Here is a 72,089-nt window from a genome sequence, read left to right as displayed (position 1 = left end):
TCAGAGATTTTCTACCTAGACTGAAGAAATTTATAACATAGCCTTTTACACATGTAGAATACCTATCCCATTTCTGGGGTTACATCAGGAAAAGTCTTGTCAAAGCTACAAGGCAAAATAAGAACATCAACCCTGAGATGTGGCAATCAAGGTGGTATCCCGATCCAATATCGGGGGAGGTTTTGATATGATCCCAAGAGCAATATTAAGACACAAATGAGGTCAAATGCTGCATAGCCCAAACAGGTTTTTATTATTAAAAAAGTGAAGAAGGGTAGTGATAGGACAGAATGGAAGAAAATGGCAGAAATAAGGCAATGATGTGGGATAGGACTGCAAGATAGTCACCACCATGGATCCAGTGGCATCCCATTGGTCTTCAGTTTTAAGTTCTTCGGTGGTGGGTGCACATGGATCTGGCTTTGATGGTGGATGCACACAGAGCAAAGTTTATTTTAAGTTTGTTGTATCTGCTGATTAGCATATCTCCCCACTTTTTTTTTTTTTTTTTTTTTTTTTCCTCTGGTCCCACAGATTTTGTTACATCTGGTTTCTGGGGAGAAACCTTTGCTTCTTGTCAGTTCATTAGCAATGCATGCATGATGTTTGGCCTACACAATAGAGCCACAAATGGCTACATGATGGGGCCAGCTCAGTACACTCTGCCCCTTGGAGGCTTATCTAAGGAGTCTGACAGCGCAACTGCAAAGAAGTGGGGGGTACATCCTTCAATACACTCCCACTTCCCTGGGCAACATTCCCAGACCAATCCACAGGCTACAGCGGCTTGTCTTGGAGGTTTGCACAGACACAGGGAAGCTTTGAAATTGTCATATGACATTTCAGTCTCTCACAGAGGGCAAAGGAAAATACCTACCTACCTGAAGGAAGTCAAATATAGAAATGTATCCTCTTTGATGCAGAAAGGAGATAGCACCAAGGTGTTCCGACCCTTGAAGCCAGGGAGTAATGTGAGTGTGTGATCAGAAGCAGAAATTTTGAAAGGCCGTGCATCTTAATACTGAAAATTGAAGACCTTCAGGTACTACTGTACTAGGCAGCAGCTCTGTGAAGGCTCTGAGGACTGCAGTACTGAATCTAGGTGTTTGAATTCTTCAGTGATTATAGGTTGTAATCCCTGTGAAGTAACAAACACCTGTTTTTGCAGATGAGCCTAGATTTTGAACATCCACAAATCCATGGGACCTGATGAGATGCATCCCAAGTTCCTGAGGGATCTGGCAGATGTAGTCGCTATGCTGCACTTTGTTGTGTTTGAAAAGTCACAGCAGACAGGTGAAGACCCTAGTGACTACAGACTACATGCATATAGAGGCACCCAATCGTGATGATTTTCCAAAAAGAGTGTGAGAGCTATCGCCATCATGCAGTCCTTACTGCACGTCCTTAATTGTGTGCCTACACTTGGGGTAGGCCCATTTCCACTCTGTTTTGCTGGCTGTAAGGTTTCTCCTGTCCATATCAACCTGTGCCCTTTGCTTGTCAATTCAGGCCATTACTTCCTGTCTCTCTCCCTTGTTCCTAATTTAAGGCTCTTCTCACCACGTTGGCCAGACTTAACAAACCTAACAAGATGTTTTGTCATACTCAGTCAGGTGGGACCAACTAGCAGTCCTTGATCCTCAGATGGACTGGTAGTCATAAAAGCTGAAACCCTATAATTAATATCAGCTGCAAAAATGGTTGTTGGCCTGCAGGATCTATTCATTCCTCCTCAAGCTCTTTTCACTGGCAAGTGACACTGTTGGGCCCTGGTGCCCATGGTCCTCACCTCCACATCCACATAGTTATTCTTGCTAGGCTCTGGGTCCCACCTGGCTCCTTTGGTAGTGCTCATGTGGAAAAGCAGCTGAGGGGGAATAGGCCAAGATCCAGAGAAGCCTTGGCAGCCTCCTTGCAGTGTCCTGTATCCCAACCCCGGCAAGCAGCAAACCTTGGGTCCTGACCTAGGTTAGGTTGGCAGATGGGGACTTCTACCCCACAGCAGGCAGTTTTTCTCTACTATGCCTTGCCACTTCGCCTGGATGCCATGGCACTCAAGTGCAGCTAGCTGGGGTGCTTCACCGAGATGTAGCTCCCAGCCCCTCATCTGTTACCAGAGCACTGAATCTCTTCTGTAGGTGCAGACCTGCAGGTGGGGCAGAATACCCTTCTGGGACTGAAAACTACCAGTTTCCAGCCTTTGCCCTCCTGGGAGTCTTCATTTCCCACACATGTACACACAGATGCTGCCTACTTCTTCAAGTACAGAAGGGATTTAGGCTTTTTAAGGCACAGCTTCTTGAAGGAGCTGACATATTCCTTATTGATATCAGGAGACATGATTAGGCAAGGTCAGGTGCTGAGAAGCACTGTCCTAGACTTTAATTAATATCAGCAGATTGCTGGAAAAACCTCTCCTTTGCTCTTTGTCTGCTCTTCTTTTTTTGTGTGAACCCTAAGGGTTATACAATGCTATCATCATATTATCCAAATCCATGATGAAAATTTCACTTTCTTTATCCATCAGCTGTGATTTTAAAGGTTCTTTCTTAGATTATATGATGCCTTGCTCCTCTCTTCTCATCCCTCTTTCTGATGCTTTCCTAGAAATGTTCATTTCAAACAATAAAATACATCAGAAATAACCATGATGACCTCCTTATATTTGTGCTGTGGTGATCATTTTAGAATCTGATTTGTCTTTCAGTGGGAAAATAAAACAGGGCTCACTTCACAGTCTAGAAAGATCTGAAACTAATTTTACCAATCATCTAGTTCTCAGATTTTCAGTTTTGGAATTAATCACAAGAAGACTGCTCCATTCTGGAACTTGGAAGTACAGCTAACATATGTATTTTACATACTAAGTAGGCTTGAGAGACATACACAGCCCACAAGAAGCATGAAAATCTTACTTGTCAAATTGTACTACTAACAAAGCTGAAAATAAATACAAAGAATCTTATGGTTAATTATCAAGTATTTAACATCTAATTAACAATCGAACTCTTCCAATGCTTCAAGATGTTATAATCAGACAAAGCCAATTTTTATAAAAATATATATATTTTTATTTGGGTTCAATCAATTTAGGGTGGGAAGCAATAGGCCAAGCAGCTCTGGGTGCATGGAGAGCTGCAACTCTGCCACACGCACCACGAGTTCAAAAAACCAGAGGTTTTTTATACTTCTGTGCCACTGTTTTAACCAATCCTCTCTCATCAGATGATTGTCCTGCTTTTTCTCCATTGGGTCCTTTGAGATGCTTGGGTCTTTGTCCTCCTTCTGTGGGGTCTTTTGGAAGTCTTGAAGCCTTGGTCTCTTGGTGCGCTTTTCTCCTATTGGATCTTTTAAAAGCCTCATGATCTCATCTTTTGGCGGGCTTTTCTTCAAGCAGCAGTTACAGGTTATCTCGGGGGGGGGGGCGGTTCCGAGAAGTGGTTACATATTAGCTCTAGGTGATGGGGTTTCCAAGAAGTGGTTTACCTATCAGCTCTAGGTGATGAGGTTTTTGAGAAGTAGTTACATTTTTCCAACTGAATGGCATACTTTATATTTTATCCATATATATTCAAACATTCATTGTAATATAGGTTATAGTAACTGCAAATCATTTCAAAACCCACACAGGGTACCTTATTTTATTTTTACAATACTTTAGACAGCAGGATAGTGTGGTTTAACCTTTACAGATCATTCAAACCTATCATACCCGCCTTGCTTAACTTAGCAAATTAGTTACAATAGTTTATTACAAAGAAATCATCTGTATGAAAAGCATTCAAGATACTATATTCTTTTAAATTACTGACCATTGCTGGTAAGTTTAGAGAAATCAGTATTTACATACAACTGCTCATGCAAGCATATTTCTTTTAACCATTTAGGTATTAAGCTTTCGCAAGCATGCAGTCTTAAAGTGGAAACTGTTCTGAGTTTTCCAAGCGAAGAATTTCTGTAGCTTACTTGCTGTTTAACATAGCTGGAAGGACAGCTTTCTAATTGCTCAAAATGCTTCTCTGAATATCTGTCAAGAGAAGGAACATGCCCACCCCATCCCCCATCTCCTACCCAAGATGAAAAATGGAACCCTAATTATAGAATAATATCTTTATCATATAAAAAGATTGAATACCACAGTAAAGGAGAAAAAAGTATGTCCTGTTACAGAGACTACATAATTTAAAGTTAATTGCAAACCAAAATTAAGATGAGCTTAGTAAGTAGACATATTGCACTTAAAGCAGTACTATGGATTAGCAAATAGTGCAATACTTTCTGCTCACACATAAAACCTCTCGGTATTTTCACTTTCTAAAATCATGTTAAAAGGCAAAACCAAGAGCAGTTAGTATCTAAAAAAATGGCCATAGAAATAATAAAGTGCTTGAGAGATTTGCAGTGTACAAGCAAGCATTTACAATAGCTGCCTTAGGGCTGTTTCTTGGTGACATATGAAAGGAAAAAACAATAATGAGGAAGAAATGGGGATAATCCGTCAGAATGTGTCTTTTGGGGCATGTTGAACTGCACTCACTGCAGTAAATTGTTCTGTATCATAATTTTTACTGAAGTGACAGAACAAAGCAATTATTTTTAATATAATATAGAATATTTGGTGCAAATGGAGAGTAAATCACTATCTCATTAAAATACTTAATTGATAAGCTAAAAGGTAACAATTCCTGAAACGGTTGGTACTGTGTCAGATCTTTGCTAATTTGTACCCCTGAGTGGAAGAGCTGCAGTAAGTATGAAAGCATAGGAATTGGCACAAAAAGGACAGATGTAACATCTTTGCATTTGCTGAGAAGCACCAGTCTGATAAGACCTACCCAGGGTGGGGTGTATGCAAAATTTTGTCACTTTTTCTGTACTCTATCACTGCTTTCCTTAGGGGGAAATAAATTTTGTCTGCATTAGCAAGTCATGCAGTGCAATAGGAGTGGGTTTGCAGAGAAAAAAAAACTAGTTGAGGACCCAGCATCCACACCCCACACCTTCGGGAAGAAGTGGAGTTAGATCAGTCAAGGTTTAATCTGCTCCTGTGGCCTGGGTGCTTGGAGGATGTCTTCCCCTTTGACTCATCTGAAATCAACTATCACAGTGCAGAGTGAGAAGGCTCTACAGTGCAAATCAAAGTGCAGAGTACTGAAGGGATCAGGAAGTGCACTTCAAAAATCCACTCCTTAAGCAATCTAAAATCCTATTGTAGATGCATGGGGTGTTTGCCAAGTATTTCCTAGAAGCTTCTGTACATCCACAATGATAACATCAGGCGCCTGGCTTAAAAGCGCCTGAGAACAGTGAGGAACTTAAACCTTTTAAGCCAATGTTATTAAAATTCTGAGTTACCAAAAGCCCGAAATTAAAACTGATATTTTGGGACACGAGGATCTGAAAAAAACCTTTAAAAAAAAAAAATTTAAATCAAGGTATTTCTTCCCTACTAGGCTCCCCAGAAGAGTATTTCCACTAATACTACAGAATTTCCTTTTACATGTGACTAAATTGATATCTTCATATCCCAAATATCAGATTCCATAGAGTGTAAAGCCGTAGAATCTGGGTGGTCAAATGGTTATTAAACAAACAATTATAATTACTGACTTGTGGGTGCTATAGCTATTTTCCCCCCTCCCCAGTAATTATGATTCTTAAAGATGTTGCAGTTGAAGAATCAGTTATGACAGTGAATAACTTCCTGTAGCATCTGCTGATCTGCTATTTGAGTGGCAAGGAGAGGATGTTTGCAAGAGGATGTTTTTTGTTTTCTTCAAATAGTTGTAACCACACCACTCTTGTCTAAATTCCCTGTTTCTCACATGCTCCTAAGAAGCATGAAAGGGGGGGCAGGCTATGAGAGCCAGGTGCTCTGCCCCAGAGCTTTCACCTGCAGCTGTGTGCTAGAATTCCCATGAGTGACTGTGGAGCAACATCTTTCACAGCTGGCTGAAATTCTGTTTTTTTCACCATCTCTGTGGAACAGTTATTTTAGGGCCAGTTTTCCAGACCTGGTATCTGCCTTGCAACTAGGTTCAGTGTTTGGCAAACATCAAAAGATTTGATGTCTTTACAGATTTACTTTGTTGTCACACTCCTGAAGCAGTTGGAAGATACACTGGAGAAGTCATACACAGTGTTAGGTGGGACAACTCACTACTTCGAGAAAATGCTTTCTACAGATGATGCCAACTACATAGCTCAAACATTACTTATTCTGTCATTCATCTGGAAATACCAGAGTATATATGTGGAACACGAACAAGGCTAATCTAATATGCTTAGTTCTAAGATTACATTCGACCACTCGGCATCTCTACAATAGATGGAAAGAGAGAACCAAGGGAAGGTTGCAGCTGTTCCGCATCTGCTCCCTCACAGAGGTACAGACAGGAGTCTGAGTCTCACTTGTGACTCTGATGCCCACTTCTGATCAAAAAAAATCCAGACGAAGCAATTTCATCAGAACAAAACTAGTGCACTGGAACTCTAAAGCTGAACTTTAAAATTTTCATTCAACTTAGTATTCAAGTTTTGAAGTGTGAAAAAGAGAGGAAAATAATTACATATAAGTTCCTACAGGGCCACATCTGTACCCAGTTCATTTCCAACATTTGTGAAGTCAGAACAGGACTCCCTCAATATGCCTGCTTTCAGCTTCTTCATTTTGTTTCTCACATCTGAGTATTTTATTTTTAAGTCAAATGAAAAGACTTGGTTTAGTAATCAGAATTCCCACATGCTGTTTTTCAGACATGCAAATGAGCCTGTCTCATCTTCCAGCTTGCCCCAACAGGAGCACCTGGCACTAACCATGCTTGCCTTCCTTGCTGCAATTGGAGATTCTTCCTGGATGGCTCAGGAACAAGCTAGGAGAAAAAATCCTAGGCCAAGAGGATTTCTGTCACTAAAATTGCATCATAAGAATTGCATAGAGGGTCTGAATTAAGATTTTACAAGCAAACTTAGTTATGGAATCTCCTAAATTCTAAATTATTTATTTTGCAGTTATGCAAATGTCAAGTCACTCATATTTATGGAATAAAAATACTGTAATCGAAAATACTCTTGCCTCAGCTTTGAATGTTTTCAGTTATTTATTGAAAACATTTATTTTGTAAAGAAATTGTGGGCTGTCAGTCCATCTGTTTATTCTGATGTTGTTATACTACAAACCTGTATATTAAGCCTTTAGATTATTAATGGAAAAATAACGAAGTTACTGTAAACAAATTTCAAATTAATATATTTTTTTGTAATTGTGGAAACAAAAATAATGTTTTGAGTTTTGTACTTAGATAACATTTCATTCTCCCTATTAATAATAATTTTCCACCATATTACAAGGGTGATACGTAAGTACAGATGTAATATTCAAAAATTTAAAAGCAAATTGGATAATTACAAGTAAACTGATGCTATAAGATCTATCATACTTTTTTGTTTTCAGTAATGTAACTTGAAATAGTACTAACTCTTCAAGCTTCACGCAGTCTTCTGTTTTGTCTCTATGACATAGCAACTAGGGTTGGGGTTTTTTCCACCACTTATAGTCATGATTATAGAGTTTCTCTAGAATTTTAAAACTGCAGAAGGGCAGTCATCCATGATTGTCTGAGGCTATATCCTTGAACTTCACAAAGTTAATTATACTAAGAGATATACATACTTGCAGACTGTAATAACTGAGCATACTACACCTTTCAGTTAATTTCGTATTCATCTTTCTAGTATTCTGTATATATTCCTGACTGAGAATAAATATTACTAATTTTCTCATTAATTCAGTTAATTGAAACAGAATGGGAAAGACTTCACTATCAAAGATAACATACCAGATAGAATGGGAGTTCATACTTTAAAAACTTGACCAGAATGTGCTGGAATTGGAGGACCTACAGAGTGATCAGTTCTGTTATCTTATGGACATATACTCCAAATATCTCTCTTCAGCCACCAGCTAGAGACTATTCCAGTTTGGAACAGAAAAATACAGTTTTCAAGCACCAAACAGTGCTTTATGTGCATTTTCCATTAAAGCTCACAGAGCATCTCCTGTGCATGTTTCCCTCCAGCATTATGGTTAATGAATATCTGGATCCTAACTCTTCATAAGTATTTATTTGGAGTTTGACATGACTTATTGAACTCTTAAGATCTTGGAAAGGTAAGGGTAATTTTCCAGCCCTGTTTATTTTCATGCTAGGAAATAGACTGGGTTAGACCTTACCCTTCTACATTTGATAGTTTTGATAGACTTCAGTGAGGTAGAATTACAATTTTCTGTTCAAGATCTTTTAAAACTGATCAACTCCAGCCTATTCTGTTCTGGGTAGAGAATCCATCTGCAGACTTCATTACAGGAGGAATATTATCAATCCTCCCCAATCTAATTTATTTAAAAATTTAAAACAGAAGGCTATCTTTCATACTGACAACTCCTTTGTGAACAGTACCAAAAAGAGATGGAGGGTTGGTTCTAGACAAAAGAAGTGAAAGGCATTTAAAGCTGTGGACTTCTGACAGTTTTATTATGGATACTCAGTGCCATAGTAGTGGTGTGTGTTTTTCAGTTGTCGACTATATTTCACAATTCCAAGATTCACAAGATATAGCACTTAATTATGATACCTGATAGGCATAGTTTCACAGAATATATTCTTAAGTAGCTCAAAAGCTTCTAATATAAGATTAAATTAAGCTTCACTTAAAAGAATCATGATTTGATATACGCACAAAAATCAGAGTTTTGAAATCAGATCTTTGTTCCTCTTTGAATAAAAGAAATGTTAAAGAAACATTTGTTAATTTTAATTGGTCTATACACTACAGGTGTCGATGCTAGGATTACTGCAAACCAAAACCGGTAGCTAATTTTAAATGATGAATGAGAAGATTATTTTCCAAATGCTTCAATTACTTTTGCAAATACTAATTCTATTGTAATTAAAACTCAGTTGTGGTATTAGAGTACTACAGTAATAAAAGCTCTCTAATTAATTTCTTACATGTGATCAGTGGTATGTGATTTTCTGACATGATTTCCAGATGTTTATTTTCAAAGAAGACACATATAAAATTGAGCTTACTGAAAAACCTGTGACAAATAAAATATTTGATTTCAGCAAATATATAATAATAATGTCCCAGTATGTTCCTTGGGCTTCAGCCTTAGTGCATTAACACAGTCTAGATCTAAACTAAAGCCTTCTAACAGGACCAAAAATTTATATTTTAAACCTCTCAAAGTCTTGCATCAGTGATTTCTGTAAGTCTTCAATAATTATGTATTTTTCAGCTCACTTTCAATAAAGCTCATGACAACATACTTTAACAGTAGCTACTCTTAGGATGACAACTTTTTGGCTTTAGTGTTTCATCTGCCATGAAAGTACTCTGTCTGCAGAACTGTCAAAAACAGAGGTATTGCAACATGAAGCAGCACCTGTATTAAACATCTGTTCTCTGGAGCACTCTGGTTTTACCAGTTATAGCAGTTTTGCCAGATCCTTGTTAACAGCTTAAGAACAGACTTGCAGCACATCTCATCTTCTCTTTCTTGCTTTCATTCTTCTACATGATTTTTAGCCTAGCACTTATTACAGTAATCCCCCATTTTAGCTGTATGAACTCAACTATATGAATTCAGATCAGATATGAACTCTTCATTAAGCAGTTTCCAAAAACACAACATGGTTCACTGAATCCTGGATATGTTACATGAGTAACTTTTCTCCTAGAATGTCTTCCTTTTCTAGTCTCTGAAAACTCCTCTGGTTGATTTTGGGGAAGAGCAATCTGCCTGGGTTTCCAAAATCTGCACCAAAGTGAGAATTCAAGATTGGATTTTACACAAGCTGGATGCACATGCTTTGCTAACTGGAACAACCAGCTACAATAAAGGTGGGTGTTGGCCAGGAATAGAAAACACATTTTAAAAAAAAATCAGCTCTAAACAGGCTGGAGGCTACATGCATAACTGCACTTGAGTTGGAGGCCCTAGAGGAAACAAATTGATTGGAGTGTGCAATTAAGGGCATTGGTAGAAACCTGGAATAGGGTTGGGAAGATGGATTCAAGAAGCAGACCAATGGTGAGAGGGAGAGGAAGGCCGAGTGAAAGGCTTTCCTTCCTTGCCTGTGGGGTAGGTTGATAAAAAGAGACACTGAGGGAGAAACTGTCGAGTAGGAATTGGGACCGGAGAAATGGGAAACATTCAGTACCAGGCTGGGCTTGGATACTTCAGGTTTGTACAGTAGGAGTCAGAGGGGCCGGCAGGACCCTGGAGCACTATCTCCACAACAATCACTTGGCTGGCACCTAAGAATTACACACTCACCGGACTCCTCCTTCTCATGAAGTGTAGTCAGACACTCCATAAACAGCTGTAAGACTGTTACCCTTCCAGCAATGCACTCCTTTTTTGTTTTTGCAAACATTGGTATCTTCAACTATATGGGATCAACTGTGGTAATGCACATCTAGTTCCATGAATTTACTTTAGTTTAGAATTAGTATTTCTGTCAGGAAATCCTAAACAGAAAAATATTTCATATGCTTTTAGTCAGTAGTGTGTATTTGCATTGGCTGTCATTTACAACCTTCACAGGTTGTATTATGTTTTTATTATGTATACTATGTTGTATTAAAAGTTTGCAAATCAATTCCAGAATAGAGCTGGTACAGCTGAGTTGATTTTCTCAGTAAGAGTTGCCACATGGTGTCATTTGTCACCAGATCTGGCCCATGGCACATCCCTTGCAGACTTCTTTACCAGAGGCACTTAAAATGTTGCCCAAGATTGACCTGTGTAATGTATGAATTGTTCTGGCAGTCTGTGTCCTGTTGCCCTTTTTTTACAGTGCTGCAGTCCTTTGAGGCCATGGGTTGGGAGGCAATCAGTATATTCTTTATATTCAATCATGTAACAGTAACAATATGCTGCCAAAGAAACAGTTTAGGAGGGTTAGGTGAGAAAGGCCATTTACTGCCTGTTGATACACATAATATACAGAGCTGTTTTCTATGTTGGTTCCATAATGGAAGAGAGAGCGAGGTGCACAGGAGCTTCCATGTGAGGCCACAATACTTGCTGTGCCCAAAGATTGTGAGTCACAGAAAGATTAAGCAGTTAACTAAGGTTCACAGAGCAGCTGCCTCACATCTAATTAATATGTATTGCAGACCATTACATAGATACATTTTTCCTCACAGCTCAAATAAAAGTAGTAGTGTAATGAATCAAGCTTGGAATAAGCAACTTTGGGTTACAATTAGATCTCAGGTGTTGCCTAAACATAGAACTATAATCAATTTGAAGTTTCTTCATAAAATCCAGATAGCGCTTATGTATCTCAAAGGACTGCTGCTGTTTACTTCTCGTGATTAAGATTCATGAAATCATACTATACATCGAAAGAAAACAAATCTGAAATACAGTCTTGACAATCCACAATAAATGCATGCAAAGTTTCTATATTTATCAGTTTATGTAAATAGGTTTCGGAGTAAACTGAAAATTATGCACTTGACCAGGACTTGACACTTTCCTGTAAAACCACATACCCCCTCAATTTTTTCTACAATATATACTATACAGAATATGAACAAATACCTTAGATTTTTAAAAAATATTCTGCTACTGTATTTTAAGTGGGAATTGATATGAATTAAAAGCCTAATGTTGAACTTTAGATTGTAAAACAAAGCAGCTTCCACAATAGGTTTATGACAATGCTACAAATAATTTAAAAAGCAGAATTAAGAAAGGCAAAAATGAGAGGATGTGATTTCATGCATAGTATACAAAAAAAGCTAGGATTTAATTATTTTGCTGTTCAAACATCATGGAGAAACTTGCAATGAAATGTCTCAACGGAAAGAAAAGCTCTATCAGGATGTTCTCCTTTAGTGGCTTCAGTCCTGCTCATCTTCCTAAGTAATGGTGAGGTGATTTCCTACCAAAAAAAGCGGTTGTTGCTGAACACAACCCTAAGCATAACATCACTACAAGAGTACTTCACTGTGATCTTACACTTTAAGTGGAAACCCTGCAGCTAAACATTAAGGGCTGTAGTGGTGACAAATTCCATTTATTGATGACAAAACATAATACAGGGACAAAACAAACCAACTGAACTCCAAAAAATAAGGAAGGTACTCAACCTAGGGAGTCAGTGCTCTAAGTTGGTGTACTGTCCCTGTCTCAAAGGGCAGTTGGGCACACTCCTTTTGTAGGAGTGTCACATTTCTGCAGAAACTGCTGTCCTTTTGTGGTTAGGGCTTGAACCCTTTGCAAGTCCTGTTCTTGATAGTAGTGAAAGGCTCTCAGAAAACAGAAGCTGTCTGAGTACCCTTCAGACACCAAGGCACAGGCACTGAAGATCAAAATGGGGAAAACAGATTGACTATGAGCAGGTAAACAAGGCCATCACAGCAGCTGACGCACTAATGGCAACTAGAACACGCATTTCTCTGTCCTTAAAACTAATAACAGCAATATGTATTTTTAATGTGCTTTTTCAGACTGATCAAAAATCTTGGGTTTAGGTAGTACTGGGAATGGTAGACTAGAAATACATAATAGGATTAAGATAGAAACCTTGACTTCCATGCATGGCAGATGAAACACCCGAAACTTTATCAACAGCCATATGAAGATTTCTCTTGCAGTGACCACCATTCGTACTTACCAAAACCTCTTACAGACAGGCAACGTTAATTATCTGATGGATGCTTTGGAACTGGACTCATGCCTTGAAGATTTTTCATTACAAATGAACAGAAGATGGATCAAATCTCTTTGTATGGAAAATTAATTATAAATGGCTTATTTGCAGAGGATACAGGATTCTTCTAAATAGATACATGGTAACAGTCAGCCTCATAAGCAGTGGAGGCTATCTCCACCATCAAACTTTGTACTTAAGACCTAATTGAAACCAGAGGGGAAAAATTTAAACTGTTGTAAATGTGATTTGTAAATCTGTAAATAAGACTGAATAAAAGTCGACACAGCCCAAATAGACTAAATGCCAAAGAATCCTAATCATCAAGCCCATCAAATAAGTATCTTTCTTGCTTATTTCAGAGGAACCTGAGATACCTTTAATGAAAACAGATACAGACTAACCATGTCACATTAGACATGATCTGCTACAGTGCAGTAAGATAGCTACAATGATGAACCAGGATTAGTGGGACTGCTCTGTGGATGGATCTATACACTACCCAAGCAGCAAGAGTCAGTCAGTAGTTGAAGATGCTCCAGTTTCTAGATATTCACTACTGGAAGTGAAAGACACATGGCACACATGCACACCTTATCAGACACCACTCCACTGCCTAAAAATCACTTCAGCAATTAAGATAAAAATCCTCCAGAACAACTCAAAATCCTCCAGATCCTGAGAAGAGTTAATAAATGAAGCAGCACTGAGTCTCAGCTACATTTAAAAAAGCTTAATATGCAGCAACTTTGCCTACACAGTGAGATCCTAACATAATCTGAACAGATTTTGGTTCTGTATTTTTATACTTTCATAAAAAGCTGTTTAATTGGAAAAAAATGCTTAATGTTGCAAGAGCAAAGAAAAATTGAAGTGACAGATATAGCTCCAATCACATGATGCCAAGCTAGGTATCTTCCCCAATGACCACATTGTGTATTAAGATTTAGTACTTGAGAGTTTAATGTTTTTATGGATAAACCTGATAAAAAGTAACACTGTAGAGAAAAACACAGCAGAAAACTACAAGAGCCCACATATCCTTTCAGTTTAAATTTAATTTGTCAGATATAAGCTATCTATGTACAATCAGTGTGCATTGTAACAATTCTGTCAATAAAGTAATTCAAATCTGCTAAAATATTAACTGGCTGCATAGCGCATTTGACATTATTGCCCATGTTGAAAAGTGAACACAAGTGGATTTACAATAAATTTTGGCTGATCTGGATTTTGAGGTGTTCATATATTTAACACTCTTTAAAACCAATGCACCTGAAAAGCTTTCAAGAGCACAGTTTAGCTGGATATTTACCATTTCATTACAATCACAACACTGAAAGTTTAATAAGAAAAAACCAAACCCAACCCAACCACAAACCAAAAAAACCAAACCCAACCAAAAAAAAGCCCCCTTGTATCTAAAGTATCCAATAAAAATGGAGCACTGAATGGAAATAGTGTTCCCTTTCCCCATTTTTACACTCTGAACAGTGATTCCATCAAGATATTTTATTACAACATATAAATACACTGATTTTGTTTCATACTTCTGACAAGAAGGCCTGAGTTGGTGGGGAAACGAACAGTCAAAAAAAGCCTGAGAGGGGAAAAAAGCTCATTTAATTAATTTACAATAATTTACAGCCATCTGTCTGTGTGGGGTTTTTTTTATTTTTTGTTTCTTTCATAAAAAGGCATTATAACTGATACAAACTGGAGAAATCATGGCTATTTTACAGTTATAAGTACAGAATTTAAATATTCAAGCTTGTGATGAAAAGCGGCAAGGTGGTCGCAGTGTACAATGTAAACAAGTAGCTTTGGAAAGTGAACAAAGTCCTTGAGAGTTCTTTACTAAGAAACAAAAGAAAATAAACTCCTCACTCCATCCTGAAATATGAGCACAGATCAGTGTTTTAAAAGTTCATTTACAAACATAATTTAAAATATGTTCAGCCTAAACCCACTTTGACATGAAGAGTTTTATAGTAAGATCCAGTCTGAAAGGGGCAGTGTTGAGGTCCCTGTAAAAGTAAACATGTTCCATTTCTTATAAAAGAGTGCCACAGCATTTGCAGCACAGTGCAGCATAAACTTTAAATAGAAAAATATTTTTCTTCTGTTGGGATAACAGACCTTGCATCCTGGAAAGACGTAACAATACTGCTACTGATAGAATATCCAGTCCATATCTTTCAAGTCATGTAAGGCAATTACTGTGTTAGATTACTGTATATGGCTAAAAGAAGGTCCAGAAAATGTCAGTCTTTGTTATGTTTTCCGGATACTCCATGTATGTTCAGGTGTACTTTTGTGATCTGATGAGTGTTCAAATGGAGATCTGTGTCCTAGGGGAGATCTTGAACCATATGGAGACCTCTGATCTAATGGTGACCTTGGGCCACTTCCTGAAGCTCTGTGGTCCATTTGCCAGTCTGAGTGGTACCTATAATCTCTAGAAGATTTATGATGGCTGTACTCTGAAGTGGAACGGTGATCTGAATGTATCCTGTGGTCTGAATGGTAACGGTGATCTGAATGAGCCCGGCTGTCTTTTAAATTTGCTTCCAGGTTTGACCTGTGGTCTCTGCTCCTGTAGTCATCTAACTTTCTATGTTTACTATCACTGTAGTATCTAAAAAAAAAAATAGATTTGCATTAGTGTTACTGAACACGCTTTAAGAGCCACAATTATGTCAAATCATCAGAACTGCATTAGAGAGATATTATTATTGCAATTTTGCATTACTCAAAAAAGATTTTTTTGGTGCTTGCTACAAGCATACTACGGAAACAGGAAGGAAGTTCCGATCAGATTTTTAAAATTACTGAAGAGACGCACCTACTATCTTGTTTGTAGTGATCCCAGTCTCTGTGATCTTTTCCATTGCTGAAGGCTGAATAGGGCCTTTTCCTAGAGTCACTTTTCTTGTAAGCATCTCCCTGATGCCTGTCCTTATGATGCTCGTGGTACTGTGATAGATGTCTATCAGAAGAGTAACTGTCCCTGCTACTGTCATCATGGTTTGTATTCTCCTTCAGTCTTTCCACATCTGTTTAATAAAGTAGAGGTTAAAAGAAAGTCTCAGTCTTTTCTTCACCTAATTCAAACAGCCCTTCTACCTGTCAGATGTAAAGCAGTACAAAACTGACATTGTAATTTGACAGAAACAAGATCTAAATGGATTAAGGACAAATGCACTCATGCAAGTGAACTGAGAGAAACCTCAGAAGACAGAAGCAAGCTAGAATGTAGATGTGTAGGACTCAGAAACTGAACTTTTCAAGCTCTTCATTCAGTCTACAAAGCTAAGTGTGGTCCAAATGAGCGGTGAATAGAGATGCCTTTGGTAGAGAAATTTTAAGACAGAATGGTAGCAACTTCCTATCTAAGAAGGGATAGCCTTAGCATGTGAGTAAATTTTAAAGGTACGCCTTGTTAATGAAACTATCAGTGGTATTCCTGAAATACATTACTGTTGATCTTAAGTCCACGACAAAACACAAGATAAAAGCAAGTATAAGAAGAAGGCAGGTGTGGGAGCATAGAAAAAAAAAAAAAAATATCAGTGTTACTGTCAACAATAACAGACAGCCCATCTAATTATAAACTATGACTTCAAGGAATAGCTTGCTTTCTTACACAGTAGTGACATCACAACAGCTACAATCAAGCACCGAATTTCCAAGAAATTTACAGGTTTTGAGGAGACCTCTCTTCCTCCCCAAAATTAAACACAAAGAATGTTTCCAAATTTTTTTTTAAAGCATGGTCAAATAACTTGCTACTAAAAGCAGTAAGTACCAGCTTCAGTCTGCATTCAGATGGATTTCATCAGTAAACAAGTGAAGTTTTCCTTATCAGCCTATCTCTGATACTTAGCAGTGTGGGAGACAGATCTAAAAGACATGTGAAATTAAATAAGCATGAAAACTAATATATCTAACACAAGAACATACTTAACCTTTCTTACCTGGATTTCTAATTACATGTGTATTCACATTGCTGCTAATATTCTGGTCACTGTGTTGCTAAAAGAGACAAGTACAAAAACTCATTGCTAAATCCCAAAGTTCATCTGAATTAATTAGAAAAATATCCTAACAAAAGAGACTAATTTACTACAAACACAAATGCTACTTGAACTGTATTTCTGTGTTCCTTATAATCCTTTAAATCCAATAAAGGATTATAATACTCATGTATTTAGAAAGGATCTGGAAATACTACCTGAGATTCTTGGCGTTTTTTGATTGCATGTTTATACAGTTTGTGCAGCTTTCTGGCATCAAATTCTGTAAACTTAGAGACAAAAATCCACAAATTTCTGAGGAGGAAGAAAAATAAATTGTAATTATTTTATACACGTTTTTCTTGTATTATGCAACAGAACATGAGTTTAATGGAAATATTTAAACAGTACTTTAGTAAACCAGAAACACTATAAAATTTACACAGTATTGCCTAGCTGCACAGCAAACATTACCTAGTTATATTCCAAATATATGAAAGATTAATTTAATCATTTGTCACGTTGTAATATTTATCATAAGTACTTCAGAGTGCAAAGTGCATGGAAAAGTAGTACTAATAACAATTGTGCTAATAGAATGATTTGTGCAACTACTTAAAAATGTAGCTATCAGTTTATGTCTGTCTTCTGAAAGTTTGTTTGAATTTTGAGTATTTACTACTCAGTAAATAAAAATTTAAGTAAAGGAAATAAAAATTCTTCCAAACTTGAAAATTCTTACAGCGTTAAGACATTTAACCTACAAGTCTTATTTAATGAAATTATCAGCAAGAGAATTGTTCCACAGAATTCCAAAGCCTGGTCAAAGATTTTGAAACCTAATGAGAATGGTGAAAGAGAACTGAAGTGGCATGACAATAAATTTATGCCTAACCTGTGCTCAAATGAATAAAAGAAGAACAAATCAAGTATTTTGCTGTCAAGATGCCAAAACCCTGAAGAAAATGTATGCTTTTATGATCACAGGTAACAGATCTAAAGTCTAGAATTCTTTTAGTCAAATTTGCAGATGAAATGTTTAGAAGAGACTGATATACTAGTGGTTCAGAAGTATCTGAAGTGTGCAGGCTCAAGAAGCAACAGTCTGCTCCTTCACTGTGATTATTTAAAGATTTTAATTTTGGTCTAGAGGTTTACAAAAATAGACAACCAGTCAATGGTGTGCCTAACAACACCTGTATAACTTTATATAAGCTTAACTACACTTCTTATCAAAGATAGCTGAAATACTTATTTTATTAATCTACATATAATATTGTAGAATATGAGTAACAGCTTTAATATAAGTCTCCACTGAAAGAAATACAACATTTTTCAAACTGTAAGATATGGGTCTTTTTTTCTTAATTTTTTTTAATTGTCACCTCAAAGATAAAAACTCATCTTTCATTTTTGAAATGTATCTGAGTACACATTATGATAAATACCTTTATCAAGTCATAGTTAATATGTAAATTTTTTAGAGTATATTTTTAAAAGCATAAATAATTTTGCAACTCAAAATCATATCAAGTGCATATCAAGTGCAACGCTAATTTAGAATTGTCTATTTTTTAGCAGGATTTAAAAAAAGAAAACAAACAACAACCTCAAAGTTGAAAAAAACAGAGCCTTAAAGATAATAATGCTTCCCCACTAAACACAGTCTAAGTAACAAGTATTTAGTGTTGGTTTTCAGTTGTAAGTGGGATGACTCCACCTACTGGACAAAATGCATTGCTATACAGTATGAAAAAAATCCATTAAAAGAACCATCTATAACCATCTTATTTCAGATTCCTATTTAAAACAGCAGAAAGACTCAAGAAAGGGAAAATAAAAAGTGAGAGAAATACTTCAAAAATATTGTGTTTGATAGAAGCAATTACAGATTTTCCTTTTTCAAAAAAAAAACATGGAGAACAACTTACTTTCTCCACTGTTTAATTTGTTCAGGATTTGTATACTCCTTTAGACATTCAGTAATGTGATCCCCAATTTTGATTAGACACTGTCTAGTATGTTCCAGCTGCTCTCTTTCAGAAAGGCCCTTTTCTGGTCGATCCAGCTGTTTCAATGCTGCTTTGACAGGCCTCATTCTTTCTTTGCACTGTAAAATGGAAAAAAGGATTGTATTATTTCAAAGAAAAGACATAATTTGAAACATGACACACCCTTTTCTGTGAGATAAATATATAGAGAGAGATATATAGGCAAAGATGGTATTGTTACAAGCCAAAAATTACAAGACTTGCTCACAGATCTTAAAAGTGTTTTACAGGTTCCCTATGGAAAAAGTTGGATATTAAACCCAGCTGGAAATTCACTCCTCCATGAAAGCATCAGATTGGACAAAACAGGGATATTGAGGATTTAAGAAAGCACTAGTATAATATCAGGGGTTTTATGAGGAAAGGTACTCATTACAAGTGGGTTTTACAATCATAACATTCAGCACAAGCATAAAGGGCAAGACTTACGACTTTTTAGCACCTTGAAAGCTATACAGACTCAATGTCAAAATTAAAGATGGGTCCTCAGAACGTTTCAATCACCTACTTTCTGCAATAATTAAACCTGGCATTCAGCAGAGGATCAGCACTGCTTCTCTGAGCAGTTTTTAAACCTCTGTCCTATGCAGATACTACCAGAACTTGTGCTACTTGTAAAGCTATAGTTTGGGTATGACTAGATTAGTAGTAACAGTAAATGGCAACACAAGATACATGCCATATGTGCATTCTTGAATTTTCACAATTTGAATCAACTGTTTTAATAGTAAATCCAGATAAGACCAGTTAGAATGATTTCAATTACACACTCTTGCTTGAGAATACCATCCAACTAAAATGGCATGGTAAACAGATGAAACGCATATTATGCTTGTCAAAGAGCCAAATTAGTTAAACCTGAACAACACACAGTAGCAACTTCCATTTGAAAGTGTAGTTAAATATGCTAGTTAGGCTGCATCTGAACTTGGCATAATGATAAACACACATTACAGAACAAAAACCCTGGATAAAAGTATGTTTCTCTATACACAGGGGAAAAAAAAAAATGTTGAAAACCAAAACAGTGTTTGGAATGGTATGAAATCCTGGACTACCCAAGGGCTGACTTTGTCTTGTTAAGGCACCTGCTTGACAGGATCCCCTGGGAGATGATCCTGAATGGTATAGGGGTCCAGGAAGGCTCGGCACTCTTTAAGAAGAAAATCTTAATGGCTCAGGAGCAGGCTGTCCCCAGGTGCTGTAAGAAAAGCCAGCACCAGAGAAAAGCACCCTGGCTGAACAGGGAGCTTTGGCTACAACTCAGGGAGAAAAGGAGAGTTTACAGCCTTTGGAAGACAGGGCTAGTGACTCACAATTACAAAGATGCTGTCAGGCTATGCAGGGTGGAAATCGAGAGGTCTAAAATCCAGCTAAAAATTAATCTGGCTTCATCAGTCAAAGACAACAAGAGATGTTTCTGTAAGTATGTGAGCAGCAAAAGAAAGTCCAGGGAGAGTCTCCATCCCCTGCTAGATGCAGGAGGAAATATGGTAACAAGTGATGAGGAGAAGGCTGAGGTGCTTAATGCCTTCTTTGCCTCAGTCTTTAATAACGAGATTAATTGTATTGAGGGAATCCACCTTCCTCAGCCAGAAGACAGAGACTAGCAGAACGACTCCCCTGCAATCCAGGAGACAGTCAGTGACCTGCTGCATCATACAGACACACACAAGTTTATGGGACCAGATGGGACACACCCGAGGGTGCTGAAGGAGCTGGCTGGGGTGCTCACCAAGCCGCTTTCCATCATTTACCAGCAGTCCTGGCTGACTGGGGAGGTCCCAACAGACTAGAAATTGGCCAGTGTGATGCCCATCTATAAGAAGGGCTGGAAGAATGATCCAGGAAATTAGAGTCCTGTCAGCTTGACTTCGGTGCCTGGGAATCTTGATGGAGCAGCTCATCCTGAGTACCATCACACAACACATGCAGGACCACCAGATGATCAGGCCCAGTCACCATGGGTTTGTGAAAGGCAGGTCCTGCCTGGCAGAACTGATCTCATTCTATGACAGGGCAACCTGCTTATTGGATGAGGGAAGGCTGTGGATGTTGTTGTCTACCTTGACTTTAGCAAGGCCTTTGACAATGTTTCCCACAGCATTCTCCTGGTCAAATTGGCTGCTCGTGGGCACACACTTTGCTGTGTAAAAAACTGCCCAGATGGTTGGGCCCAGAGAGTTGTGGTGAATGGAGTTAAATCCAGTTGGCAGCCAGTCACGAGTGGTGTCCCCCAGGGCTTGGTTTTGGGGCCACTCCTGTTTAACATCTTTGATGATCTAGACAAGGGGATCAAGCGCACCCTCAGTAAGTTTGCAAATAACACCAAGTTGAGTGGGAATGTTGATCTGCTCGAGGGCAGGAAGGCTCTGCAGAGAGATCTCGATAATCTGGAGAGAAGGCGGCCGAGGGGAGACCTCATTGTCCTCTACAGCTACCTGACAGGAGGCTGCAGAGAGCTGGGGATGAGTCTCTTTAACCAAGTAACAAGCAATAGGACAAGAGGTAATGGTCTCAAGTTGTCACCGGAAAGGTTTAGACTGAATATTAGGAATTGTTAAGCGGTGGAATCAGCTGCCCAAGGAAGTGGTGGAGTCCCCATCTCTGGAGGTGTTTAAGAGTCGGGTTATGTAGTTCAGAATTGTTAATGTTAGGTTAATCCTTGGACTATATGGTCTTCAAGATCTTTTCCAACCTAGAGGATTCTGTATTTTGTGAAATGGAATATCACCATTACCATGTAGGCATCTAGGGACAATTCAGAAAAATCAGGGAAGCTGTTCCACTGCCTGATCATGCCATTAAGTAATTAAGCAGCTACGTTATATATTGCACTAGCCACAGCTCAGAGTAGCTTTTAGAAGACAGATTACAAAGTGCACTGCTTAAATACAGATGTGAACAGAAAAATGTAACTGTACATGGAAATCAAGTGATTTTCTGTCACTTAGCCAGATAAACATATCCACCTGAATTACTCGAGGCTTATCCTGGAAACCGCAGGTTACTTGGAAGGTTTAGAATAAAGCCATACATAGACCAGTCACTGCCATACTCAAAGAGAATCACTTATGTGTCACAGCCAGCACCCACAACAGCCACAATAAAACCTGACTGGCTGAAACAAACAACTGTTGAAATCTAAATGACTAAATACCCACAGGAGAGTAGCTGTTCTAGTAGTCACTGAGAGCTTTCCACAGGACTCAGCTGACCTATAAAACTTTACATAAAGTGTGTGTACATACCTTTTTTCCTCAAATACTGATTATGTTCTTAGTAAGAAGTTGTGATTAAACTAATTTCTTCTGGTGTCCGATACATTACTCCAGCAAGCTATTTCTAAGGGCTTTAGCATTTGGTTCCTTCCTCTGTCTACTAATTTAAGTCTGCAATACTTCAGAAAGATAGTGCTGAAACTTAATTTGTCTTGTTATCTCACAAAGGCATGAAGCCAGAGACTCCAGAAATTATGCTGAAGTTCATTCATATCTTTTCTTTAAGAAGCAGGATACAGAAGTTATTCTTGACGATATATTTTTAAAGTCTATATTCTAAATCTATGCAGCACACAGACCACTGGATAAGTTTTCCTGCTATCTTGCATAAACAGTAAAAAGCAAAATAAAACTACTCGAGACAAAAATTACTTCAGTACAGTGTCAGAAACATTCATTGGTCTGAGACTTTACTAGCAAAAGATCATCTGTGTTCCTGTGCCCACTAACAGAATCACGAACATCAGAAATTCCCCTCATTTAGATGATCTAGTAAACACTAACATCAAAAAGGAACTTACCACACTAAAAGTTTTCTGATCCAGTTCTTCAGATTCTTCTGATATAGGAACTGGTTCACTAGTTGCAGTAATATGAACTGGAGTATCCAACAATGGAGGTTTTTTAGTTTTTTCTTTATTTTCAGATTTGAATTCATTTACCTAAGAACAAGATATAAAAAAAGCAAATTTTATTTTGGCTCTAGAATTATCCTATAATAAATTACAACCCCCTGTAACTTCTGCATTTTAATAATAAAAACTATGCTGACAATGACAGAATGTTTTACTATTTCTGTGGGATGGAAAAGGAGAATGGAAAAGGAGTAAAAGAATTTCTTGCAGACACTTGTACAAAGTCCAACTAAGATATGTGTTACTGAAGATGTAATTTCCCACTTCATATGCCTATCCTCATGGTTTCAGGTAGTAAAAATAAAACTTCAAATGGCATAAAAGACTTCAATGAGATGACGACTGATCAGGTCCAAAACACTTTTTCATCTCAAAATCATTCACATAAACCTAGTGGCCTTTTCTAGTGCTGTATAAGATAAGTAAACCTAGTTACCTTCTCTTCCTTTACTTCTTTCTGTGTGGATTCTTTTACTTTGTTTTCTCTCTTTTCTTTAATATCTTTTAATTCTTTCTTATCATCTTTTTCTTTTTTCTCCCTTTTCATATCCCTCTTATTTTCCTTTTCCTTTGTCTCTCTTTTTTCTTCAGCTTCCTTCTTTATACCAGTATCTGGCTCAGGCTTTTCTTCATTTTCTTTTTCTGCTTTAACCTTTTTATGTGGATGTTTCGCTGAAACAATCTCATCCTGCAATACGCAAGCATATATGTCACATCAAACTGAGTTCCTATCTATACAAGTTTTGTAACTATCAGATTAAAACATACTTTTTATCTGTGCATTTTTTTTTTTTTATTTTAGGACATAAATTTAACACCTATCAAATAGAACTGAATGAAGTGGTGAAGATGAGAAGTACTTACTCACCTCCTTGATATGACAAAGCAAGTACTGATTTGGCAGTGGTAGTGAGGTGAGAAATTAATTTGGAATTAACTTGGAATTCTGTTCCTCTAAAAGTTAGTTAGGCTCTGACAAGCTAAAACTATAAGAAAGTAGGTCTTGGCAAAACTAAGCTGAGTGTTCATCAGGGATATCAGAAGACTTCTGTTTTAGTTAGCTTTGTCCAGGTATGCTTTTACCAACCCCATATTAAACATTCACAGGAGAAGGTAACAGAGTCTCAATTTTCTTTTTTCCAGAGGGGTTCTTTTTATTAGGCTTAAAAAAAAAAAAAAAAAAATTAGATAGGGGCCCATTTAATTATTTGAAGGTGAAAGAAATACCACTCCACTGGTCTTTTATAATATTCACTTACAAGGTTTGAGATGGAAAACTCAAATCCTTTCAGACCACAGTAAGTAACAAAAGAATCATCATATTGATTTATTTGAATACACCCTGGAAAGGCATATATAGAAACCATTGCAGAAAAACAGATGAAAGAATGCTTAATACATGGATTTGAACAGTACTTAGATGAAGTATCAAGTAATTAGCCCAATCAGGACTTCAGAATTTAGGTATCATGAAAACTTCCCAGCAAAAATCCATTGATTTCAAGGGTTTCCTGCCTGTTCCTAGTGGTTAAACAGGTAGTTTTAAATATTGCACACAGTATGGCAGCTAAGTAGCTAAAGCCAACCACTGTGGTGGTTAAATCCATTTTTTGTATATAGTACAGTTTTCAGAAGTGCAATTGTTAGTCTGTGTCCAAAAGTATAAAAGTGATTAATACCTATTCTTAAATATACAAAAGGGGACAGCATTCTAGGCACTTTCTCAAAACATAGTAAGTCAATCAACTGACTGGCAGTGTCTTTTGAGTGGAGATGAAGAGTAACACTCATTTTTTAAGTAGCCTCAACACTTATTTTACTTAGCTTTAGGATTTAGTTGCCCATATTAATTTACTGGGAAGAACTGTGACAACGCTTACAGTTCTTCAATCTTACATTCCAGACAGACTATTTTATCTGTAAAAAGAAGCCACTCTACATACAATTTTTTTTTTTTTTGGCTTTGTTTTATACTTCACAGTACAATTTAAATACATACAGGAATACTCTAGTTAAAAATGAAATTTTTTTTATAGATGTATCATTGTTCTTTTAAGGCTGACTTAATTTTAACTATGTATTCATGTAAGTATTTTCTCCTCTAGAATTGACAATTACAATGGTTTTTAGTAGTTTAAAATTACATAAGACACTTCAATTTAGTTTATTTTAAATCAAGTAGAAAGTATTTTAATGATCCATACATATTTATTTTGACTGCTTTCAAAGTAATAAAATTAGCTGTAACTTGACCTAAATTTTTATCACACAGCAGAAACCAATAGAGATGAATGTTAGAAATAAGAAGAACCACCAAATGTAGAGGCCTAAAGGAACACATCAGAAGTAAAAGAACACAACAGGGTTAAACAGTCAGTTATATTTTTTGCATAAATAAAGTCATGACACATACAGAAGCTTTCACATGCAAGTCTTGAAATATCATTTATTCATCCTGCTCTAATTGAGCTTGATGTTTTTTTCCTGAGCCTGAATAAAACACTTTACCCGAAGAACCACTAACAGCAGTTTCATAATTGTATGTTGTATTAGGTATGCATTTGTAGCAGATAGAATGCTGAAGTCTTTAAAGAAAGCTGAAACTGAGCAATGCCACTTGTAATTAGACTACAACGTTTTTTATAATGCAATTTGGAAAACTACTCATAATTCCTCAGTTACTGGTTTATCCATGTGCTTGTACCGATGCAACATCAACTATAGTGGCCACAGGAAGAGGATGACATTCAGGTGCTTCAATTTTGTTAAGTCGGGCAGAAAATAAAATAGAAGTTGATACTAATAGGAAGAACGGAATAACCAACTTTACCATATGGAAGATATTTACCTTGTTATCCTCATCATCATCTTCATCAGATTTTTCTGAGGGTTGTGGTGAAGAATCGCTTTTTATTTCTTCTTTTATTTTTGCAGCCTTTACAACCTTATTCTTCTTAGTTCTTGTTTTCCTCCTCTTTGAATTTCCCTGAATACAGATTGGTCTCCTTAATATATCAACTGACAAGCATCCTTGAACCAGTTACAAAAAAAGATTGTTTTTTACATCAAATAGAGGATTCGTTTTATTTATTGCCACTAATGACCACCACTTTTCTCAGGACTGGAGACAGAGCATAGTGCAACAATAGAGAACACATACAAGTTAAATATAATACAATGTGGAACTTGCAATTAATTTCTTGAGTTGTAACATGATAATATGATTAGTAATACTACACAAAGAAGAAGTGCAGAACTAAAGAAGAAAAAGGTCACCTAACATGTCCATAAGAGTACTGGTTCATCTCACTATTACTTACTGCACCAGCAAGCCTTTGTGCTTCCTTTCTTGCAAGGTCTTTATTCAGTAATTTAATGAGGTAGTCTGCACGGGTCTGTAACTGCTTTGCCTGGGGTTTCTTATCTGGATCATCAGGCAAGATCTGAGGAGAACAATAGTAGTATCATAGCTATGAGGACATGTTACCGAGTTTGGAAGATGCTAGCCTGGAGCACACAGAACAGTAAAAGCTGCATAAAAGAAAGTGGAAAACAATCCACTTCAACCATACCTAGAAAATATGCCAGCATGTTTGAAGCAATGGAGAATTTCTTAAATGTTTTCATTTCTCTCCAATCATGCAGGTAATGCAGAGTCTCAGAAATTGCCTCATAGTTTAAAAGCAACTCAAGAAACGAGCCTCAGGTTTATTTTTCCACTCTGATAGTTTATGTAAGAAATTCTGAGCTCCTACACTGGTCATGCAAAGAACTCCTAGCTCTGTCAGGACCATGTAAGTTGAACTACATAGAAATATGTCAACATAACTGACTGCAAGAAGACATACTTCAACCAAACACACAAGACTTTAAAATGTATTAACATAACACAAGAAGGATACTAAGAACTACAGCTGACTACATCTCTGCAATTTCAGTGATCAAAGTAAGTTCTTTCAGTAACTCTTCTTAGTAGCATTATTACATAGATGAAAAGAGTCCTTGATTAAATGTTACAGATGGCATACCTTCTGTGTCAAACTGAGATCAGGATCCATTTTTATCATTTCCCAGCTGCCATAACCATATTCATAGATGCCTATTAACAGATTGGAATCATCTTCCTTACCCCAATCTATATCAAAATGAGCAGCCTTGGTGTGGCATGGGATGACATATCTAGCAGAAATAAATTAGACAAGTAAGGGATTTTTACTTCTGAAGCTTAGCAAGGGGTAAGGCAACATACAAAAATTATACAACTAGATTTATTTTCTCTGCTATGATGCTGGTATATTTAGGAATTCAATCCAAATATTTATCATTACGTTTTCTTAACAATTCTATAAAATATTTATTGAATTCAGCACTGAAATGTGTTTTAAAGCTGATCGAGACTAAATACAAAGAACAGACATCTGTCTGTGGCCATAAGCTGTATCACAGAGTTTGCAAACCACGAATAAAAGCACAAATCATCATCCAAGTTTAACTGCTAAGTAGATAGTTTAGGGATTGTGATACACAAGGTGGCAAGGGAAAAAGTTCAGAAGGTAGAAAAAGAACTTCTGCTGCACTTTGCTTTGAGGGGAAAGTATCTGTCAGAGATGACACATACAGCATCCCCTCAGCAAGCCTGAATCCTAGTCCTGATTATTACTAGTACTGAACCAGTCCCCAGTGAATACAACTCAGAAGCCAAAGCTGGTACTGGCTTCTATGGCAAGGGAAGAAAGAATGAAGAAGAGATGTGGAGCAGGTTATTGCTGCCAGTTCTTACGGGGAATGGAAGGACAGTGTTGTCACAGTGTGCTTTGAGTCAAAGTTGTCTGAAAGAAGCTAATAAAACTTTTTAATAAAAATTTTCTACATTACTATTTCCTTTGAAAAACCCCACTCTATACCTTTTTCTTTCTTCTGGATCTGATGGAATGGATTTGTGCAATGGTGCCAACTCTTCTTCATGAGAAATCACTAACTTTGCATTCACCTGCACTCCAGAGATTCGAAATGTTGGACCTTTAACTTTCCCAAGTCTACCTCCTTAAAATAAATGACAAAGTTATTAAAACATTTACTTTTATGACTATCATACAGAAAAATGTAAAGAAAACAAGACTGATGCTATAGCAGCTAACTTTCCATTATACCAAATGACCTTTTCTTACCCAAATGTTAGAATTAAGTTCCAGAATCTCAGAATAGGTCTTTCAGAAAATAATAAATTACTTTTAAATTTCACAGTAAGACAAAAACCATACTGAATTCGCCAATGACAATTCACACACAAAAAGGGGAAAAGAGTTTATCTTACTATAACCCTTTTATAAAATCACCTGGCATTACAACATTTTTGTTTATATTTCCCCAACAAAACAGTTTTCCATTATAATCAAAGTGCAAGAATAAGTCAGGCTTTTTGACATTTTTGATTGCTCCCCCAAGCCCCTGAACACTTTGTACCTCCTCTTTCTTGTCCAGATGAATTGTCCTTTAAAGCTTTAATGCATCCATTATGTACAAGCTCTCCCAAACGTCTAAGGTCTGTCTCTGATTTATCAACTAGTTCAGCATCTCTAGCTACAGCATCTAACCTGTAATAAGACAAGATACAGGTTTTTATAGCTCTAAAGCTTTAGTATTTTGAATGACTCCTTCAGACTTTGAAACTTACATGATCATTTCTCTAGTTATCAGTCACCTGCCTTGCTATGCTGTGTACAATTTTGATCCAGGGGGAAAAAAATAAAAAAAATAAAAAAAAAATCAGGTATCAGAGGACAATACAACTGTAAACGACCCTAACCCTACAGTATTTAGTTAAATTACTGTACATTTCTTTAGAATAAAAAAAGAATCATAGGTTCATATGGGCTAAAAGTATTTTAAAGGAAAATAAGGATGGGAAGGTTTTCTTAAAATATGGGATAAAGGAAGCTTAAAAATAAAAATTGACAAGGAAAATGCAAAACCAACTTTGACAGTCACGGTGGATAAATTGATAGGCTTTCAACAGGCTATCAAACAAGACATCTGAATGGTTATCACCAGTGAAGATTAAACAAGACAGCAGGTAAAATAAAGAGTAAGTAGTCCTGCAAATGGAAAGGTTTCTTGTGTGACTGTTTGCACACATAGATGAAGAAAGGGAAGATATTAAGCTGAAGTCATATTATATTCAAGACAAAAAGACTAGACACTGCATCTTCTATTCAGCTTAAGGTTCCTTAGTATATTGTTATATGAAAACATGGTTCAAAGTTGCTACACAAATAATAATCAAACAAGTTTACCTCTCAAGAGGGCCACCAAACTTCTTGTAACTCTTGATAAACCTAGTAACAGAAAATAATTTTGCTATTTAAATGTATGCTTACCTAAATATTGTGGTTTTAAAATTATATTAATACAAATACGAATCTTAGTATAATGATATATGGACAATGACAAATAAAGAGGCAGTAGGACAGCTTAGTATATCCAGATAACCCAGAGTTTTACTGGCTTAAGAACTGATGTAAATAAAACAATAGATGGTAAAATTTATTTTAGAAATTGCTTTATTAATTTCACAAGAGAGAAGGCTCAGCAGCTGAATGTGTCTATTCATAAAAAAATTAATGTAGATTTACAGTGAATAGGGATTCAGACATTATGTTATGTCTTAAACAGTAAAAGGAGCAATCTGCAAGTTTGAGGATTTTGGAAAATACTACATGAAAGATACTGTCTGTGGGAACGTTAAGTGATGGAAAGAAACTGAAGATAGCTGGGACAGAAAGGAAGTGAAATAAAATTAAAAAAAGAAATAATTAATTTCTTCAACAATCAAGGCCTCAAATTGCTAGAGCAAACACAAGAATAGCTTTGAAAAAAGTATTGTTCACTGTGTTGCTAGATTAAATGGAAAGGCAAAAAGGATCTTTAGTTACTTTTTCTAATCAAAAATATTAAAACTTTTACTGCACTTTAGAGAAAAACAAAAGTAGCAATTCAAAAACCCAAAAATGCAAACAAAAAAAATTTGTCCTCCTTCTACCAAAAAGATATTTTAGCACCAAATATTGAAGGGACCTGTTTTACAAGATTCAAACAGAATTTTGCATTTTTAAAGTTTAAACAAGCATGATATATGATTAACTCAATTACAGTGTCAAGAAATTTAAAAGCAAAAGCCACTCAAATTTTTTAAGGTGTCACCAAAAAGATTTAAATATGGTTTCAGCACTGCAGTTTTTAGATAAAATGATGCGAAGCAGATTATTTAGCTTGTATGTTAAAAGAAAAATTTAACCACTATTAGAGCTGGGTTTTGAAGTCACTGTCTTCATGGGTTCCAGGAATTAATTTAAAACAAGAATATTTTTCAAACCTAATTTTATCCCTCATTAGAATAGGTTCAAATTCTTACCATGACAATTCACCAAAGTACATAAAGCAAAACATTTAATGCCTAGAATTAAAAATTTTCAAGTAAATTCAGGAAAAATAAAAAGAAATAAGTGCCCTCTGTACTTTCAATCTCTATAATAATAACAATTTTTAAATTGTCTCTTTAAATATGCATGTGCCCCCATATCTTACCGCCTGATCTCTGCATCACTAAATCCTTTAATATTTTCTCGAGGTATAGTTCGTGGTCTTCCACGTTTTTTTGGCCGTTTTCTTTCTGAGATGGAGTCACTATCAGATCCAGAGTATCTTCTACTCCTACTGCGCCTCCCTTCACTTCCATTAAAGCTGATCTGTAATTTCAGAATAAGTAGTTCAAAGCTATGTGATCAAAAAATGTAAGTAAAGTTTTACCTAGCCTGTCAAAAATATGCCTTCAGAAAAGGAAAAAAAAAAACAAAACACCCAAACCAAAACCTAACAACAATCCCCATCAAACAGACTAAACCAACTGCAATGTAAAAGTACAAGTCAAAACCAAGAGACACCTGTTTTGCACAGTTTCTCATCCTTGGGAGCATGTATATTTCTTCAAGTTCTTTTTGTCTTTCCTCCTCTTCTATTTTGCGTCGCTGGACTTCTGGAATGATTTCTTCCCAATTTCTTGAATTTCTTTCTGGTTCTAATTCAATGTCATCTTCATCCATATTGGAAAAGTTGGCCACCTTGTATATCAGAATGCATGTTTTCATCAAATCAATATGTGACTTATTTGAAAGACTGAGAAACTAATATTATAGGAAAACAAAGTTCTAGATGCCTTATTTTATGCATTTATATATTTTATGTATTTATATGTACACTATTATATAAAATTATGAAACAGACACAGACTCCAGGAAATACGGGCTGAGAAAAGATAAGAATATTAAACACCTTCCTGACAGCTATATGATCGTTGTTTAACTTCCTTCAAAATACGGCTAACAACATTTGATTGCATGAGTTAACGTGAACCTCTAATAGTATACAACTAACCAAACACTGAGTGTAGAAATCAAAATACATTGCAAATGAACAATCAGCAGGAGAGCTCGTTAATAATCTGCTGATCTAAACAAATACATCATGCTCTGCATTATCTTTCCACACAGATTATACTATGTTTAACTGGTAACACTTAAAATGCCTGTCATTCAAGTTTATTTCAGGGCCAAAAGCTATTTCCAGAAGTCATCAACTAAGTAAATGCAAACTTAGTATTTTGCATTCAATAATACAGCTACCAAGAATTCTAACCATTAACACATTCATAAATATTTTATTAGCAAAATCAACATGTATTTTTAAATGTTTATACTGATGGTAGGTATTCTGTATATTTGAAAAGACGTTTTATTAGAAAGAGATACAACGTTGACTTACTGAGGCATCTATTTCACAAGAATGGACAGATAGGTACACAAAAGAAAACAGTATCATTTATACAGGAAAGTAATTATGGCAGGAAGGAGGGAACAGAGCAGTACCTTGAACTGTGAAAGCAACTCATCTCCTACAGTTAATGGACCTGGCTCATTTTCCCGAGTTTCAGCTCTCTTCAAGATTTCATCTATATCCATTTCCTAAAGAAGAAGTAGTTTCTCTTTACAGTGAAATAACTAATATGTATTATTGGTTGTTTTACATATTTAGTCCAGAAACACTACTTGCCTGAGGCTCCTGTTCTTCCCCTTCAGGTTCTTTAAAAAGTTCCTCAGCACCAAACTTGAGAATTGCTGATAACTCCTCCTTATTAAAAGGTGTTGAGCTGAAATAAAGGATATCTCATGAAAAACTTTATCTTACTAACCTGAAAAAGTTCTCTATAACCATGAGTCAATTAAGCTTTCTTATAACTGTTAAATAAAAACTATATATATGTATTTTAAATATACATTTTACATGCAAATAAAAATTCACAAAGACAATATACTTTGCATCTTTACTTATTTAAACTTATTTTGCCTTTTGTTAGTCAACTGAAATAACTTACATTTTTACTTGTCAAATATAGTTAAGGGCAAACTGGTATGGAAATAAATACAAATATACCTTGAAGGAGTAGAGCCTGTATGTAGTACGGTTTTCCCTGTAGTGTCCATTCTCTGAATTACTAAGTGATCTAACACCATCTTTTTCTTGGCTCTTTCAAGAATATCTTCTTCTACTGATCCTTTTGTAACTAGCCGATAAATATTAACCTGTGTAGATTTTTTTTAAAAAGTAAGCATACAGGTAGAAACCTCAGTCTTCACTACATATCTTCTGAATTTATTGACTAGTTTCAAATACGAAATAGTAGATCAATCATCTTATCACAGTCTTTATGTGTGGACTTTTTTAAAAAGAGCAGAGAAATAAACTCTTAGACCTGTCTTTTTTAAACTTCAGTGATTTGGCACAAACATTGCCACAGGTAAAACTGTCCTATTTTTATGATGTCTTCTTCAAGAAAGAAACCCAAAGAGAACTAAGAAATATTTAAGCAAGGGGGATGTGACTGAAACAGAAGCTATTTAATAGAATAACATGATGCCAATGAATGTGTGGCAGACAAGCCCACAACTCTTCTCCCTCTTCCATTCATATACCACAGCTACTACATTCTCTCTCTCTCTCTATGGAGATGTAAAAAAACCCAACAGTTAAATGAGCTTCACTAACATTTCTTGACAAACACAGCAAGTATTAGTTCGTCTCAAAAATACATGAAGACCAAGTTGTGCTAGTGTACAGAACCCTCCTTTGGGTTTGACGCTTAAAGTTGAATGCGCATACCTGTTTCTTCTGTCCAATCCTATGCGCTCTAGCCTGTGCTTGAAGATCGTTCTGTGGATTCCAGTCAGAATCAAATATAACTACAGTGTCAGCAGATGCCAAGTTGATACCTAATCCTCCAGCTCTGGTAGACAGTAAAAAGCAGAAGTCCTGAAATCAAAATAAGTAAGTTTTATAGTTGTAATATTCTTAAAGGAACCAGTAAGATACTTATTTCTGCAGTCCATGGAGCATATTACAAAATCATATAATAGCAATTCCATAACTATTCTACAGTTAAAGCTTCTTTAAGTATAATGCAAGTACTGATATCAATTTATTTCATAAACAGTTCACAGATTCACAGAATCATCTAGGTTGGAAAGGACCCTGGAGATCATCTAGTCCAACTGTTCGCCTAGCACAGTTCCCACCTATAGCATATCCTTAAGCTCTAAATTGACCCTACTCTTGAACACCGCCAGGGATGGGGACTCCACCACCTCCCTGGGCAGTCCATTCCAACGCCCAACAACCCGTTCTGTAAAGAAATACTACCTAACATCTAGTCTAAACTTGCCCTGGTGCAAATTGAGGCCTTTCCCTCTTGTCCTGTCTACTAGGCTAAAGAGGCTCAAACCCAGCTCTCTGCAACTTCCTTTCAGGTAGCTGTAGAGGGTGATAAGGTCTCCCCTCAGCCTCCTCTTCTCCAGACAATCCCAGTTCCCTCAGCCACTCCTCACAGGACACGTGTTCCAAACCCTTCACCAGCTTTGTAGCCCTTCTCTGGACACGTTTGAGTAACTCTATGTCCTTTTTGTAGTGAGGGGCCCAAAAGTGAACACAGTAATCAAGGTGTGGCCTCACCAGCACCAAGTACAGGGGCAAGATCCCCTCCCTGTCCCTGCTGGCCACACTAATCCTGATACAAGCCAGGATGCCATTGGCCTTCTTGGACACCTGGGCACACTGCTGGCTCATATTCAGCCAGCTGTCAATCAACCCCCTCAGGTCTCTCTCTGACTGGCAGCTCTCCAGCCACCCCACCCCAAGCCTGTAGTGCTGCTGGGGGTTGTTGCTCAATTGCAGCCCCCGGCATTTGGCCTTATTGAAACTCCTCCAGTTGGCCTCAGCCCATGGCTCCAGCCTGTCCAGGTCTCTCTGCAGAGCCTCCCTACCCTCGAGCAGATCAACACTCCCACCCAACTTGGGGTCATCTGCAAACTTACTGAGGGTGCCCACAATCCCCTCGTCCAGATCATCGATAAAGATGTTAAACAGGCGTGGCCCCAAAACAAAGCCCTGGGGGACAGCACTCGTGACCAGCCGCCAGTTGGATTTAACTCTGTTCACCACAACTCTCTGGGCCCAGTCATCCACCCATTTTTTTTTTTTTTACACAGCGAGGTGTGTGATTGTCCAAACCTCGAGCAGCCAGTTTTGCCAGGAGAATGCTGTGGGAAACAGTGTCAAAAGCCATGCTAATGTCAAGGTAAATTACATCCACAGCCTTTCCCTCATCCAATAAGCAGGTCGCTCTGTCATAGAAGGAAATCAGGTTTGTCAAGCAGGACCTGCCTTTCATAAACCCATGCTGACTGGGCCTGACCATCTGGTTGTCCCTCCTGTGTTGCATGATGGTGTTCAGGATGAGCTGCTCCATCAGCTTCACTTACTGACTTCTCAACAGTTTAAAGGAAGCAACATCCCAGATGTAGATCACTGACCAAAAAATCCCATACAAAAGCATGGCCAAAACCACAAAAACCTTACTGTTAAAACTTTACTGTTAAAGCTCTGTATGCTACAAAGTCCCTCTTCCATACCGCCTATCCTAAGCCCTGAAATACTAAGCAGGCATGACAGAGCAGGGAAGATACTTGAGCCCACAGTTAACCAGTTAAGGAGACAGAAATGAAAAGCCTTCTGCCAGGTTCAATGCTGTTCAACATACTCATGAACAGTAAGAAAATGGGATAAGCAACGAGGTAGAAAAGTTTGTAGATGATAGAGTATTATTCATTCAGATACAACTACAAAGACCTGCAGAACACCTTATGAAATTCAAAGTAAACAGCCAAAAAATAAATATTTCAAATTTTCAGTACAGTTACATGACATAGCAAACCATTACAATCAGGAATGACTCCAGAGAATTGTCTTAGAAATTCCTATGTAGCCCTTAGGTCAGTAACAGCCCAAAATCATACAGAATGTTCTGAATTTTTATGAAAGAAATAAAACTGAGAACAAAATTTTGTTGCTGCACAAATGCAGTTTGCCTTCCTTTTTGAAATGCATGAAGTTTAAATTCCTCCTCATTTCAAAAAATTGCAGAGATTTCAGAAACACTAGAAATTTTAAACAGAATTAACTACTGTATTTAACAAATAACTGAAGTTTATATTATTGGACTTAAGTCATTCTCCCTCCATCACAGCAGAAACAAAGCTCATAAGCAACTGACAAATGCTGTCCTTCAATTACCTTCTTAAAGAATACCAACTTAAGCAAAACGATCTCCCCTCCCCCACATCTACCAGTGCAGGACAAAAGATTTAACATGATTAAGGTATTGGATGGCTTGCATATCAGGGATGCTAAATAAGCTACAAAACTTCAAACTCTGAAAAGAAAAAATCTGTAACAGATACCTACGTATTCACAGGTGTGAATATTCATGTACATATGCATCATGATGTTCACAAAGAATGGCTAGAAACCAGTTCTTTGCTATTTCTTCCAGGGCATTTAAGTAGGTGGCAGCAGATGAAGACAACAGAAGACAGATTTGAAACTGAAGATGGTTGTTCGTGCAAGGATATACACAAATTAGTTCTGCCCAATGCCAAGGGATGTTTTTGATGCTGCTTGTGTAAGTTCAATGCTCTTGTAAACATTGTTGGTTTAAGTTTTACACAGCAATAGAAGTTAAATTTCTAGAGCATTTATACAGTAATTACGATTACTTTGATAAAGAGCTTCAGAAAAAAATTATAGCTACACAGCTGATTAAACACCGCTTTCGTAAGTTATGTGTTTTCTACTTAATCCCTTCTTAGGGAGAAAAATTAGATGTAAATCTTATAGTCTAAGCAATAAGAATGAATTTTCCACCTTACTGATATATTCCTTCCTTTTCTCAGCCTTCATTTTTTATGCAATGTTTATTTATATTTCTTGAAAAAAAAAAAAAATTCCTTAAAAAAACCCACATACCTCTGATCCTTCTGCATTAAAATGATCCAGTGCTTGTTTCCTCAATTCCCCTTTTATTGATCCGTCAAGTCTCTGAAGAGATTGATACTACAGTTAAAGAGTAATTCTTATACTATATTCAAAATCTGAGCAACCTGAATTCCCAACTGCCAATGTTATGTGAAGAAAAAGTAATGCAACACTTCACTAGTATTTTATGTTTCATTTCAAAATACTATCTATATAGCATATAGCAATCACCAGTCTTTCTAGAAAAAGAACACATTTTCTTATATCTTTTCTTAAGCAAAGTGGTAAAGACCACATAATGACAAAATGGTTGAGGTTGGGAAGGACCTCTGGAGGTCATCTTGTCTAAGTTCCCTACTCAGGCATGGAGAGCTAAAACAGTTTGCTCAAGATCATGACCAGGTGACTTTTGAATGTCTCAGAGGATGGGGATTCCATAACCTCTGGACAACTTGTTCCAGTGCTCTGTCACCTTCAGAGTAAAGAAGTGAGTTTTGTCATATTCAAGATCAAAGTTTCTTGGCTACTACCACCAAGATTCTTACCTGAAAAGGAAACTGACGATACTTCAGATATTCTGCTAGGATGTCCAGCATTCTCACCATCTGTGAGAAAATCAGAACTCTGTTGCCACGTTCTCGCAGACGAATCAGTAGCTTGTCAAGAAGGATTAGCTTCCCACTGCTACGTATTAAATGCTACAAATAGAAAGAAATGCATATTACAAAATAAGTTCATCCCAACATTAGTACAGACTACAGTTGGTTAGACATTCATTTGAAGTTTGCTTTTCCTTCTATTGATGTGGGAAGGAAAAAAAAATATTCTGACATTCCTTAAGAACTTTATATTTTAAAAAGTGTATACAATATATAGTCTCCTAGAACTAAAAAATCACAAACCAACGCACCAAAGTCATATGACCATAAGACAATACTGCTACACAAATTCATTCATAAATAGTATGCAGCATTAACTGACACAGAAGTTTAGTCTGATTTTTGTTTAGTTGATTCTAACTGAAATCAACACAATTACTATCTCATATTTTTAAAGGAAATGCACTGTTCCATTCGCTCTCAAAGTGAATCACATCTCATCAAAATATGAAGTAAATATATGAACTTAAAAATTTAAGCAGTTATGTTGTAGGCTCAAGTTCTTTTCTGCCAAGTAGAAAATAAAATTTTGTAACCAATATAAGATGGAGAAAAGAAACCCCTGTCTTAGTACTACTTTCTCTTCACTTCTCAACTTCTGAAAAGAACTAGGTATTGCTGCTTAACCATCTAAGCATTTTTAAACAAAGCCTATCAATCAAGTTCCTCAGGCAAGACAAAGTGAGGAGCATCTTGTTTGTGGTGCCTAATGCTGTAAACTACCTAAAGCCTGTTAAGCCTTCTCAGCTCCATTGGGAATAACTAGAACAGAAACTCAAGCCAATGTGAAATGTAATGTTGAAAACATTAGGTCTCTAGGTGAAGATGCTTGGGATAGATTTTTGCGGAATGCTTAATTTTGAATTAGGTGCCTTTATTCTTTATGCCAGAAGAGAGGAGGGTATTTGTCACTGAACAAACAAGTAGCTTTGGGAAGGTATTTAAATTATCAACTTAAAAGCTGACAGGAAAAAAATCATCTTTAGAAATATTTATGTTGGTATAAACTGCATCAGCAACAACAATCTTATCTGTTGCTGTGCCCTTCAACAGTTTTGGTACAAGTATTAGTTAACCTTAAATAAAACAACATACCGTCTCTGGTTGTAATGATAATTGTTTCCATCTGTTAAAACAGTAACAAAATCAGACAGCTTTTGATGCTTGTTACTTTCTTTCCCTTTCACTCTGATTGTTTGCAGGCACACAGAGAACAGTATTTGATTATAAAAAAGGTTTAAAAGCATTCTGCAGATCACCTTCTGCTGTCACACAGACTGACTGTGTAGCACTGCCAGTCATGCATTTCCACTCACATTACATTCACCTGCTTGGCTTTATCTCACTTAGGTTTAAAATAGGTCTCAAGTCTATTGTGTGTGAAAATACACAGTCTGTTTCAAACTCTTTTCTTTGATTGTAATTAAAATCAGGGATATTTTATTTAGTCAATTATCTGTCAATTATTCAGTTCCAATTCGAAGCAAAAATCAAATTCTCTTACATGTAAAACCCAGGCTGCACATTTTCCAGCAAACCTGTTTTTTCTTATTATACAATAAACTACCTGAGCACTATAAAACTATGCAAATATTACAGATGTAAAGCAAAATTTTAATTTTTTTAGATTAAAAAGTGATATTACCTGTAAGGCCTCTTGCTTATTATAGAACTCATTATCATCTGGTGGTTTAATGAGGTAGCAATGATTACAACACTTCTTGAGTTCCATCATGATGTTCAAAAAGCCTGATGTACTGCCTTTTGAACCTTTACTGAGGGCTTTATAATTCCTGGTTAAAATCCACCTATGATATAAGATGACCAACGTAAGTAATTTCTAATCATATGTGGAAGCAAGACAGATGTAATCTTTTAAGTAAGACAGATGTAAGATTTTAAATATCAACAAGCTAAAGAAAAAAGCAGCTCCCAAAATGTTGTACCAAACGTGCCAAACAAAATAAGCTACACAAATAGATGTTAGACGAGTGTAATTCTTGAACCACTGCTTTATAGGATTTTACTGTTGTGAAACCCTAGAAGTCTCAAGTTCAAACTGCATTATAAAAACTGTACTTCAGTAAACTGCATATAGATCTGTCACTGAAACAACACAACTTGAAGTGTTATTACTTACTTGTAATATTGCTTCTGCAGTGCACTCATTTCCATCCTCAGAATTTGCTCAACTTTAGCAGGTAAAGACTTTTCTACATCTTTTTTAACTCTTCTCAGCAGAAATGGTTCAAGTTCTTTGTGAAGACTTGCATAACCATACTCTCTCCCTTTGCCATGCTCCTCTTCAAAATCTTCCCAGGAGGAAAACCTTAAACGTAAGAATAAATGAACACAGAACAGTGACATACTGTGAATGACCTGAAGAAGCAAAATTCAACAAGACAGATAACAAACATGGAACATATATACCACAAGACAAACACACAAACAGACATCTGGATTTCTTCCTTACTCCCTTCTGATTCATTTATCCAATTTCTGAATTTTCATCTCACAAGAAATTAAAAAACCCTCTGCCTATAAATATAAGAATGGAATTTTTCCAAAAATATATATAAAATTACGAATTTTAATTTCCTCAGAAGAAATCCAACTTTCTTTTTCTTCAAGGATACTCACCCAGATGGTTGAAGAAATTCCATTATTACATTTATCAAGAGCAGCATGAAAAAGCAGCTGCATGGCTGGACGGTGTGCAAGAAAACAAGAGACTCTTTAATGTACACTTTGCAGCTTGTATTGTCTAGGTGAAGAGTTAATTCTTTTGAGCTAACAGACTAGAACTAGATTTTTTGATCAAATGAAGAATGGATACTCATGGCTTTGCTTGTAAGGTTCTGAAATCAGTACAATCCATAGCTCAAACTAAATGGAGCTATGGTGTTTGGCATTTACAAGATGTCTGACAGGAACATGTGTGCTCACACATGAGTTCTAATTTATCTTCAGTATAAACAGAGGTCAATACAAAATAAGGTCAATACAGAAGCTTACTCTATCAAACTGTATGGGAAAAATGGCCATCTGACTGAACTACAGGATATTGGTCATCCTGGTACAAAACTGCTTTCATAAATAGTATTAACACAGAAAAGATTCCATTCTATTTCCCCAAATTAAATCAATATGTGTTTATTTTTTTCACTAAGACAAAGACTCTTTTCCAGGTTCTAACATATATAAATCCATCATTTTTCCAGACTGCTAAAATGGAAAAAAGTGACAACTGCTACTAGTGTTAATTATTAGGAGCAGTGTGAAAAAATATATGCATCTCCTTCATGCAGAATACTAAAAATTATCTTTCAGTACAATTCTCTACCTCTAGTTTCTCAAATCACCACCACACTGCTTCACAATAACAAACTTGACCAAAAAAAATGTTAAAAAGAATAATGTAAAGCTTCCTTACTTTTCTGGCATGATGAAGTGCAACAAAGACCAAAGCTCTTTAAGGGAGTTTTGCAGAGGGGTTCCAGTAATAAGAAGACGATGATTAGACTTAAAGTCTATTAAAGTCTTGTACAGAAGAGAGTCGTCATTTTTTAAACGATGAGCTTCGTCAACTCCTATGAATGCCCAATTCAGGCCACCAAGGAATGACTTAAAGAAATGGAGGAAGGGGGGAACATTATACAAATAAACACACTGCATAATTTCCCACATTTTATAATCAAGCTATAAACACCATCACTTCTTGGTTTATTTTAACAGAACATGGACAGCTATATGTTTTTAGTACTAGCTATGCTTTTACATTTGCCAGATACGATGAAAGGCTGTACAAGCATCCCATGAAAGTATAAATTAAGTTTAAAAGGAAAAGAATGGCCAAAAGTCTGACCTATGTTAATTTTTACGTGACAGGAAAAAAATCACTATCAACCTCTTCTTCTTAGCATATACAAACAAATGAAGTAAAAACATTCTGCTTCTTGACTGTCCATGAAAATTTCCATATACTAGTAGAAGGATTAACAATAACTCTGTGTGTTACCACTACAAAAACGGTAGTAATACATGTACACATACTACTATAAGCACAATAACAAAGAAAAACTACATGGGATTTTAGAGTTCTGTATCATGTTTGAGGCTAGGAACTGGGTTATTTTTCAGTTCTTTGATGGTGGTCTCCAAAGAAGTAGAGTTCTTGAAGATGAGAGGAGATTATTACACTAATGAGTATCCCAAGCAAATCATAGAAAAATAAGTGTTACCACTGAACAAAATGGAAAAAGGCTGAAAGTCTCACCACACATACAGAAAATCTAGAAGAGCTTAAAAAAACTCAGCAAGTCACATAAAAAAAGCCCCAAAACCTCAAACCATACACTGTCATACTTCCAAAAGCAAAAAGTATCACACTCTTCATATATTTAATGACCCACAAAGCAAATACATTCAAGTCTACAGGGAGTTCTACACTGGAGAAATTATTTTTGTCTCACTGAGAAGCATGATTACCTTATCCTTCAGCAAAATTTCATATGTTGTTAGAAGTATGTTAAATTTTAACCGTTTGGTCTGCAGATGCATCCATTCATGAGTTCTTATCTACAAAAAGAATCAAAAGAAAAAGGTGGTGTTGAATGAAATGCAGCAATGTATATGACATACAGTAATATGACACAAAGCAAAGGACAACACATTAACACACACAAGAATAAACTTCCAATGTGTCTGATCACTCCAAAAGTGTTTTGTTTAAACTTCTGAAGAAACAGCAAATAATATCTACAAAACATTTTTTACTTTAATGAGTAAGATTACTAATATTCAGAAAACACATTAAGAGAACAAACCAACAACCTTTCAGGAAATAAGATTATGACTGGCTTGCTTACACATTTATTCTTATTATATCCACCTGAAGAATCATATGGCAGGTTAACGTCTTCAAATGAAGACTACATTTTTAAACCTGTTCACTATTAAGCAGAAAGGAACTCTTTCACACACATCTATATCAGATCAAAATCTAAACTTTCAATTTGCATCTTAAACACATAGTATTTCAGTAAGTATTTGATCAGTCCTAGCCAAAATACTGGACGTTAGCAGAGGACAGGCATATGAAGTGAGTCTTGTTTACCTACAAGCTGTTCCAATGAAAGAGAAATACTCACCATATTTCTGCTAGTTATATCTCCCAAGTAGACTACAGCATTCATCTGAGGAGCCCAAGTTTGAATCTCTCTTTGCCAAGATGTCAAGGTAGAAAGTGGCACAACCAGCAAGAAAGGCCCATACAACTGATGTTCGTGAAACAGGTAGTTCAGAAAAGAAATTGTTTGTATTGTTTTACCCAGACCCATTTCATCCGCAAGAATACAGCTATTCCCTCTAAAAAAAAAAAACACACAAAAAAAAAAAAAAACAAGTAGATGGGGGATGTAAAGAGGTGGAGGTGGTTAGGTAAAATTATCTTTTAAGCATAAAGCAAACTCATACAAGCTTTTGAGATTTTTCAACTGTACACCTTGACATTTATTTCCATAAAAACAATTTCTAACCCCTCTACACAATATTTCAATTGAATTAACAAAAAACCTTGCAAGTAGTCCTCATGAGTCTTGATTTTAGAAGTATAACACTACTGTTAACATTTCAGAAAAGTTTGCTTTGGATCTTCTCATTTTAAGCTGGTTTGTTTTTTAAAGGTATGACTTACTCCCATAGGAAATTAAAATCAAAGCAACAACAGAGCTTAGCTGTTTTTTGAGGACAGACATGGAATGATGTGCTTTGCTACTGATTGAGCAAAACCACTCCCCTCAGACCTCTACTTTGAGCTTAATGAAACCCTCCACCTTCAAAAAAATATACAGAAATATCAATTTCAAAGTTTTACAATTGCTTAGAGTTTACAAACAGAAAACCTAATTCCAGACTATACTTACTTGCACCATGAGTGTGCAAGCCAGTTCAATCCATTTAATTGATAATCTCTTAACTCCAAACCTTCATGTCCTCCAATGTAAGAGGGTTGTTTCTTCAGTGCAACAAACCTTGGCCTCTGTTTTAGAACCTGTCAAAAACAAATTGATCATCAGTTCTACTATTGACTGAAGTTATCAGAATGTCTTCCTACAGAAAAAATAGTAGTAGGTATATACTGAGTCTAGTCTTTATCCATCAACGAGAACTAGGCCATATAAAAACACAAAGCAATTTGTAAGTTGAAATTATTGACAATTTAAATTTCGTAATGGGAGTGACATTTAACTCAAAGTTTAAGTACCTAATTTAAAATAAATTACAATACCAAACACACCTATCTTTGAATGCCAGTAAAAACACAGGACAGGTATCTAAAAATCCACTCCTAGTAGTGTTATTTTCCATATATATTACTATGTATCATTATTACTGTACTGAACAGCCATCAAAAAGTATTTCATAATAAGTATCTTATCTCCATATTCATATAAGTTTTTCCATATTTTTACTGTTGCAATTGATGTGGTGGCTTGAACCTGACCAGCAGCTAAGCCACAACCCAGCTGCTTATTCACTTCCCACCCCAGCACGACTGGGGAGAGAACTGAAAGGGTGAAAGTGAGAGAAACTTTTAAGTCAAAATAAATAGTTAACTGGGTGAAAAAAAAAACAAACAACCAACCAAAACAAATGCCAACAACCAAAAAAGCTCCCACAAGTGACAAGAGTCACACATTAACCCATGAACAGAATAACCAGCAAGTCTCCAAGCAACAGCCACCTTTGAACCCCCTGCTCAGCCCACCCAGTTTTATTGCTAAGCATAACATTAAGTGGCATGGAATATCTCTTTGGTCAGTTGGGGTCAGCTGTACTGGCTGTGTTCCCTCGCAGTCTCTTGCCCACTCCGAGTCTACTCATGGTTGGGAGGGCACAGCAAGAAACAGAAAAGGACTTGACACTGCAAACACTGTTCAACAACAGCCAAAACACCAATGTATTATCATCACAGTTTAGGTCACAAATCTAAACCATGGGCCATACAGGCTGCCACGAAGAAAATTAACTGCATTTCAGCCAGACGCAGTACAACTGATTATAAATCCACTGCAAATTACATACTCACCTTGCAGTCCTTAAAGGGAGTGGTCTTGGATTGATTTCTGCTGAAGTACTCATCAATACATGCCTGAAACTTTTTGGCAATGAGAGCACCATCTTCCCAGCTACATTCTGAATACGGCAGACCCTGCCATTTACAATAGTAATCTGGATAACCAGCCGCTGATTTCTGATTTGAATGAGCTGCAGAAATGCACCAGATATATCTGATCAGCATTTAACTTCTGCATATTATGAAAACACTAATTTTAGATAATAAGACAACATAAGCTAGCTTCATAGCACAGACAGTATGACAACTTTTCTCTTTACCTGAAGTTTTGTTTTGGATTAAGATGTTAGTGATATTTGTATTCTGAATTTCTTAACTACAAATGCAACATAAAAGCAGTAAACATACAGCATTCTCAGCACTGTTTTCTGTCCACAAGCTTGTAACATACCAATTATTCTTTCCACTATCTGATATTGTTTATGTAGATCATCTGTAAGCTCCTGCTGGCAGTTGTAATATTCCACATCTTCTGGAGAAGCATTTTTCAGCCTGTAATGGGAATTAATTTACAACACTTACTACACTGTATAGTTCTAACACTAAGAAAATCTGGCAGTCTTAATGCTCTCAACATAAGCATCCCAGGAATGTTGCTTAAAGAGATTCTTTGAAGGGACAGCTTAGAAAATCCTATTACAAAACTCTTTCATCTGGCCTAGGTGCCTCATCATTAATGACTGAGAATGTTTTCAAGAGACACAACTACTACAGCTACAGGTGGTACTAGTCATGCTGCTAATACAGAATACCTATTCTCAAGAATAAGCAGTGTACTTTACAGGGTATTTTCATCGAACAGTATTCAGGGTGGCTCACTCTATAAAAATCCATTTTATAAGCTGCTAAAAATCCCACCAGTATTCATTGATTATAATAAACATACTAATAAAATGGAAAAGGTGACTTTGAAATGTATGAATTCTTCAGGGTTTTGTTCTCAAAGCCTGAATCTCAGGTTTGAGCCAAGAAAACTGAATTCTTCAAACTAATGGCTAATGCATCAAGAAAATATTAATCTCTGCAGAGATTCCCAAAGAACTCTGATCATAGTATAAAACCAAAATTAGTAGAAGGTACAACTTATTTTTATACACTACCCATCTTGCTAAAACTCCATTTGTAACAGAAATATACTAAAATCAGGTTCAGAGGATTATCTTACAGGATCATGATCATGATGCTTTAACTTTTAAAGCTTTTGTCTTTCTGCTGCATAAACACTTGATATTATGCCCTCAAAACCAGGTAACAGGTCTCAAACACAACAGAAAATCTACATTATTATGAAATACATATCATGGAAGTCTACATAAAAATATTCACCATCTTTTTGTTTCCTGATCCTTTTTCTTATAGTTGTCCAGTTTCTTCATTCCTTTAACATTTTGTTGCTTCAGTGTTTCCTCAGTTTCCCAAGTGTTATGGATGTGTGACCAACCTTTCCATTTAATAAGATACTGTATTTCTCCTGGCTCTTTTGACTTTTCAAACCCCAGATTTGGGTCACCATCTGCCTCAACTGCATAGATGGTGGTTGCAGCACCTGTGGCTGAGAAAGAAACCACATCATAAACCTTAATTAAGTGTGCGTTGTCATAAATTAACCAGTAATAAATGTACTGTAGAAAACAATTAGTGGTACTTTTAGATAAGCATATACTTGACTAGTATGCTACAGGTTTCATGTTATTACTCTTATTTGAATTATGATGTAGGTATGTTAACACATGCACAAGCAGTCGAAAGAGAATCAAGAAAGAAACCAAAACTTCTGCACCTAACCTACAATATCTAATCTTTTCTCATGAGAACTTTCTTTGCATTCCTAGCGTTTAATGTCATCACCAGGGAATGCTCCACTAATGTTGCTTGTCATCTTGTGCTACATTGCTCTCATCTCTGAGCACACAAAAGACATCTGATATTATGCCTGGTCAGCCTTGAGACATCAATAACCTACTACTAGGGATACTATGAATCTATTTCTTCCTAAATATGTTTTACTATGTTTTTTCTGCCTTTGTTATCTTACCTGAGAAAATTTTTAATTAAGAACAGTCTGTATCACAGCTGAAGCATACTAGCAGCAGGAAACAGGCTCATTTCTGTGAGGACAGCCAGGTAAGGAAATGAGCCCAGCAAGCTGCAGGGGCCAGATAAAGCCACAGAGAGTGGCAACAGCAAAAGACAGCACAAGCAGCAACATCATCTGGGCAGGAAGAATATAAGAAGCTTAGTTTCAAAGGCTTTGACCACAGCAGTAACACTATGTACTGGAGCAGGACAAACTAGAATATGGGACAGCATGGGAGGAGAAAGTTGAGAGGAAGTAGAGTTCAAGTCCTCAGATGGGTCAGAAACTTTAAAGACTGAGCATAGCTAATGGAGAAAGGTAGCTCTGAAGTGCAAGGGGCTCAGGGTTTGAGGTTTTTTTTTGTGTGTGTTTTTATAATTAAAATCCTGACTTGCAGACTGAAACACGTAAGCAGAACTTCTAGGCACTGCATCCCATTATTGTTGGAAATAAGACATGCCTACCACTATTCACAAACTTTTCAGAGTTCACATGCAAGTGCACCACTGAAATTTCAGATGCATTTTGTCGTCACCCCACGCACTGCACTGTAGTGACACAATCTGTACAGCAATAACTGAAATCATAACCTCAGTGGTTCAGCCTTGCCAACACCATCTTTCAAGCTTCAGGTTACTAGTTAGCTCTCCTGTCTAGTCAGCTTTCTCCACTCCACTGTATATAATTTATGTTGACCAAGTACCACTACACTGTATAAAGAGTGTCATAACAATATGGTATGCATTTATGCAATACAGAGTTATCTTCCACTTCATTTTTACTTTCTACTTAGGTATGCAATTCTTCTACATTTTACTTTGCAATACTTAAAAGGGACTTTAAAAGGAACATCCATATGAATAAGACAGACAAAACAAGATAATGTTTTGGTAACCTAAAATTATTAGCATTTATAAACCCCACAGGTGACCTACAGCTGAGAACATTGGCTGAAGTTGCACCACAACTTTAGGATCTTAACACTAAAAAATAAAAATAAAAATAAATATATATATATATATATATATATATATATATATATATATACACACACAAACACACACACACACACACACACCTCCTTTTCGGCCAACTCGACTATCCATGAACTTCTCTATAGTTTCAAATTCATCTTCTTCAGTTTGTGGGACATCTTCTCCACAAACTTCTAACAAATCATCAGAATCTGTCTTGGTTTCTTCAGCTTCTTTGTAACTAATATTGACTGTTGCCTGGCGACGAGATCCTCTCTTATCATAATCATCATCATCATCCTCTTCTTCCTCCTCCTCGTCCTCTGATGAATCAAGCTGCCTCTTTTTCAGTCCTGAACTCTTTTTCCCACTTTTTGGTTTAATTCTTGAAGACAAGAAGGTACAACAGAACAATAATTTTCAACTCTAAATTTTCTGTATTGCTTTCTGAATACATGTGTTTCATGAATGCAACTTTCAGTTACAGCAGACAGGAAAAGGTATTCACTAGAAAGCATTAGTATACTGTCATCTTTTGTGTCTTGAAAAAAATCGATTTTTAATAAGCATTAATGTTTTCATTTTCACATATAGTAGCAGTAAATATTCAATTCTTTATTAGAAATAGTACCAGAGTATCCAAATGTATGATTTCTTACCTGTTTGGAGGTTTCCGGCTTTTGACCTTGTTTTTTGGCTCATAGTCAGATTCGCTCTCATCACAACTGCTTTTCTCCCTATCTTCTTCTGATTCAGTATCAAAACCAGTACCTGATACTGACCCTGATCCCGACATTTGCCAGTCTTCACTGCAAGTATTGAAAAACAAAAAAGAGTAACTTACCCTGTGAATGAAAACCTGATTTAAAAAAAAATAATCTAATTTGCTTGTCAGACAACAACATACTTGTTCAGAAGAGCCACAGAACATAAATTCAGGCACTGGATATATGAAGTGGTTTAGTTATGGGTTCCTAAACTTAAATATCTTTCTTGTAATGGAATATGTTATTAAATGCAAGCAAATTCTTAAGTAACAAAAGACTGGGTAGCAGCTCATTACCACGAAAGCACTATTTTGCACAGTTAAGTGGGTTTTTTTGTGTGTGCCTTTTTTTTCAGCTACCATTTATTTTAACATTATACTGGCAACCCTGAACACTGAGGTGATTCATGAACTGGGAGAAGAGGAATGATACAACAGTTCAATTTCTACACACCATTCATAAGAAACACAGGTCACTACCTCTCACTGCCACAATGACAACATATAATCGTTTTCACAAAGTTTTTGATTATTTAGGAACTAATTTCCACTTAAAATTCTTTGCTAGTTCACTACTATCAGTACTGTAATATCTTTTAAACATGTCCAAGGGAAAAGAAAACAAAAAAAGAATTGAGCATTAAGGGATTCTAACAAATTTGTTGAGACAACCTATTTAAGCAGTTTGCCATTCCTACAAGAATTTTTAGGGAGGGCCTTCATCTCAAAAATAATCTACAAGAGATTATTTTAAAAATAAAAGCATTGATGAATGTTTTTGAACAATACCACAGACTTGCTCAGAAACTAATATGTTCCTTTCAGAATTTATTTTAAAAGTCATTTGGAAATGCAAGATCAAGATGAAATAAATGGGAATTGAAGAATTTCAAGTGTGAAAAAACAAAGCATGAATTATGAGCATAGGTGACTGAAAAATTTGAGATATTATGAAAATATCTTACTCTCTGTGTTTTTTCGTCTTGGTTTCACTGGATGAATCATCTACAGAATCTTGACTACTTGATGAGTTCTGAAGGTGAAGAAAATAAAACCAATTCATTATCACAAAAAGAATGAAATACTTCTACCATTAAAAAGATAAATCAGCTTCCACTTCCAAATTAGAGGAGTATTATAAATATTTTATGCTATTCATCCCCAACAGTGAAGCTCTTAATGCAGAATTAGATAAAGATTGCTATTGTTTTTGTATTTATCCATCTATGAATACATTGTACTAGTACAGCTCTAGAGAACATCACAAAAAAACCTGTCTTAAAAAATAATCTTTGTGCCTACATAAAAACAGTCATTGTTTAAGCTGCCCCAAGTTAATCAAGACAATGGTTCTAATAAAATCCTAATAAAAATCTCCTACCCTTAGGAGCTTTCTCACCTTCCACATTCTTTCACATTTAAACACCAGTTTACGAAAATTTTGAGAATAGCATCTTTCTTCTTTCTCTATGCTCAAAGGAAAACCAAGAACCCTCTTTAAAAAAAAAAAAAGAGATTTTCCTGAAAAAACAATCTCATCAGGATTAAGTTTAGGTTTAAATTATCGTGAAAAAAAACTTTTAGAATGAGAGAACAACAGCTGTAAATTAATGTTTTAATGATAGGTGATTCTGAGTTTTAAGTTTTAATGAGCTACTAAGCCACAAATAACAGAAATCGAACTAAAGAAGTGTGACTACATTGCATAACTTTGATGATGAAGAAAAATTCCATTTTAATTTAAAAATAAATTCCATTTTATAGTCACTAGTGTCCTTAAAAGATGTTCTTACTGCACAAAGTCGACATTTCTTCAGCCTATGTTTTAGGTTTTAAAATACTTGGAATACAGGTGTCATTCTTAAACACAGTAAGTCTCTTGCAGTAATGGTCACACAATTTGCAAAAATGTAGTTTTCTACTCCATACAGAATTTCTGTAAGCCACACCAGATACCTTTATACACAAACAAGTTGAAAAAAGTTCTTCTAGCATTTTTAACAGTCTTCACAAAATTCAAGAAGCCAAAAATACAACGCAAGTCAGTATTGTGTGGTTTGCATATTTTGTCCATACATTACAGAATATGTACCTAAAAATACCACATAGTCAAGGTTTCTATAATTTTGGCACAACTCACTTGAAAACAAGTAACTAGAGATATTTTTACTTTTGCTTATAAGAATGTCAGTTATTTGAATGTTACTTCTAAAACCAGACTAAAACCAGACTTTTATGAACACTGGGAGAATATATCATTTGGCTCTATGTAGTTTTATTCTAACATATGAGACAGATACGTTTACATTTTAAAAATCTAAATTATGTTATTCACCTCTTCTGAACCACTGTCTGATGAGGCTGCCTTCTGTTGTTGTTGCTTCTTAAGCACTGCTGATCTCTGCACAGCAAGTATACTTGGACTTGACTTCCAAAACTGAACAGGAATGGAGATACAAAAGTAATTTAAACATACTGTAAGCCTCCAGTTTACCACATAGTTACTTTTCCTGAGTAGCATCACTGTTAAGACTGGGCCTAATTTTATCAATTAAAAAATTCACTACAAAATACTGCATGCAATAATAACATCAGATAGATTTTTAAAGCAGTAAGATTTCTGCAGAAGAGAATGTTATATAATAATTCCCAGGACAATTTCTATATCATGTTTAACAATGGCTGTGTAAGTGTTGCTAAGGTAAAAAATTTATAAAGTAAATTTTTTAATTGACGCAGATAAATCCTTTCAGACCACTTAGCTGATATGCTTTTGTTTCATACAATAATACTGAACTAAATGTACATGAACAAAAATGTAACAGAGAATCCTTAGCAGTTTTCAATTCTTGTGGGAATTAATATATGACTACCTTTCACAAATACTGTCTGCCACCCCAATTAAGTCCATATAACACAAGAGAGTGCAGGAAATTTTGGCGCACAGGATTTAAGTGATTTCTAAACACCATTTCCTGAATTTAGCTGACTTATTGATAGAGAAAGCCAACAGCATGTAAGCCTGAAATTTTTTTTACAATCATTCATTGATACAAGAAGACTAAGCATTAAAGAAACAGTGTAAAAATAGAATTTTAGAAGTAACATTATGTGTTTCTTTGTCCTCCTTAAGTTCCAGTAAATTAGTGCATGTTTCTGCATGGTGAAATTTAGGTAAGCATTTAACTTAAAATACTTACAAAAGGGAGAATTCTAAAAGCATCAATTCAAGTACTTATCCATGAACAACTCAGCCCAATGTTTAAGACAGCTCAGCACATGCATTCGTTAACTCAACCAAGTTAAAAATCTAATCAAAAGCAGTTCATTACCTCTTATTTTTTTTAAATGAAAACTGCACAGAAAGATTTTTAAAATAATTATTTCCCCCACAAACGGTTCATTTATGTGTTTTGTTTACCTCAGATCCATCAACTTTTGGCAGTTTATCCTGAATTTGTTTCTTCTCTCTAGATGTGTCAGACTCTGATTCTGACTGAGTGCCTGACTCTGAGCCAGAGTCAGAGTCACTGCTGCCTGACTGGCTGCTGCTTCCATCACTACTGCTTCCAGAGCTTGAACCAGATCCAGAACGTGATGCTGACTCAGAATCTTCATCTGATCGGCTGCAATGAGAAGTCAGTAGGATATTACACAATTGCCAAGGTAAAAGGATTAAACTATAATATATAAGACTGTTATATATAAATTATTGTTTTCAATCTTTATAAGAACAGTACTCCTTAAAAAAAAAAAATTTAGAAGCACAAAAAAAGTTATACAGACTGTATTTTTCTGTTAAAATAACAGCAGCAATATTCCCCATGCAGACAACTCTAAATTTGTCACTGAAGTTATGACTTGTGCCAGGGCACTTTCCTTGGCATATACTTGAGCTGCCAGATTATTTCACCAGTACATTCAATTTTGCAACAGATTTAACGTACTTAGAAACCACAATAATTAAAGATAAATATTTATTTTATGACCATTTAAAAACTTAAAAACATTTAGTTTTCTACACCAACTTCATAAAGTAGCGAAGTTAAAACTTTAAAAGACTCCTCATTAGGTTAATACTACCACATTTCAAAGACCACGAGAAAACCCATCAGAATCATACTACCACAGGCCAAAATAATTTAAAATTACCTACACATTTACTGGAAACACTTAAAAAACAAAGTAAACATGAAGCTAGAATCAAAACTGATAAAACCAAAAGCCTGTATCAAAACCCTAGATGATCTCTGCCAGCACAATTCATATGGCTGACAGTCAGCCAGAGACAATGAAAGATTGGAGAGAGAGGGCGGATTGGTCATTGTCTGCCCTGGAACATACTTAACTGACGTTCTAAAACCACAAAATAAAGCAAAATTGTTCCTCCTTCTGTTTTTGCTAATATCAACAAAACTATACCAGTAAAGATGATACTAAGCTACCCATAAACAGACTCCTGTAGACTGCACCTGAATCAGTCATCTGCAACTGCCAACTTTGAAAGAAACAGACGATGGTGAAGCTTCCTTGTTCTGAAGGGGAAAATATGAAGAAACATACTGCTGCTGGGTTTCCTTAAGCCAAGAGGAAAACTAGGAAGCAACAAGGATGCTCCCAAACTTTCTGTTTCTTTCATCAAAGGCTTACTTAAGGTATAGTGCTGTAACACTAATCTCATTTGTCAAATAAAACAGGACACTCACTATAAAATATGACCAGAGTGTAAACTGTTTATCAAAAACTAAAGGCACTTCATGATTATCTTCCAAAGAGATTTTAATTGTAATAGTGTTCTTGTACACAAATGTTACCTCACATTTAATGCTGGATACACCAGTCCATTATAAAACAACAGCATTCCTCAGCACAGCAAAGTGCCATAAATAAACATCAGGGGGACTGTGGAAGTCAGCACTAACTATAAATGAAGAGAATCAGAAGAAAATTTGGCATGTAGAAAACTTGAGACACAAGTAAATACCAGCCAGACAAGTCCCAGTGACAAAAAGCCATCAAAAAAGTGTAAATCCTACATAACTTTGGAGAAGGGAATCAAATACTGCCATGCAGGGCAAGGCTTGCTCAAAAAGGGCGATAATGTGAATTACCAAATTTTAAAAAAGATGCAAAGCACTAATCCATGAGGATGGTAATTAAGTTAGCTTTTCATATACACTAACACAGTGCTAACCATAGCTTCTGTTCCACATAGAGCCAGAGGCAACCCAAGCAAAGTACCTTTTTACTAAGGTAACGTGGAGGAACTGACACTATGGTGAGCCATCTTACTCAAACAACTTGCCAACATTAAAAATTAAATGCTGCAGCCTCTGTAACATCTTATCAATGCTTTCTTATTCCACAGTGTTAAACCCGAACAAGAAAATGGGAAAAGACAAAATGATTAGCAGCAAGTAATCTTAAAAGAAGGGAAACAGCAAGGACTTGCTAAAATGTTTATCAAATCATAAGATGCTATGGCAGTATTTACACATGCTTGGAGAGAGTTTGAAATTAACTAGTAAAACGCACTATAGCAGTGGACTAGTCTATGCTGGGTTGAGTTTACTTCAACTTTAATCATTCAAATGAATTTCCACACAGATGTGTGGAAATGCACTAGCATTTCTACCTGTATAGTTCCTCATGTGTACCACATACTCTCAGAGGTCTTGATGCAACTACAGTGAGTATAAAAAAAAAAAAAAAGAGATTAACAGATATGACTTCATTTCTACTGCGTTGTGAAGAACTTTCTTGCTCACTGGCCACAATACAAGTAACTGATAGGCTGTGAGGACTACCAATACATATTTATTTCATTGTGTCCTTTCACACGATGTTTCTACCAGGGCTTCAGCAGAACAATGACTTGGAGGCACAACCTCGACTGTCTTTGTAGAGGTTGTACTATAACCCAGAAATTATAGGGAATGGGGTAATACATAAGTAAGTTCTTCATAAACATATGCAATAAAGACACGTTGCAGATCACTGAGACAGTGCTGAGCAGCACTGTGTGACAATAACTATAAATTCTGAATAGCTGCAATAGTCAGTAAAGCGCTCTCCTCTGAGAAATTTAAAGGATTTGAACCTATAGTAACAGTGAGATCACCAGGCAAAACACACACCAAGTGCTGAGTTTTCAGCATTAAAATATTTTCAAAATTTGAAAGGAAATCGTAATTTTTCTTTTTATCACTTAAGTCACTGCAGTCAAAGATCCAAGAGAACATGTTCAAAAATCAAAATATCACATACTTCTGGGTGCAGACTGTGTTCCTGCCTTTCCTGTACTTGAAAAGTTAGGTCTAGCACTTCTAATGACAATCTTCTTTCACAATGTGTGACACTATAGTATCATAATTTCAAGCTATGATACTGGTTTTTTTACTTTTTCAAAGAAAAACTACTAGCTAATTTCAAGTGATTTACAGTAACACAGGTGTCATCATGACAAGGCTGAAGAATAAGGAACTTAGTTCAGCCATTCCCTCTATCAAGGTCACTGTCTCTGCTCTCACTGAATTTTTTTCTTAAAAGAGGAAAAAGGCAGGACAAAGGTGGGAAAAGGGCAGCAAAGAAAAAGAGGGGAAGGGGGGAAAAAAGAATAGAGGGAATAAGGCAGGGGAAAAGCATAGAGGGAGAAAGGCGGAGGGGGAAAAAAGGAAACTAATTCCCTACCAAACTACCTGGAAATGCCAGCAGTTAAAAGAAAACTGTTTTGTATCAACACCACAAAAAAACCTCTACTGCCTAACAGGGCCAGCCACCTATACAAACAGAAATTGAATGGAAATTTTCAGTCAAAGACTTACTTCTTAATTATCTCTAAAGGTATCTACAAGGCAAACAAAGAAAGAACAGACTTAATTACTAACTGGGTTTTTTCTTGGTTTTATTAATCTTTCATGGGAAACAGTTTAAGACTAGCACCAGACTAGACTACCAACTTGCCAAACTACTGATCAACTTCTGATATAAAGGACGACCTTTTTTGTTTTTTAATTAATACTTGTAAGAAAGCAGCAGCAATAAAGTAAAAACATAGACCTATCTAACTTTTTATAAAAATCAAGAAAGCCACTTAAATATGAAGAGACTTGCTTGGGACAAAGAAAGTATTAAGTAAAGAGGAGAATAAATTACCTTTCCTCTCACAACAAATGTAAAAGTAAAATACTCTGTGGCATTTCCTAGCTATGTCTCTTAAGCAGTGTCCATCATGAAAAAATGGGGTACTGAAAAAGTCTTACTGATAAACCTCTATAAGTAGTTCTCAGTTTCAACTTCTATTCATTCAGTCAAGATAGCAGTTTGCTACATCAAATCAATTCATCATCCAGAGACCAACCATTTATAGCACTTCACCTCTGCAGATGTAAAATCTCCAGGACATTTTCTCTACCTGGCTATTTATTTCTGTACTACATGTAGTGCTGACCTTGACAAAATTTAACAATGAGTCACTACTTCTCATTATCACATAAGCAGGATCCAGAGTTACTCTGCTTCAGGACTTAACTGAGAAATGTATCTCTGAGTCAGACTCCTTGGTGAGAGGAACTTCTGCTAACTGATGTGAGGAATGCCACGATTTAACTAAAGACTTTACCATCCTATGAAGAGCCAATCGTTTCGCTGCAATATTTGACCTACAGTGTTCATGAAACAGAAGAAGCTTCCCCGTCTCCCATACCCACCACACTTCATTGTAAAACAAAACTACTGGCACACGAAGGCAGCTGTGTCCAAACGGGGATGCACACTCCTTGGAGGTGTGTGAGACAACCCATGGGATATGTGAAGAAAATACTGGAACTTCTGATTTATTTTTAATCTGAAATGCAAAACAAACCCAAAACAAAAAACACAACCAACAACACAGAGAAAAAAAAAACCTAATCAAAACCAAATCACAAATTCAGCTTTATGAACATTTAATATATGGATTGACACTGGCAATCTCACTCAGTCCGTGTCTGAGGGTCCTGTGTCACATATGGTAGGTGAAGTTTCCTGGGGGAAGTATATGCTCCACAATGCGTAAGAGTGACAATGGCACGATCACTTCTTCATTCCCTTATCTGTGCCCTGTGACAAACTGCAGTTTGCCTCTCCCTGGTTAGGTGGATTTATGCATTATGTTACTTAATTTTAACCAAAACAGTGGACTGAAAATAACACTAATACTGTGAGTGCAAGTGAACAACAAGAAAGTGGCAGAGCTGACACTTCTACTCTTGTACAAGCTCTTCATCAGCTGCGTTGCAATGAAAAGAACAATGATAATATAATCACATCTGACAATAAACTGGACCCAAAATGTTGGAATTATCAAGACTATTTCAGTATTTACATCCACTGTTGTTAATTAACTCCACTCTATCTGTATATTGTACCTTGAGATAGTACATGATAGTATGAACCATCACAGTCAGAAAGACATTTGAAAACAATCTATAACAAAGACAAACCTCATTTTTTTCCAGCAATGTTTCAAGTTATGCAACATTCAATCCTGTACTTTTCAAAATTTCACTACATTTAACTATAACTGTTTAGAAGCCTCTTTTGACGTTCTTTTACCTAAGAGCAAGGAACAAAAATGCCACATGTCACTCGAGAACTCACTTCTTGTGCTGTAAAAATGGCTAAAATAATGCATTTCTTTGTCAGCAAAGACTGTTGAAAGATGCACAGAAAACACTGGTGAAGATTTGAAGAAAACAAATCATGCACTGTAGGAGTTTGCTCTATAGTTGGATGAATGTACAGATGTTCCAATTTACCATATTTGCTAGTTTCTGTTTCAATGATGAAATGCACAAATAACTACTTTTTTGTGAGCCACTAAAGGAAACATGTACCAGAAAAGATGTTCTCAACAGCAAATGACTTAATTAAAACAAAGAAAGTGTTATGGAAAAAATGTGCAAGTGTAACCACTGACGCAGTGGTTGCTTTGACTGGAATAAAAACCAGATTCTAGTGAAGGTTATATAGATAGCATCATACATGAAATTCATCCACTGCATCAACTACAGACAAGCTAATGCACAGAAGAATCTGGAGCAAGAGGTGTACAAAGTGTGAAAGGATGCTACCGATGTGGTTAATTAAAACAGGACCATTAAATACTGTTTACAATACTTTGTAATGAAATGAGGAGTGACCATAAAAACCTTTTCTACCAAGTAAGGTTCACTGCTCAGAAGCATTGCTGACCTTGAAGATTAGTTTTTTGGTGGGGTCTGGGGGCTTTTTTTGCTTTAAAAAAAAACCCACAAGTCTTCCAAATTTGCTGATCTTTTCTGTGAAAACAAGCAGTCACCAGTAGTATGCTACCTAGCAGCTATTTTTTAAAAAATAAACACACTCATTGTGTTTACACTCCAGGTGAAGGTGACATTTTAATGATGAGAAAGCAACTGCTTTTCTAAAGAAACTCATGCTATGGAGAGAGCATTTTAAAATCAGATGTTTGGAAAGGTTTCCACTGTGATTCTTACTGCCCAAAACAATGCGTACCACCTATAAAAGCCATCATATCTATACACTTAAAAAGTTGGAGACAGAAATTTCTAACTTGAAAACTCTTCCAAAAAGATTCAGTGGGTTTTGAACCCATTTGTTAAAAACATAAAACTGCAACCCCTTCTGATTAATTTGCAAGAACTGACTGACACTAAGGGAGATGGAAATTTACTAGCCAAGTTTTAAGAAAAACCTTTACATAATTAGTTGATGGGATTGAAAAAAATTAGTATCATAATTTAGTAAGTGCAGTCAACAATGCACTTCTCCCATCTGGAACCATGTATCTTTGTGAAATATCTTTTTCAGCTATGCCAGCCATTAAAACCAAGTACCAAAACAAACTGAACCTAGAATCATACCTTCAAAACACTGTATTAAAAAGTGTTAAACCAAGATTTTAATAAATAAGAATATAAGATAATTCTTTTAGCGAGTGCAAAAAGGGTTTTTTTGCCATTAACAAAGTAAAATATTTTCTTATATGATTTAATAATTATCTCATCCTTCTAAAATTTCTACTTCTTGTGTATGTTTTATAATGTAGGTATTTGTACAGCAGTGTATATATATATATATAAATACATACATACATACAGAGGTGTGTACTCAATTATTTTTTATTGATAGGAGTGCATAAACAAAAATTTGTGGCCACTGTACTAAGGAATTTAAAAAAAACATAATGGAGAGAAGCTGTCCTTTCTCCCTAACCATGACACATTAAGCATGCCTTGGCTATTAAAAATTAACATAAATCTGTAATCCCATGAAAGGAATTAACCCTCTTCCACATAAGCAATAACTCAGATTAAATCCTGATCATGCTAAATGCTAAATCTAAGAGTTACTCTAAGAGTAAAGATGGAATTATTTAAGAAAAGGTACACACATTTACACACACACATGCACTCAAGAATAAAATTTACATCTGTCACCTCCTGACAGTAAAGGGGGAACTCAGGAACAAGGAATTTAGAAGCTTCCCTTTAACTAATCCTACGTTTGTTCTGAGTTTCAGGAATTTTCACAATTTGAACAATGAAACACTCTCAGTCCTCACCAAAACAATCACCCGTTGGTGAGGGTTCTACAGTAACTTTCTGACAGTGTTACTGATGCCCTCTCTAATCCCCCCTGTGGTATCAGTAACAAACAGGAAGAGCAGATTCATCTTTTTAAAACAGTGTCTCTTTTCATAAACATTCTAAAGGGCCAATGAAGAACTGGAACAAACAAGCAGAAGTGAACAGGCAGTATTTCTTAAGATTGCTGTCCTGAAACTGAAGTATAAACCAGCGCAAAACAATACAGAATTTAGAAAAGCCATAGATTTCAAATGAAAAATAATTTTTTGGTAGTTTTCAATTTTAGTACACACAGATTTCACACTGTATCATGACATACTGAAAGTCACTTTTCCAAGTGTTTAAACAGATAGTGTAATAGTTTCTCTCTTTTCCCATGGAGTGTGGCATCACTGATATGACTAAGGGCAACAGCATGCAGAACTCCTATTACACTGCAGTGCCTACCAGCATCACCAGAAATTTAGAGACCTTGTTTGTCAAAGTTTTTAAAACTTAATTGTGGGAGTTTTTGAAGTTAATAGGAGAAGATATATAGGATACAGATTTCTAGTAGCTCATGAATTTTTTTTTGATCTGATGAAACAGATGCCTTAAAAGCCTGCTATAACAAGGCAAAAACAATCATAATCAAGCTCTAAAAAGCTTATAGACCTCTCTCAAGCTGAAGAGAAGTAATCTCTTATTTTAACAATTTGTATCAGCAGAATACCAGTTTAATCTGCCTTGAAGTGGAAAGGAAAGGATATACATTCTAAGAATAAATGCATATTTTCTATAACTGATAGAAGCTACCATTGCAAACCAAATGATAAGTGACAGCGTTTCACATCCTACTAAAATTTGATTTTTTAAATACTTGCTGCATTAAAGACAGAAAAACCCTTGTCTGATAGCAAGACAGTTTTACTTTGATTCAAGAAACAGATCCTGTTTAAAGATACTAAAACATAACACAAAGGGAGCTGTGAGGTAGTTATAACACCCTTGGTCACTTTCTTTTCCACTTTTGCCTATGGTATTCTTTTATTGTGCCCGCATTTTTTGAGTCTATAATCAATTCCTTCTCTTGCTAAAGAGTTTTAAGTATTATCTGATGTAGTCTAGCTGGGGTCAATAATTTGACTAACTTTTGCAGTAACTAATGCCCATTAGTGCAAAGTTGCACCACTGACCTCCACAAAATTAATCACTTGAACTGGCACTACTAATTACTGAGATTCTTGTATTATATCTCTAGGGGTAGGATGCAAAGAACATTAAATATTTTCTCAACCAAGGCCTGAAATACTGTCACGATTACCTATCAACTGCTGCCTAATGCAGACTACATAAATATTATCTTAGGATCAGCAGTTCTGGTCCCCTGCTCTTCAGAGATCCCCTTAAAGAGAAGGAGAGGCAAAAGTGCACTATTTCTTGCCAGTTTCTGTTCCTGAACAGGCCAGGATCATCGTCTTTGTTCCAGATGTTTTTATTGGAAATAGTTCAGCAAAAAGGAAAAGTGGACACCATACCCTGCTATACTGTGGATGCCTGAAGCAGAGTAAGACAGATGGTTGGGGTACAACTTAAACCACCTTTTTTTGCCTGTGTATCTATATCCTCTTTTCTGCTTCTTCCAAAAAAAAAAAAAGCCCGATTAAAACAGGAAAGAGACAATCTCTGCAATTTCCAAGGAGCCAACATAAATTAGGACCTTCCTGTCTTTCACTCACCCTTTCCAAACACAGTCAAGACAGTCTCTCTCCAGGACAATCCAGAGCTGGAAATTACCTTCTTTGTTCAACATAATCAGAGAAACAGTCAAATTTTTACAGGACTTCATTCTCAAATAGCTATACACCTATGTTTGTCAAAATTACCAGTGTTCACCATGTCACATTATGTCTTCCCTTTCCTCTGGTTTTATACTGGTGACCTCCTCTAACCAGCTCTATTTTGTGGGCTAACTTGCTTTTTTTCCTACCTCCTTCACTGATGCAGGGGCTTCCAAGAAACCAAATGCCAAAAGAAACTGTAAACATTATCGACTATAATAGGAAGACTAGATGGAAACAACAGGGCAAAGCAAGTTAAGCTACAGAATAGAGATGTTGTTAATCTATACAGAAATACAGTATTTGGTAACACTAACTGTTGAAGACCATTTGTGCTCTTTTAAGCACTTTATTACTCAAAATAAAATTCCTGCTTTTGTAAAGTCCCTAAACCTTCTTCCTTCCTCCAGCTCCAAGTAAATAATAACATTACTTATTAAAAAACCCAACCAAAAAAAAAAAAAACCAAACAAAAAAAAAAATCCAACCAAAAGTACACAGAAAACAAACATCATTACATGTTTAGAGGTATTCCTCACTAACAAACCTTACATTACATTCACTGTACTTTGTTCAACTAAAAAAAAAACCCGCCACCAAAAAAAAAATCAAAGACAGCAATACACAGGACTGTACAAAACAGTGGAACATCATAAGGCTATGAAAATAAAACCAAACATGATGGTTAAAGCAATAATGATGCTCTCTTCAGCACTGTTGGAGTGAGACTATTTACCATAAACACAAACCACAGCAATGATGACAAAGTTACATGTCAATAATAACCTGCAGTAGCAGGCATGCAACAGTATATACTAAAAATAAATAGCATGTTCTCAGGATGGGATCCCTAATTGAAACAGTATAGTTGCATGCATGTTGACAAACTGAGGTGTGAAATCAATAGAGCATCTTCTGGGATATGCAGTCAAGAAACCTCTCTCACCCCTAGCCCTCGAGTCAAGTAGTTGCATTTGTACAGCAGCATGTGTCAAATCCGATTTGGCATGGAAGTTTGACACACTGAAGTATTCGTCCTCAGCTACTGCAAAGCATGAACACAATTGAAATTTTCCTGATACATACCAACAACTCAAGAGAGATGCATTGTATTTCCAGTCCTGCTGACTATTATCTGCTGCCACTAGAAACTTTCTGCAAAGGAAAGGTATCAAAACCACACAGATCATCTACCAACTTTCATGACCCTATGAACCACACCAAAAGTCTAGGAGAACCACAAGTCACACATCTTGAGAGCAAAGAAGTCTCAGGCATTGTTCACAGGCAGGACATGTCAGTGGTTCCCCAGGCGTCTACTACTCTGTTGTACAATGTGACCATCCTCCAACATGCAGCTGGTTCCAGGGCCAACACAATGATGTCTTTATCAGAAGCTCCTTGTAGATCACCAGCAAAAAAAGTATTAAATGGAGTTCAATTAAAAAAAAACCCAACCCAAACACTTTAGGGGCCACATCTGAATAGCTCTGGTGTATATACGGTGTATCTACATATGTACAGTTTTATGTATATACTCTCTCTTGCTATATACAGACATTTTCATTAATATTATTTATTAAACTTCTGCTAGAAAGAAGCAAGCATACAGGAGTAATTCTGCAAATATGCTTGGGGAATCTCTGTTTTAACTCCCACTTATTTTTTAAAAGCAAGAACCTCATCGTGGCTTTCAAGTAATCTTTTTTACCTCCTATGGAAGGTATGAATTTATACAGTAAATTGAAACCTGCTGACAAAGTCTTTAGCCTTTACTTAACTTTCTTTTGTAGTCCACAGACTATTCAATCCACAAAGTGAATTAAACTCACTGAAATTACTATCTTCTATAAACATCAGCTTCCAAGTATTTAAAGAATGGTAAAATTACTTGGTGTAAGCAGCTGCTTTCTGCAAAAATGGGAGTACAATACCTTCCAGCCAGTTACCTTTCAGTTAAGCTGCACTGAGCACATTCCTTTTTACCTACAGAGAATGAAGGTTTGCTCAAGTCCTATATACCTCGTTAGGCAGGAAACAGAGGAAGAACAAAGATACAGGAAATCTGATTGTTATTCAATTAGCATCAGTGTTTCCCTTCTACAGTCCCTCTTCTACCTGAGGCTTATCTTGCAGTTCAGGTATAACTTCCCTTCCTTGCTGATTAAGCTTCTTATTCCTATCTAACTAGAATGTATTTACTCATATTCAAGTTTGCAACAGAATGCTTTCAACAACATGACATAAAGATGCTTTGCTTAAGAGGCAGCTTCTCATAGTATTGCTATAAAGTTTTTGTGTCTACACTCATTTGCTGTCCCAGTGAAAAATATCTGCAATGTTTTACCTTGAGCTAGTTAATACTCCAGAGTAGTGACTTAAAGTAAACAAGAAGCTGGAGAGAAGACTCCACTGTAATTATTACACAGAAATCAGAACATCAAGCAACAAGACTAGGTATTAGTGTTTATGCTAGTCTACAATTTCCATCATTGTTTGGTTCTAGTTATGATTTACAGCTTCAGAGGTTGTTGAAATATACAAGGAGAGTCCAAATAATGTGGCCAGTTATCCAACTGTGAAAATACAAGAGATGCACTTTTCCACCTGTAGCAAAACAGAATGTCAGGCTAAACACCTGCAGCAAAGAAAAGCTTTCTACTCATCTACTGGACAGATGAATAGATACAACACTGGAAAATTCAAAGATTTCTTGTAGTTTTGACCAATGAGGCTGTTTAGATTATCACTGTATTCACCTTCATCTCTTCTTTCCTACCAATTCTTGAGAGTCTGATCTTTGCAATTTATTCCCAGCAGCAATTCTCAATTGCTTTCTTCACTCGTTCCACTTCTCCCTCTAGCATTCTAAGTGGAACAGGACCAATAGAAGCTTAGCAAATATATTTTGTTACTGATCTCTACTTCCATTCTGTAGAATTCACATTTCCAGATTAGAAGGCTAAACACAGCAATGCTTGCCAAGCTACAGTTAGCTATCTATCTGCAGTGGCAGCTTCCTAAGGCAACTCCCCTCTGAGTAAAAACCATCTAGAAATCTGGAACCTTACAAAGAAGAAAAAGACTAAATAATAGGTGCAAGACATATAAAGATATTCCGTAAATGTCACCCGCCTTTTGCAATAATTGTTTTCATAATGGAACTAGGCTACACAGAAGAGGGTTTCATCATTTAAAATTGAAAGCTTTCATCTTTCACTTACAAAAACAGTTTCCTGATAATACATGGCAAACAAGAGCATAAGCTTTCCAAGACCTGCCTGTGGGTTAGGCTATACGGTTAATGACTGATACAAATCTAGGAAAAAATTTTTTAGCATTTTAAAACTTCTTAAAGCTTTAAAATGTGCTCAGCAGGACATTTAAAATGAATAATAGTCTCACTTCACAGGCAAGTATCAAGTTTTAAGTACTATGCATCCTCCTGATACTTAGGTTTCCATAGTCTGTAGATCATCGTGTTATGACCCTCTGACTGACAGAATGAGCTAACTGATTCAAACAGGCTATATCACAAAGAGGGGCAGAAAGACAGATGGGTAAACTAACAGCATAGTCTTAACTGCCTCTTAGAAGTCTAAAGCCACTTATTATTTGCAAGTTTACTTTGACTTCTTAAACCTTCAGCATTCATCATATTTCCAGTTTTAGAAATCTAAACTCTCTAGCCCAGGACAAACTTTCTGAATTTAGCACTGTTCTAGAAAGGGAACTTAAATCCACCCCTACAAATCGGCTGTCATCCTGCATGGATGCAGAGACATTCTAACCAGACTTTTCCGAATGTGAACACTCTGAACATGCTAGAAGACTAGCATTCAAAATTAGAGGATTGGTGGGGTTTTTTTTAATTAAAAAAGCATCTGACAAGCTGTACTTTCACTTCAGAAAACAAATACAAAACTAACTTTCAGTTATACTGCTCTGACAGCTCTAAAGAAGGAAGAATCATTAAATGCTCTCTATCAAAAACTAAAACGATGAGCCCACTGCTCCACCTTTAGAAATAATCTAGTTAGGGTTTTATACAACATGTATTATGCATGTTTGCCTTGCACTTTAGAGACAAAAGCTTTATTTTAACATTCTGATCCAATGCTTCAGCTTTTAGCACTTTAACACATTTTTTTTCCTCAGAAGACTAATGCTAATACGTGGTTTCAATACTATGTAAGTTTTATTATGTAAGGCATACACAAGATCATTACAATTCTTAGCTGAAGCTGTGTGAATGTAACAAGCACATTTATGCACCTGTAGGAGAGTATGTTCAGTCCTCCTAACTATGGTCTGCTTGCTAACCAGGAAGCTTTGGCACCAAGTTTAAATATAAAACTACAGTTTTAGTAAAGAAAATATAGAATACATAGTCATGAATATGTGAAATGAGCAAGTGCTTACCTTGACTCTCCACTACTGTTTCTTATGCTTTCGTCATCACTGTGCCCATTCATTGTAAATATTAAGTTTAAAAGATAAATAAAAATCCACTCAGGTTACAAGGTGGATATCAAGGATCCACTTCTTGATTCGCTGTATGTTTTCCAGGTTACGTGTTTGTTCTAGGGTTCTCTGCAGGTATTCAAGATTTCTCCCCAAATACCTAAAATAGTAAAGGAAAATGTTGACACATTTTGAAAATATGTTTGCAACTAAAAAGACACCAAAAAACCCCTTGGTCTTTCACTAACACTGAAAGGGGGCATCATGTTTGATGTAATGTTTTTAACTGAAAAATAGCTTTTTGTGTGTTACCTGCTCATGGATGATAATTTAATTACCATTTTCTTGTCTGAAAAAAAAAAAAAAAAAAATCTTAAAATCTTCCGAAGAGAACAAGTCTTTCATTAGTTACAGTTAAAAAAAAAAAAAAAAAGAAAAAAACTAAATGAAATACACAAAACTCATTAAAGGAAAGACCTGTCCAGCTTTTCAACTCAGTTGTGTCCCAGCATACCGGCCATAATTCTCCTTTATGCAACTTTTAATTGATGGTGCCATAAAGACGGTAATTTCTGCTGAACCGCTAGCTGCAGAATAAGAAATGTTACGGAAATTACATTCTCTTTAGCACTGCAGGCTAAGAACAGTTTACTGTATGTCCGCACTACACTTTGTGGCTTAACTTCTGTCATTCTTTGTCCTGATTTCAGGACAAAGTACATCTAAACTTTAAATTGCCTCCATGAACACATAGGTAAATACCATAGATACTAATGTTCTGCTAAGATCTGCTCGGCAAAATGTGTTTCATGCACAAAACATAGCGGAAGCATTTCCACATACACACATAATGCTTATATCCAGTTGTGGGTAGAGGCAGGAAGATAAAGACTGTCCCGTTTAAAACAAGTGTCTCCACTAAATAAAACCAGCAAGATCCCACAGATGGAATTACCATTATTTCACATACAAGAGCATCTTAAATCAGAGCCCTGCACTATCCGATGCAGCTAAAGAAAGTTCAGGCTCACGGTAAAGGGACTGCAAGTATAAACTCAGTTATAATCAGATAAAGAGCAGCGCCTCTCAGATTTAGTAGTGTGAAAGCGATTAGGGGCTCGCCTGCTGGCTGCCTGCCCCAGGTGCTCTCCTCGAATAGGCAATACAAAACTCATGGGGTTGGAGGCGGGGGGGAAGCCTAGCTCCGACGACGGAAATGCCCCGCGCTGAGGCACCAGCTGATACCCGAGCCACTCCGGCCAGCAAACAAAGACGATGAAGGAGGGAAAGTAATAGGAAGGAGCCTTGCAACCATGGACGGTCCGCGAAGCGAGGTTGGGGACTCTACGGCGGAGGAGGCAAGCCAGGAGGCTCCCCAAGGCCCGGCTGCGAGGCCGCGCTCTGCGCCCCCGGCAGCAGGCTGCCCGCAGTCTGTCCTCCCGCGCGGAAACACACCCTCTCGCCTCCAGGCCCAGTAACCTCTGGACCCCGCAAAACACTTTGAGACGCGGCCAAATTTTCTCCCTACCACCCGTTTCCTGCTCGCAGCGATCCTCCCCCGAGATCTGGCCGTCCAGACTGCGGTCCCGCGGTCGCTCTCCTTCCGCCAGTCCCCAAGACGCTCCCGCGGGAGCCCGGGCCAGGGCTGCCTCCTGCCCACAGAGACGGCCCTCCGCTAGCGGAGCGGCCTGCACAGGCGCCACTCCCGGCCAAGGTTCTGTGGCAGCGTCTCCAAGGCCGCCACTGTTCTCCATGCTCGCTTCCCGCGGCGCCCCCCATGGCCAGAGGAGAACCACGGCCGCTCTCCAGTCTCCCGGGTGGTTCGACACTGGCTCCCCCCGCAGGAGCCAACGGGCGGCCAACGAGTGCGGCTCGACCCCAGCTGCCAGCCTCGGCCCTCGCAGGTCCCTGCCTCCGCTGAAAACATCGAGTGGGCCCAAACACCCAGCCCAGCACCGGGCGTCCAGCCCCCAGCTGGCCGACAGCGGGCCCCGCGCCCCATCTCGTCAGCACCGCCCGCCTCCCCCTTCCATCTTAGGCAACCGCACAACTCCCGGACAGCAAGAGAAAAGTCATGGCGGGCCTTTGCCTACCTGCGTGCACCCAGCCCAGCCCGGCCCGACCAGTCCTTCCCAGAGCCGCCCCGGCCCAAGACTGCGCTATGCCCCACGGAGAGGTTCGTGCCGCAGCCTAGGGTCGGGGGCTGCTGCCGCGGCGGGGCCTGGGCCGCCTCTCCTCCCGCTGGCCGCCGGCTCCTCACAGTCCCGCCCGGGGGGCTCGCTCGCCAGCTCAAGCAATGGAGCCCCGAAACGGACAAGGAGAAGCGCAAGGCGAACCCAGGTGGATGCTGCGCCGTTCTGTTTCACCACCGCTTAAATCCTCCCAACAGCCGCCATCACGCTGCCGTTCCGCTCTGCCTCCCCCTCCCTCGTTCGGATGGAAACCCCGAGCGTGATGTCAGCTCTGCGCCCTGGGACCGACCAGCAGAAGGAGGAGGAGCCACGGCCTGAGGCGACTTGCAGCGCTGCTGGGCCGCTCTTGAGTGGGGCGGTTAAGGGAGGATGCGTAGCTTTGCCGCGCCGCAGGCCGGTGAGCTCGATGCCGCGGTTGCCCTCCCTGCCTGCCGCATGGAAGGGGCGAGGAGACTGGCCGCGTGTGAAGGCGCAGGGTGCGGCCCGGCCCGGCCCATGACTTGAGCGGTGCGGCCTCGCGCCTGGTGCTGGCCGCCGGTTACCGTTCTGTCCAGTGGGGTTTTTGTATTTGCTCTTGGGTTTTCGGTGTAAAATCACAGGCCAGCGACAAAGATGACAGCATTTCTTAGTCGTAACTACGTAGTGACAAGTCGTACAGGGGTGTATTTAGTAGGCTTGACTTGCTGATGCTGGAAGGACGATTGTATCCGTGATGACTCTGTCCCCTGGCTGGGCGCTGGTCGTCTTCCTTCCATTCCAGAACTTAACGCCCTCTTGAGCCGTTTGTTTAAGGTGCCTCACCTTCGTCATTGGGGGAAAAAGAAAAAAACAAAACAAAACAAAAAACAACCAAATAACAAACCGACCAAAAAACAACAACAAAACCCACCACCAAAACCAAAGCAAACCAAAATAAAACAGAGAAAAGTCATCTAAGCTGTGTGTCCAAATGTTCCCAGGGTAGCAATGGAAAGTAGTAGCAGTTGAATGATAGAGTGTTCTGTAAAGCAATATCACACCACAGCCAAACACCACTGGGAAGAGAGAGCAGTTTACCTGCCTTCTTTCCTTTGGAGGCACATGTGCAATTAGACTCTCACTCTAAAGAAGTGTGAGGTCATTACTGACTGACATCTGACCTTTGGATATTTATTTGTTTAGCACTCTGTAAGAGTGAAAGAGGTCAAGATCAGCATGAAAACACAGTTTGCTCATGAACAAAGGGAAACTTGAAGGAAGCAAGTCACTGTGTGAGTATACTAGAGGAAGGTTGTTACAGCAGCTGTCACAGCAGTTCAAGCTTGAAGAGTTGTACTAGTGAAGTATATACTGGGCTATAGCTTACCTCATGGTTGTTCTTCCAGGGTGAGCAAAGCTGGTTACCTCAGTGCTCAGTGGAGGGTGGGTAGCCAATGTACCTGCCACCCTTCAGCTGGTTTGCTGGGGTTTCCTGAAGCTGTGTCCAGCGCACCAAAGGAGTTGTGAGATTACTGCCACACAGAGACTCAATATCTGAGGAGCAGCAGAGGCAAGATGAGGCATATACACTAGCCCAGCTCTCAAGCACCATATAGGAAGGTACCCCCAAATCTCAGTGATGGATTGCAGAGAATAATTTTCCACCTTACAGTTAAAAAATATGCACCAGGAGTTGCTCAGACAAGAAAAATACTTCAAAGTTTACAAGAAGGCTGTATTACATTATGTTCCTTATTGAAGCATAGAAGTTTGCCTAAGTCTGTTCAAGGGAGAATATTTTGTTGTGATAGACTAGGACACTGCAAGATCAGTGGACTGAAGATTAAATTCAGGAGTGTCAAAATGAAAGTAACTCTTTTAAATTAAGGTAATTAATAACAAAACACTTTAGCAAGGACAATTCAGACCCTAATGGAAGGATTTGTATTACTGTTAGAGATTTGTTAGTTTTAAGGAAAGGAACAGTGAAAAGCCACTGGATTGTTCAACCAGAAGGGTTTATGCAAAAATTGTGAACTAAAGCAGTTACCTATTTCAAGTAGGAGATAAGACCAAGTTGATGAGAATTCTGATACATGCTAGGTGTTAGGTCTACAAATGATGTGATTTACATAGATGAAGAATCTGAGTTGCATAGACAAATAACAAAACAAATTTCATTGAGCTTTAGAGCTGATTGTAAAACTCCCATTGGTCAATATAATATGTAAATACATAATTTACACTTTCAATATCAATATGATCCACAGAATCAGTAAAACCTTTAATAATACAACCATACCTAAATACAAATAAAAGGAAATAAGCATCCCTTTCTGTTTACAGAATCTCTCTTACAAACTGCTACACTTTGTCTAGTTGAAGATACATAATGCTCCGGGAAGAAATGAGATAGGGAAACAAAAAAGAGAAAACAAAATAAATTCCATCAGTTCCAGTTATTTATCTACAGAATGCAATCAATTCTTATTAAACATCCCAAAAGCTAAATGTCAATAAACAGGGTAGATGTTAGTTAAATTCCTCTATTTCTGCTGTCCAACTTCCTCTATTTTTGCTATCTAACTTCCTCTCTTCAAGGTTCTAATTATTCACAGAGATACAGTGACTTTCATCCTTCTCTTTTCTCTGTTTCTCCTCCGTCCTAACATTCTGTAAGAAATCATTATAGAAAAGAGTTTTATTCTGCTAAAAAAAATATCTTTCCAGGTGGCTGCTGCTTCAAGTACTGTGTATATTTTAATTGTGATACATATTGATTTTTAACACATGGTAACATCAATAACTGTAATCAACTTCTATTAACAAATGAAAGTAAAGAAGTATTCCTATAAGGCAAATATATTGGTTTAGCTGTTAATACAGGAATTAATGAAACTACTTGTTCTTTCAGGAAAAGAATTGAGGGAGAAAGGCTAGTTTTTCCATTTCACATGGCAACCACTACTTGGTCTTTTGCATTGTTAGAGTTACTGATGTGACAGTTTCTATATTTAAATACTGATCACACTGCACATACACGGTTTTCTTTGCAGTTTAAGGGCCCAAATCTTCAAACTTTTAAAATGTGACCACAGTTCCCTGGCATTCCTCCAAGTGTTTAGGGCCTCTTCTTCATTAATAAGATTGTCATATTTTGCAAGATTGTCTGCACGGTTAGGAAGATATGACTGTACTTATATTAAGTATACTTGTAATAGCTTATTTTAGCTATCAAAAATAACTGCAAACACATGACGGAATGAACATTAGCATAAATCAATAATCAGAGTCAGTGCTAGAAAATTTTACCAACAGTACTATCAAGATATAAAATTGTTCTCATGTATAGTTCCATTTGCAGATGCACAACTCCTCTGTCCTCTTCACATTTGCATGCAGCCCAGCATATCATTTGTCCTTGGAGAGCTGCCTTGTGGTTGTTAGAAGGTTCTGTCATGGTCAGTGTTGTTTCAGATTAATTAAGCAATACAGACACACTACCACTTGGTATGAATGCCCTTTTGCCAGAAAGACATGTATACACTTTACCATAAGCAGTTACTATTGGGTAGTCTGCTATAAACAGTCCTTTTGGGTTTTTTTCCTCCTGGGACTTCGACACCAGTAGTTTTCATATCCAAATTAATAAGGTTTAACTTACCTCCTTTCCAATGAGGATCAGTCCTTAGCTTTTTTCACAGTTGCATGATTTAGTTAGAGGCATGAGACATCTTTCTGCTTCCTGACTGTAATGGTTGCTAGCCTGTGTGCTCACTAATATAAAATGTTTCCTGAACACGGCAGTTAAAAATACTAGCCTACACTTTGCAACCCAGGAGATAACCTCAATTCTCTAAGTCTTCTAAATATGTCCCAAAGTGCTGTTCCTCAGGATGTACTACACATGCCCTTTCATTTGTCTTTCATAAATGAAGGTGCCTCACATTTGGTAACCTCACTTTGAGTCACTGCAATAGAAGGAAGGCTTAAGATTCAAGCAATTCTGTTTCTGCAGGATATGAATGGAACTCCTAGTTACAAAACTTGGAAGCAGTCTACATTTTTAGTTATATTTTACTTAATAAGCCTTCCTGGCTTCTTCAGTTTCCTTCACCTAGATTCTTTTGGCTGAGGTTCTCAGCTGTCCTGGAAATCCCTTTTGAAGGTATGGTTTCATTATGGTTTAAGTTAACTGAAGTTAGAGCTGCTGTGATCCAATCCTCTTGTCTGCCATACCAGCCAAAAACTAGCCCCGCTCAAAAATGATTGCTTTTTGGCCGCTTCTACTTTCTGAACTAGGTCACCACAAGCTGCACATGCAGTGATCCTTGTGCAGAAGGCTAGCAGCAGCAATTGTTACTCAGAGTGGCTAGAAATTGCCACAACAGTATCTGTAGATCTTTCTCCACATCCCTGTGATATAAGGATTTTCTTTTCACATCAGAACTTGTTTGTATTGCATCTTTCACCAGTTCCTTGTTTTCCAGATGGCATAGTAAAGTATGCACAACATTTCTATCTTAGCAGCATTTCACAGCACAAGTAATACCGACTTCTGTTACACATAGCTTTCAGTTTGTATCAAGAGACAAATACATGTGACTCATAACATTTTAAGGAAAGCTGGACAAAGCTTTTTGTTGTTACAGAAAAGCTGTCAGACATAGGAATAAGCTTTTATTTTTTTTTTCTGAAACTGTATTACAAGTTTCTGGCATCTCAGCATACTTCCATGATATGGGTAAGAATATTTATTGTGTCTAAGGTGTCAACGATTTACCCCACCCCTACCCCTCCAGCTGTTCTTGAGTTGGATTTGTGCTTGAAGACAAAATGTAATACATGATCCAAGTTAGGTGCATTGTTACACAATTAGCACAAACCATTTTAATGTCTATGTTTTCATGTTATTTTCCTTAATATATCTTTTTAATAGTGGTAGTATTTAATGTTTATCACAGTATCTTATGTTAAAGAAAAGATTTATCACTGTTCTTAACATTTAGAAGCTCTTCTGAACAAAGAATCTTCTTTATTTTTAAAGTGGTGAAGCCTTAAATACTGGATCTAGCAGTCTTTAGTAAGGCAAGATAGATAAGAAATATCTGTAACTTTTAACTATGTTATATGCTTGTTTCTTCCCTTTCTTTTTTTCTTCTTCTAAACAACTTCCCCATCACATTTAGTACTTTGATTTTTCTCCTTGTACTCTTCAATTAATTCTGAAACATCCCCAAGAGCTCAAAAACCGCAATACTAGATATAATACAC

The 72,089-nt window shown here is 37.0% G+C and overlaps 1 protein-coding gene across 4 annotated transcripts; it reads right to left on the bottom strand.

Annotated features, from left to right (window-relative positions):
• Positions 1-13,774: 13,774 nt before the first annotated feature.
• CHD1 (chromodomain helicase DNA binding protein 1) lies at positions 13,775-67,088 on the bottom strand. Of its 4 annotated transcripts, XM_026866068.1 has the most exons (37): positions 66,759-67,088; positions 64,624-64,825; positions 51,172-51,376; positions 50,086-50,187; positions 48,716-48,783; positions 47,644-47,793; positions 47,089-47,369; positions 45,260-45,485; positions 44,325-44,425; positions 43,886-44,064; positions 42,720-42,847; positions 41,946-42,162; positions 41,284-41,373; positions 40,229-40,419; positions 38,936-39,124; positions 38,441-38,603; positions 36,682-36,834; positions 36,128-36,199; positions 32,930-33,079; positions 32,204-32,352; positions 31,823-31,919; positions 31,639-31,734; positions 30,658-30,834; positions 30,302-30,462; positions 29,011-29,052; positions 28,181-28,311; positions 27,622-27,760; positions 26,746-26,896; positions 26,038-26,160; positions 25,566-25,703; positions 23,154-23,405; positions 22,604-22,744; positions 18,682-18,860; positions 16,969-17,065; positions 16,712-16,769; positions 15,580-15,790; positions 13,775-15,372 (listed from the first exon to the last, which is right to left on the bottom strand). In XM_026866068.1, the coding sequence occupies exons 2-37, from the start codon at positions 64,674-64,676 to the stop codon at positions 15,009-15,011; spliced, it is 5,424 nt and encodes a 1,807-aa protein (XP_026721869.1). In that variant the 5' UTR covers positions 64,677-64,825; positions 66,759-67,088; the 3' UTR covers positions 13,775-15,008. The 4 variants fall into 4 exon arrangements, with proteins under 4 accessions (XP_026721869.1, XP_026721870.1, XP_026721871.1 ...); XM_026866069.1 differs by lacking the exon at positions 23,154-23,405; XM_026866070.1 differs by lacking the exon at positions 23,154-23,405 and having other exon boundaries at positions 16,712-16,766.
• Positions 67,089-72,089: the final 5,001 nt, after the last annotated feature.

The sequence above is a fragment of the Athene cunicularia genome, assembly GCF_003259725.1.
Source record: "Athene cunicularia isolate RWA chromosome Z unlocalized genomic scaffold, athCun1 chrZ_part2, whole genome shotgun sequence".
Classification (NCBI taxonomy): domain Eukaryota; kingdom Metazoa; phylum Chordata; class Aves; order Strigiformes; family Strigidae; genus Athene; species Athene cunicularia.
The sequence above is the reverse complement of the archived record's forward strand: the minus strand, read 5'-3'. Positions and strand labels throughout refer to the sequence as shown.

What these genes read in the sequence shown, in the direction of transcription:
- CHD1 (XM_026866068.1), bottom strand. Translation starts at nt 64,676, where the DNA reads ATGAATGGGCACAGTGATGACGAAAGCATAAGAAACAGTAGTGGAGAG. An exon ending in GATCCAGAAGAAAGAAAAAG is followed by an intron (nt 26,897 to 27,621) that starts GTATAGAGTGGG and finishes TATTTCTGCTAG; the next exon opens with ATATGTCATCCCATGCCACA. An exon ending in ATCAGAAAACTTTTAGTGTG is followed by an intron (nt 18,861 to 22,603) that starts GTAAGTTCCTTT and finishes TCCATTTTACAG; the next exon opens with TGCAAAGAAAGAATGAGGCC.